A 72,089-nucleotide genomic window follows, 5' to 3' on the forward strand; every position below is an offset into this window, starting at 1 on the left:
GATGTGGTGGAGGCTGACTCCATACACAGTTTCAAAAGTAGATATGATAGAGCCCAGTAGGATCAGGATTCTGTACACCAGTGGATTTACAGTTGAGAGGCGGGATCAAAGAGCCAAAGCTCAACCCACGCAAGCACAAATAGGTGAGTATACACACACACAGAGGAACGGTGATATACGTAGGGTACCATGTGGAGGTGAGGAAACATAGAGAGCGAAACTGTTGGAGGAGGCAACTATAAACCTCAGCATGTCAGCATGTCAAGGGTCCCACGAGAATGAGAGACAACGATGAACCAGCAAGACTCGACGTAGTATTCATTCTGAACGATTCAGATATAAGGGAAATGGGTCACAAAGCCCCCGTGGTTATGAGTGATCACGATGTACTGTTATTTGAGTATCTGGTCGAAGAACTGTTTATGTTCTCGAGGAAGGGACCACAAAGCATGAGGCCAGCATTCCGGAAGGGAAACTATGACGAGATAAGAAAATTCCTAACTGATATAGCTTGGGAAACAGAGCTCAGAGGAAAGACGGCTCAAGACATGATGGACTACATCACAAAGACGTGTTAGGAGGCAGTAGACAAGTTCGTTACAATGCAGAAGTAAAAGGTAGTGGAGAAACTATAGAAACAACAGAGCACTAGAGAGCAGAGAAAGATACCAGAGTGCCAGGAATGAATACGTCAGGGTGAGAAGAGAGGTAGAGAAGCAATATATAAATGACATAGCAAGCAAGGCAAAGACTCAACCCAAACTGCTGCATAGCCACACCAGGAGGAAAACAACAGTGAAGGAACAAGTAATAAAATTGAGGATAGGGGTAGAAAGATTCACTGCAAACAACAAGGAAGTGTGCGAGGAACTCAATAAGAAATTCCAGGAGGTCTTCACCTCAGAGCAAGGATAAGTCAAAGAGATAAGAAAAGGAATATCAAATCAGACACCACTAGAGGAGTTTGTGATTACCAGTTGGGTGGTGGGAAAGCATCTGATAGAGTGGGATGTGACAAAGGCTATAGGCCCGGATGGAACCTTTCCATGAATTCTAAAGGAGGAGCAATAGCACTGTGCCTGCCACTCTCCATGGTGTATAACAAATCACTGGCAACAGGTGAACTGCCAAAAATTTGGGAGACGGCCAATGTAGCCCCAATATACAAGGAGGGTGATAGGCAAGATGCACTGAACACTACTATACCACAAGAACCATGTGCGTGTTGGAGATTATCCCTCCAACTTTTCCACTTGATACGTGTGAGTGGGAGAGTTAAACCCACCAAATTGTCCACATGATTCGTATGAGTGTGAGAGTTAAAACCTACAACTATACCACACTTCCACCAAAAAATACTACTACAAACAACCAATACCACAAACAACCACTACACTAACAAACAATATCACCAACAACCACCACCACTAACAACCAATACCACCAACAACCAATCTCACCATGAACCACTTCTACCAACGACAAACAATTTCACCATCAACCACCACCACTAACAACCAATACCACCAACAACCACTCTCACCATGAACCACTTCTACCAACGACAACCAACTACAACAACTACCACTAACAACTACTACCACTAACAACCACTAACTCTAACAACCATTATCCACTTCCACCAACACCCACAGCCTCCTACAAATACTACCGCCAACAACCACAACTACCAACAACCACTACCACAAACATCTACTACCATCAACAACTACAACCACAACGACTAACAACAACTACCACGAACAACAACAACCTCCAAAAACCACAACTACTAACAACCACTACCACTATGAACAAACAAGCAACCACTACCACCAACAACCAATTCTACCAACAACTACTACCACAAGCAACCATTACCACCAACAACCACAACCACCAACAGCCACAACCACCTACAACCACTACTACCAACAACCACAACCACCTACAACCACTACTACCAACAACAACCAACTACAAGAAATATCACCAACAACTACTACCACCAACAACCACTACCACTATGGGATGGTATAGTGAAGGTATAATGGTAGTGTGGTGGTGATGTGGTGGTGTGGTGTAGTAATACGGTGCGGTGGTGTGGTAGTGTGGTGGGGCTATGCAGTAATTACAGTGTGGTAGCTGTGATGTGGTAGTAGTGGGGTACTGGTTGTGGTGGTTATGGAAGTTTGTTGAGGTAGTATCGTGCGGTGGTGTGGTAGTGGTGACATTGTGTAATAATGTGGTGGAATTGTGTGATAGTGTGGTGGGGTTGTGAAGTAGTGTGGTGGGGTTGTATTGTAGTGTGGTAGGTATGTGTGATATTGTGGTTGGACAGTATGGTAGTGTGATGGGGTTGTCTGGTTAGTCTGGGTGGGTTCTGTGATAGAGTAGTGGTGTGGTAATTGTGGTGTGGTAGTGTGGTGGGGTGGTGTGTGTCGGAAAATCTGACACCATTTAATAATCATACAGATAATAATTGCTGCTGTATTACCAACAAGTTACCCATAGAAAACGTAACTTGTAGTGGAATTACCGTCTAAAGAAAACGGGATATCATCACCACATACAATTATATTCTCCACCTATTATGGTGGGAATTATTCTTAAATACATTAGTCTTTGGACTTTACCATCATAAAAACATCTTATATAAATTAACTTAATTATCAATATTAAAGTAGAGTAAATGTGACCCTTCTATCACTTTCTGAAATCTGGACAATGTAAGCCAGGCGTCAGTGAGGAAGGAGGGCAGCCATTGTTGTGTCACCTCCGAGACGTGTGGAGCAAATTCGGCTCCTATCATATCTGGACAATGTCGGCCAGTAGCGTTAATAGTATGGAGTGTTAGACATTGCCATTGTTGATACTAGACCAGAGGCTCACAGGGAGCAAATTCGGCTCCTGTTAATTTTACTTGGACGAAGTGTTATGGAAACCAAAGGTGTACCATTATCACACGCTGTCCACAAATTCAAGTTAAGTGTCTTTCCGAAACCCGTATATCTATCATTAGTGGCCATTAATGTCATTGGGTAGGGTGGACCGGTTAGATCACGAAATCGCCTCATACTAAAGGTAATTAAGCCAGGTCTTCAATGTTCCATGTACAGTATTTTCTCTGATATACTTGTCATATATAGGATTCTGGCTTTACAGCTAGCGCCCTTTTAACAGGTCAAGACGAGGAAGCAAGGCTTTGTGCATCAGTTACTGGGTGATGGAAGCTACCTCAAAGAGGATAATTTGGTGTCTACACCCTAGTTATACCTGGTGGACTAACCTGCCGTACTATAAGATAAGGAATCTCTTCAATGTATGTAGTCTATTACTGTAGTTTGATTGGCTGCATATATAAATTTAATAAACCCCCCTAATGTGTAGAGGATCGATTTGTGAGATTATGAGATTATTGCAGAAATACAGTCCACTTATCATTATACAAATTGCTATCGAAGTATATAAATTAACGTAAATATAAATTCATATAAATTAAATAAATATAAATCTCACAGGTCGGTTCCCACATTATTTGATCATCTTCGAACCGGATGACGGATTATTTGATCCTTTGAACCCACATTTGGTCATCTTAGTACCGGATGAACCAGTTAAACAGTGGATTCATTAAATATACTAGTGCAGTGTTATTTAAACAAAGCCAGCAGTCAATGATGGCGGCGTTGCCTCAAGTCAGTTCAGGAGCCCCGCTCAGTTCAGTTCAGCCTCATCAGCGGTTTCATGCACACGCACAGATTTGGTGGCGTGTTATTTCGTGAAATGACAGCGCTAATATTGAAGCCAGCCAAATTAGTGGATGTGTCCTCGCAAGATTGTCCACGGATTTTGTGGTGTTAAATTTCGCGAGAGATTATCCACGAATTTTGTGGACTTTATTTCGCGAGGTCACTAATAATATTTAATACTTCTAGATAATATTAGAAGTTTCATAGAGGCTAATTAAGAGGCTATTATCAATAATTGTGTATATTATTTCTCCAAAATAGAGAATTATTTAATATATATTGCACTAGTGATCACAGTATAATATTTACTAATTGCCAACCCACAACAGGGTAGGATATTAACATTGACTAGTTGAACTATTATTGCTCATCCTAGTCCCATTATTACCATAGTCAGTTGTACTATATTGAATAACCTAACACCATTAATGAATGGTGCAGACCCTATTTTGGGTGTAATTTTTATCAACTCGAATTGAGTTGTATATATAATAATTTACTTATGATCATTACACCTTTGAGTGATTAATTAGTGTCTCTTCCATCCTAGGGTGATATAGAAGAGCTAACCTAAAGGTACTTCCAGTGACACTGGTTTATCACTCAAATCATTAGTGTGTATGATTGTATATATATAATGTGTATTAATTTCAAGTGCTAACCTCTAGTAGAGGTAGGATTATTGCCTAGTGAGTGCAGAATTTGACCCTAGGCTACCATCAGTGCTTGTTCAGTATTATGAGCAGCCCAAGTACAAGCCCCACAAGGCTTCACCAACTAGCCAGTATGGATAATGCAGGGAGAATGAAAAGAACCCTTGTAGGTCTTAAAGGCCACTTAACAAGACAGATCAAGAAATGTGAAGATTTGTCACAACAATCTCAAGTTGATTATGCTGACCTGGAAAGCTATTATCAAGCAGCTGCAGGTAAATTTGAGCAAATCAAATGCCAAATGGCTGTCCTTGTGGGGACAGACTACTACCATCAATTCATCGGTAGCCCTACTAAATATCAGGGTATAACCATGTTAAACTCTGCAGGAGGTAAATTACTCTCAGGCAAAGTATCAAGCCTGAGGAGACCTATGCCTGCAGATAAACATTACCAGTAGAAATCTAAATTTGTCAGCTGATTATATTTCTCCAGTAGCATTATACTAAGGAGATTACAGCTGACTATAGTAACAGAGGTTGATGTTAGTATGATCATTTAAAGCTGAAGATGAGTTCATGAGGCCTCAGTGGCATATCAGTGAACAGTAGCCTAAACAGCTACAAGTCACTGCGACCAATGTCACTGAACCCACTGCAGTCTCAGAACCATTCTTTACTTTAATGATGAGCTATTCAATCTTCTGAATCAATTAACTAAATTAAACCCCAATAAATCTGATGACTGATTTGATACATTTATTATTTAATCAAGATGTATTCCATGGGCCTCAGTGTTTATATATCAGTGACCAGTTACCTGAACAAACTTCAAGTTATATCTAATGTCACTGATCTCACTGCAGTCCCTGAATCATACTTGACTGTAGTACTTGATCACATTCAGTCTTCTGGGTTAAATAATATGTAATAAGGCTTGAATATTAGCCTTTCAAGAGTTGACAGGGAAATGAAATCGCATTAGACTTCTAACCCCTGCAACTCTAGTACGGGACATCCGTCCTGTACGAACAGACACACAAATGTGTGATTACTAACTACTAACATCAAATTAATCTAATAATTCGAAGGAGGAGTATCGGTGTTCGTCTGTTCTAATTAGGACTTCGACCCGTGAGCAGCCCCTGGGGAATTATGTCGGAAAATCCGACACCATTTAATAATCATACAGATAATAATTGCTGCTGTATTACCAACAAGTTACCCATAGAAAACGTAACTTGTAGTGGAATTACCATCTAAAGAAAACGGGATATCATCACCACATACTATTATATTCTCCCCCTATTATGGTGGGAATTATTCTTAAATACATTAGTCTTTGGACTTTACCATCATAAAAACATCTTATATAAATTAACTTATTTATCAATATTAAAGTAGAGTAAATGTGACCCTTCTATCACTTTCTGAAATCTGGACAATGTAAGCCAGGCGTCAGTGAGGAAGGAGGGCAACCATTGTTGTGTCACCTCCGAGACGTGTGGAGCAAATTCGGCTCCTATCATATCTGGACAATGTCGGCCAGTAGCGTCAATAGTATGGAGTGTTAGACATTGCCATTGTTGATACTAGACCAGAGGCTCACAGGGAGCAAATTCGGCTCCTGTTAATTTTACTTGGACGAAGTGTTATGGAAACCAAAGGTGTACCATTATCACACGCTGTCAACAAATTCAAGTTAAGTGTCTTTCCGAAACCCGTATATCTATCATTAGTGGCCATTAATGTCATTGGGTAGGGTGGACCGGTTAGATCACGAAATCGCCTCATACTAAAGGTAATTAAGCCAGGTCTTCAATGTTCCATGTACAGTATTTTCTCTGATATACTTGTCATATATAGGATTCTGGCTTTACAGCTAGCGCCCTTTTAACAGGTCAAGACGAGGAAGCAAGGCTTTGTGCATCAGTTACTGGGTGATGGAAGCTACCTCAAAGAGGATAATTTGGTGTCTACACCCTAGTTATACCTGGTGGACTAACCTGCTGTACTATAAGATAAGGAATCTCTTCAATGTATGTAGTCTATTACTGTAGTTTGATTGGCTGCATATATAAATTTAATAAACCCCCCTAATGTGTAGAGGATCGATTTGTGAGATTATGAGATTATTGCAGAAATACAGTCCACTTATCATTATACAAATTGCTATCGAAGTATATAAATTAACGTAAATATAAATTCATATAAATTAAATAAATATAAATCTAACAGGTCGGTTCCCACAGTGTGGTAGTGTGGTGGAGTGATGTGGTAGTATTTCATGATAATTTTGTGGTAATAATGAGTGTTGGCATAGTATGGTGGTGTGGTAGGGTGGTGTAGTAGTGTGATGAGGTAGTGTGATGAGGCAGTGTGGTGTGGTGGCATGTTTCTGTGGTAATATGGTGTGGTGGCATGGTGTGGGGGTTTGGTGTGGTTGTGGAAGTATGGTGTAGTAGTGTGTGGGTGGTGAGGTAGTATGGTGGAGTGGTCTGGTTGTAAGGTAGGGTGGTGTGGTATAGTGTGGATTGTGTGGTGGTGTTGTGTGGTGGTGTATTGTGGTAGAGGTAGTGTGTGGTTGTGATGTGGTGTAGTATGTAGAGGTAGTGTGTGGTGGTGTTGTGGTGTAGTGGTAGAGGAAGTGTATGGTTGTGGTATGGCATAGTGTGGTAGTGGTAGTGTATGGTTTGGTGTGGTAGTGGTGGTGTGTAGTGGTAGTGGTGGTGTGTGGTGGTGGTCTTGGAGGTGGTGATGATAGTAAAGGTTGTTTTAGTGAAAGTAGTGGTAGTGAAGGTGGTGGTAGTAGTGGTAAGGGAGGACTTGGTGAGGGTAGTAGTGGAGGTGGTGATTGTGGTGTGGGTAGTGGAGGTGCTGGTGGTGGTGGTAGTGAAGGTGCTGGTGGTGGTGTTAGTATTGGAGGGGCTGGTGATGGTGGAAGTTTAGGTGGTATTGGTGGTAGTGGAGGTGGTTGTGAAGGTGATGATAGTGGAGGTCTGGTGATGGTAGTGGAGCTCATACCTCTCAGTTCCGGAACGAGTCTGGTGGCATACCGCTGAATCTTCTCTAACTTTGTCTTGTGTTTAACTAAGTATGGACTCCAAGCTGGAGCTGCATATTCCAGGATTGGTTTGACATAAGTGTTATACAGGGTCCTGAACGATTCCTTACATAAGTTTCTAAAGGCAGTTCTTATGTTGGCAAGTCTAGCATATGCTGCTGAGGATATCCTTTTGATTTTGAGGCTTCTGGGGACAGGTTCGGTGTGATATAAACCCCCAGATCTTTCTCTCTATTTGCCTCTTGTAAAATTTCACCTCCCAGACGGTACTTCGTGTTCAGCCTTCTGCTCCATTCGCCTAATTTGATTACTTTGCACTTACCTGAGTTGAATTTAGTAGCCATTTTCTAGACCATTCCCCCAGCCTGTCCAGATCGTCCTGTAGTCTCTGTCTATCATCATCTGTCTTGATTCTTCTCATAATTTTTGCATCATCAGCTAACATTGAGAGGAATGAGTCTATACCCTCTGGGAGATCGTTTATATATATTAGAAACAGGATGGGTCCAAGTACAGAGCCCTGTGGGACTCCGCTGGTGACTTCTCGCCACTCTGATGTCTCCCCCTCACAGTTACTCGCTGTTTCCTGTTGCTTAGATACTCCCTTATCCACTGGAGTAATTTACCTTTTACTCATGCCTGTTGCTCCAACCTTCTTAACAACCTTTTATGAGGTCTTCCTGACAGTCCAAGAAAATGCGGTCTGCCCACCCTTCTTTTTCTTGTCTAATTTTTGTTGTTTGGTCATAATTCTTGCTGCTTGGTCTCTATTAACCTTGTGAGGAACGATTTACAATCTCTGAACCCATGCTGGTGGTGTGTTACAAAGTTGTTTCCCTCCAGATTCTCTGAGCCTTTTTCTCACGATCTTCTCCATCGGCAGGCTATGAGTCACAATAACGTGGCTGAAGTATGTCGACCAGACCACACACTAGATGTTGAAGGGACGACGACGTTTCGGTCCGTCCTGGACCATTCTCAAGTCGATTGTGATGAGGAGGTAGAGACAGGCAATAAATAGGCAAGAGAGAGCTGAGGAGGAAAGTAAAGTGTAGGGGATAGTAGTAATTATGAGAACTGCAGAGGGCCTATTGGCCTATACGAGGAAGCTCCTATTATAACCACCGAATGAGAAGGAGATAGTAATAGGAATCAGAAGAGGATAGCAAGGGAGCGTAGGAGAAGACAATGAACAGAAAAAGGGGAGAAGAGAGAAAGAAAAGGAAAGAGAAAGAAAGATAAATGGAAGGGGAAAGCTTATATTAAGTCACGTTTGTTAGAAAGAATAGAGCATTTGAGTATATACTGTGAAAGGGAAGAGTCCACAGCAACAAAGCCAGGACTCAAGTTCATGTTGGGTACATTGTGTATCAGAGCCGATTCTACAAGACGGTGTTTGTGTAGAGTAGAGGCAGGAAAGATTATTTTGGAGGAAGACCAATCAATGGGATAATTAGAATCCCTCACATGGCAGAAGAGAGCATTGTTAGTGTCTGCAGACTTAACACTTCTCTTGTGTTCTTTAAGTCTGTCATTCAGTGTACGGCCAGTTTCGGCAAAGTATTGGAGAGGACAAGATGGACAGGAAATAGAGTAGACACCAGCAGCATTAGAAGCAGGAAGAGCAGTGTGAACTAGATTGCTACGAAGTGTGTTCGTTTGTACATCACCACTGTACAAACCTAGCTCTACTCCCCTAGAAGTACTTACCAAGCTGTACTCACCTAATTGTTCTAACCTATTTTCACTTCCCTAGTTTTACTCATGTAATTGTACTCGCCAACCTGTATTTACCAAGCAGTGCTCACCAAGTTGTACTCACCAACATGCACTCCCCCTAGTTGTCACGTGTGGTTGTACTCACCTACTGGTATTTACCAACTTTTATTCACCAAGCAGTGCTCACCAAGTTATTCTCACCTATATATTCTCCCCTAGTTGTACGCATGTAGTTGTACTCACTTACTTGTATTTATCTAGCATTGCTCACCAAGTTGTACTCAGCTACCTGTATTTATCTAGCATTGCTCACCAAGTTGTGCTCAGCTACCTGTACTCTCCTACTTGTTCTCATGTAGTTGTACTCACCTACTTGTATTCACCTAGCAGTGTTCACCAAGATTTACTAACCTTCATGTTGCACTTTACTCACCTCCTAGTTGCACTTACCTGGTTGTACTCACCTACTTGTGTTTCAGTGATATTTAATGTTAAATCTGCTATAATACAGATGCATGTGATAGAGGTATTTTGATACACTTGAATTTTTTCATTAAAAAAAGTTAGAATAAATGTTGCGTATGTCATTCATTGATCTATGAAACAACATTTTAGTTAATGTAATTTACACAAAGTGCATAAATATTATTTAAACAATGAAAACTGTATTATTTAATATAAATAATTTAGCAAATAGTGTTATAAAAGCAATTTTTATCAAAATTATATTAAAACAATTAATAAAAGATTAAATTAAGTGAATGTTTTGCACATCTCAAATACAACTAAGACACGATATTTACAGATAATATTATTGTACATTACAAAATGACATAAATTTAATATATAAACATGAACACAGTTTTAATATATAAAGGAACAAATAGTATTAGATAAGTCAATACATTAGTAATATCACCTAAAACTTCCATTCCAATCTTTGAGTACCTAAATTTTTCAAGAATTTTTCATACATCTATGAACAACATTTATTATTTATATATGTAATGTACATAAATTTAATGTTTACTCATGAACAAACAATTTTTTTTAATATATATAAAGAAGAAACTAGTGATAGAAAAGGCAGCGTTTACCATATTACATAAATAAATACTTTAACCATTCAAGGGTTAAAGGTTTCTCATGTGCCTGTGGAGCCGCACGTGCAACTTGTGTTTCCCCACAATCTTGTTGAAACGTTACTGGAGGTTGCTGCAACGTTTTGTGTTTGATGGGTCATCACCCACATATGGTTGCCGTGTCATCACCCACATATGGTTGCCGTGTCATCACCCACATATGGTTGCCGTGTCATCACCCACATATGGTTGCCATGTCATCACCCACATATGGTTGCCATGTCATCACCCACGTATGGTTGCCATGTCATCACCCACATATGGTTGCCATGTCATCACCCATATATGGTTGCCGTGTCATCACCCACATATTGTTGCCATGTCATCACCCACATATGGTTGCCATGTCATCACCCACATATGGTTGCCGTGTCATCACCCACATATGGTTGCCGTGTCATCACCCACATATGGTTGCCATGCCATCACCCACATATGGTTGCCATGTCATCACCCACGTATGGTTGCCATGTCATCACCCACATATGGTTGCCATGTCATCACCCACATATGGTTGCCGTGTCATCACCCACATATTGTTGCCATGTCATCACCCACATATGGTTGCCATGTCATCACCCACATATGGTTGCCGTGTCATCACCCACATATGGTTGCCGTGTCATCACCCACATATGGTTGCCGTGTCATCACCCACATATTGTTGCCATGTCATCACCCACATATGGTTGCCATGTCATCACCCACATATGGTTGCCGTGTCATCACCCACATATTGTTGCCATGTCATCACCCACATATGGTTGCCATGTCATCACCCACATATTGTTGCCGTGTCATCACCTACTAATGACTGTTGTGTCATCACCCACATATGGTTGCCGTGTCATCACCCACATATTGTTGCCGTGTCATCACCCACATATTGTTGCCATGTCATCACCCACATATTGTTGCCGTGTCATCACCCACATATTGTTGCCGTGTCATCACCCACATATTGTTGCCGTGTCATCACCCACATATTGTTGCCGTGTCATCACCCACATATTGTTGCCGTGTCATCACCCACATATGGTTGCCGTGTCATCACCCACATATTGTTGCCATATCATCACCCACATATTGTTGCCGTGTCATCACCCACATATTGTTGCCGTGTCATCACCCACATTTTGTTGCCGTGTCATCACCCACATATTGTTGCCATATCATCACCCACATATTGTTGCCGTGTCATCACCCACATATTGTTGCCGTGTCATCACCCACATTTTGTTGCCGTGTCATCACCCACATATGGTTGTCATGTCATAACCTACTAATGACTGTTGTGTCATAACCCACAAATGTTTGCCGTGTCATCACCCACTATAATGACCACAATGTCATCACTTACTAATGGTTGCCATTGATAAAGCGAATTTGAAGAAAAATGTCTGTCATCAGTTTTCACACTGTGGCGAGGCCGCTGTTCATCAGTTATGATTGAATAGTCATTGACATCGCTACAATCTCTAATTAATAATATTAATAAGAAGTAATTCACACAAAGAAACCACGTTGACTTGATGTGTCAATGAGAAAACTAGTGGGAGCCATGAGTAGGGCTCGAACCTGTTTGCTGGTGTCCCCTAAGGTACTCTCTTGACCAGTATGTTCAGCCCCTCCTGATGAAAAGAATTACAACCTGAGATTCACCTGAGTCCTGAAGTGTTCCTATGAATTACACTGTAGCCTAAACAGGGGTTTACACACAGGACCGATTATTGACTCTTTGCTTGTAGTCGAGGAATTCCAGGTTGCAATGCTTTTTGACCATGTTGTGGTGTAGTGGTATAGAGCGTCCCTGGACATACCCAGCACATAGGTTCGAACCCTCCTCAATAGAGCTTATTGATTTTCTTAAGGACCGAGTGCATGCAATTTTTTTTCAAAATATGAAAAATTCGATTTTTTTTAAACAAATCTTCCGTTATTTGACATCAGCGCCGTGAAATTTTTTCCCAATATAATAAGAAATGTTTTTTTTTACGAATTTAATTAAAAAAATGCGTGTGTGACTGGCAGTAACTGGTACTAATAATAACGATAACTCCTCCTATTTACTGGCAATCAGGAATAAAGAGATGCATGCACCTGTCCGATGCACAAAGAAGACCAGTAGTAGTAAGGAGGGCCTATAAAGTGTATACGCTGCTGGTGCCACCTGAAGGGCCAGATTTCACATATAATAATGCGTTAGTATGTTATTATCTGTTGTTCATTTAAATATCAAATAAATACATTGCCCAATGGCAATATTTTTTATGTCCCATTGTACAAAAAGCTGACAACCACTTGTTTTTAGAGTTTTTTTTCTCTCCTTTGTTCCTATGCGGATTTTGTTGCGACGTCTACATCTTGGAGAATGCAAATCCTAGCTAAGCATTTTAAGTTGGAACGAAATTGGTCAACATGTTAATCAGCCACAGATGGCAGAAGTTGTGACTTTTATTTTTTTGGCCGATTTATTTTCAAAGAATAGAGTTCAGACTCTATTATCTTTTGTTATTTAGCTTGTATTGATGAATGAAGACCAGATAAGGGCCTTATCACTTATATATGGGCAATAAAGTTACAGCAATATATGTTTCATTATAAGAACATGAGAATTAAGGTAACTGCAGAAGGCCTATTGGCCTATAGGAGACAGCTCCAATTTATATCCACCCAATCTCATTTATACATATGTCTAACCTACTGTTAGACAGTTCAGGGGCCCAGAGTCTGTTTTACAGTTATTCCTAACATATTCCTATATATTTTTTTTTTGGGGGGGGAGTAATTTTTTCTTGACTTCATTTCAACATATATTGACCTACTAATTACATATTTTCCTAATTACATATTTTCCACTACAAATGCCCAGCAATCTTAATTAAAACTTACAAGATAGATAAATTAGAAGTACTATATTCGTTGTCAAAAACTTTAAATGCATTTTTCTCTATTGAAAATATTTTCAACTCAGAGACCTAGAAAAAATTCAGTTTCTGACCGATTCTCACTATTTTTATATATAATGTACAAAGTTCTTAGTTCTAAGGTTTCCTCTGAATCGTTTACTCATAAAGCCATAACGTTTGGAGTTATAAATATTTTGAGTATAAATTTGGTTCATATATGGATTGCCACATTCAAAAAGTCTTTTACAGAAAACTATACTCCTAAACAATAATTTTCTCATGAACGTTATATGCCATTCTGAGACCATAATGAATAAGACAACAATTGATGACATTATAAAATATTTTTAGCTATTTGAAGTTGTGATTTTATGTTCTTTTTTTATTTTTGTCCATGGTATGATGATGATCCATTAGGAAAAGTTGGAGCATTTACCATGACGATTATGCACACAAAGAATTAAGTGTGTTTGAGGAAGATTCGGTACATATGCACCGGTCCCCTTAATACTAATCATATTAATTTTTTATAAAATACATTCAGGAACATGTTATAGTGGTTAATTTATAGTTACATAAATTGTATAATAATATATAAAAGAACTAAAGAGGCAGACTTGTTGTGTAGGTAATGATTGCCACAACATCTGTTGACGGGAGAAGTGCGAGGCTGTGGGAGAGGTACCAGGTGAGCCCCCACCTGCCACACCACACATTGCAGGTAGGGCGGTGGACACTAACTTCAACTACACCAATGTTCGGGCCACCGCAAGACAATGTGGTATCCACCGGGGCTCGGATGCTGCCCACAGGAAGGCAGTTAGTAAGGAACAGCCCTCGTAGTGATAATTGCGTCATTTATAAAATACCTTGTAAGGAATGTAATAAGTTCTATGTCGGGCAAACATCTAAAGATTTAAAATGTAGAATATCGCAACATAAATACTCTGTAAGACATGGCCAATTGTCTAATGCTTTGTTTGTGCATTTGTCAGAAAAAGCTCACCAAATTGATTGGGAGAGTGCTTCTTCTATAACAAATTGCAAAAGCACCTATAACAGAATCATAATTGAATCTGCTTTGATACAGATCACCAAAGAAAGTAATTTGAATATTAGCAGAGGTCTATATAACTTAGATCCATTTCTAATAGATCAGCTAAAGGGCGATTTAAGTAGGATCATTGAAAAACATTTGTCTCACTAATTTATTGTATATATTTACCTCTTTGTTATAATTACCTATGTATATATATAAGTTGTTGCGTAAAAGTTGTTTTAAATCCAGGTCTGGGTACTGAACGTCGCTGAGCTCAGATTAACGTCGCTGAGATTAAAGTCGTTGAGATTAACTGCCAATCGGTGATTCAAGGATGAGCCAGGTGGAAATTTCTCTGCCCTCCACTCTGATGGGATCATTTAAGCTCGTCGTGTCACGACAGGAAGAAAATAGGCTGAAAATTGAAGCGTTAGGATGAGTATTAGTCGTTTTAATACTAGAAAATTCCATATGGTTCATTGAGTTTGCCGGAGATGGATTTTCAGGTCCCTAAATACCCCAAAATTATAAATATTTGATATACCTATTGTACCTGATATATATATACCTGATATACCAATTTATAATATATTATTTAATCAACCACACTACCTGAATTTGCGGCCCAAACCTACTCTATATTTCCCCCAATTCCTCACCTCATATAACTAAAATATACTAACTGTTTTATTCTCAGGTGGAAGCCAAACAGACGTAATTAAGATGTGCTACGATAACAGGTTAAAATTTAATACAGTTTTATTTTCCAGTTTGTATATTGTTGCTATTTTTTTCCCCTTGCTGCTGGTTTATTATTTCATATATTTTTATTGACTTTTTTGTTTAAATAAACATTGACACACACAAACACACACATACAAGTATATACAAACAGATATAACAAAACATACATAAAAACAGACCCAATAACACTCACACACACACACACACACACACTATACACGCACACACACACACACACACACACACACACACACACACACACACACACACACACACACACACACATTATACACACAGGCACTACGACCATACAACCTGTCCAATTGGCAGCACAAACCTGGTGATTATCATTATTTAAGTATTTTTAAATTATTGTGAATAACATAGACAAACACGCCTGAATTTTTAAAAATATTTAAGGTGAATTTTTATATTGAAAATTCCATAAAACATCATGTTAATAAACAAATTATCGTTATATTCATCAATTTATTATATGGGAATTAAGATATTGATGAATGGGATGTTTCGAGGGAGGGAAGGAGGGAGATTTCAGGGGAAAGCGCAATATTCTAAACAAAGCACAGGAACGTAGTATACCATACAAATTGAATAGATCGTATACTAATGACCCAAAGTGGATAACAAAGAATTTGAAGAACCTTATAGGTAAAAAGAGAGCTTGGTACAAAAGGATTAAAAATGGGGAGGTCACTTTAGAACAGGAATTCGTACAACTGGTTAGAAATGTTAAAAAAGAGATAAGGAAAGCAAAAAGAAACTATGAAGTTCGCATAGCAGGGCAAGCAAAGACAAATCCTAAAGGGTTTTTTCAGTTATATCGTACTAAGACTAGGGAAAGGATAGGTCCATTAAAAACTGAGACAAGTCAAATAACAGATAGTGATGAAGAGATGAGTAGTATTTTTAATAAATATTTTGTATCTGTATTTACTAAAGAGGAACTTAACAATATGCCTTCAGCCGAACAGTACATTTGTCAGCGTTAGGCTGCATTTGCCAATCCTTTGACCATTTCGGGGCCTTGTGTGGATCGACTTGAGGTGATGGTGGGTCCTCCTCCGAATTGGTTTCCCTGCCGATTTTCGTGTGGTCGGCGGATTTGCAAGTGCTGCTGCTCGGACCTGAGTCTGAGTCATTTGTATGTGTTGTGAACGACAGGGGTCCCAGGGCAGAGCCCTGAGGTACTCCACTGGCAGCGTTGTCCCACTCTGACTTGGCCCCATTTATATTGGCTCTCTGTTTCCCGTGGAGTAGCCGTGCCCTGATCCAAGTATATGTAGCACCCCCAATACCATGAGCTTCTGTTTTTTTAGTTAGTCTTTCATGTGGCACTGTATCACTGGAAAGGCGAAGAGTTAGGGGTGACATGATAGAGGTTTACAAGTGGATGAATGGACATAACCGGGGGGATATTAATAGGGTATTAAAAGTATCAACACAGGACAGAACACGAAACAATGGGTATAAATTGGATAAGTTTAGATTTAGGAAAGACTTGGGTAAATACTGGTTCAGTAACAGGGTTGTTGATTTGTGGAACCAATTGCCGCGTAACATTGTGGAGGTGGGGTCCCTCGATTGTTTCAAGCACGGGTTGGACAAGTATATGAGTGGGATTGGGTGGTTATAGAATAGGAGCTGCCTCGTATGGGCCAATAGGCCTTCTGCAGTTACCTTTGTTCTTATGTTCTTATGTTCTTATGAACAAGTCTATGTGGGTGGGGACGAGGACAGGTTGACGAGTTTAGCAGTTACCAGGGAGGATGTTCTTAAACAAATAGTAAAACTCAAACCAAACAAATCCCCAGGGCCGGATGAAGTGTTTGCTAGGGTGCTTAAAGAATGCAAAGAGGAGCTTTGTGACCCACTGTCAACCATATTTAATAAATCAATAGAGTCAGGCAGAGTGCCAGAGTTTTGGAAAGTTGCTAATGTGATACCAGTTTTTAAGAAAGGAGATAGATCACTTGCGTCTAACTATCGACCAATTAGCCTAACGTCTATTGTGGGAAAGTTACTCGAATCTATAATAGCAAATAAAATTCGTCTTCATCTTGAAAAACATAAATTAATAATTGAGTCGCAACATGGTTTTATAAATGGCCGTTCATGTTTAACAAATTTGTTATCTTTTTATTCTAGCATTGTTGAGGCAGTTGATAGTGGTAAGGATTGCGATGTTGTATACCTTGACTTTAGCAAAGCTTTTGATACAGTGCCACATGAAAGACTGATTAAAAAAATAGAGTCTCATGGTATTGGGGGTGCTATATTAAGCTGGATTAGGGCATGGCTATACCAAAGGAAACAGAGAGTTAGTATAAATGGAATCAAGTCAGAGTGGGAAAATGTTGTAAGTGGAGTGCCTCAAGGCTCTGTCCTGGGACCTCTGTTGTTTATAATATATATAAATGATTTAGATTCAGGTTTGAGTAGCAACATTTGCAAATTTGCCGATGATACGAAAATCGGTAGGGAAATTAATTCGGAGGAGGACTCACTATCACTTCAAGTTGATCTAGATAGGGTTTTGAAATGGTCAAAGGATTGGCAGATGCAGTTTAATGCTGATAAATGTAAAGTTCTGAGGTTAGGTAATGATGATAGAGTTACAAGATACGAGCTAGATGGTGTTGTGATTGCGAAGTCGGATTGCGAAAGGGATCTGGGAGTTATGATTAGTAAGAATTTAAAACAAAAGGATCAATGCATAAATGTTCGTAATAAGGCAAATCGGACACTTGGATTTATTAATCGCAGCGTTAGTAACAAGACACCTGGTGTGGTTCTCAAGCTATATCTTGCTCTAGTTAGGCCCCATTTAGATTATGCAGTTCAGTTTTGGTCGCCATATTATAGAATGGATATAAATTCACTTGAACGTGTCCAGCGTAGGATGACTAAGTTAATTCCCCAAATTAGAAATCTTTCATATGAAGAAAGATTAACAAAGCTTAAGTTGCATTCACTGGAAAGGCGAAGAGTTAGGGGCGACATGATAGAGGTTTACAAGTGGGTGAATGGACATAACAAGGGGGATATTAATAGGGTATTAAAAGTATCAACACAGGACAGAACACGAAACAATGGGTATAAATTGGATAAGTTTAGATTTAGGAAAGACTTGGGTAAATACTGGTTCAGTAACAGGGTTGTAGATTTGTGGAACCAATTGCCGCGTAACGTGGTGGAGGTGGGGTCCCTCGATTGTTTCAAGCGCGGGTTGGACAAGTATATGAGTGGGATTGGGTGGTTATAGAATAGGAGCTGCCTCGTATGGGCCAATAGGCCTTCTGCAGTTACCTTTGTTCTTATGTTCTTATGTTCTTATGTATTATGCTTGTACGTCTGCTGTATCAGATGGGCCATTGGGCTACATCGGATGGGCCAATTGGGTGCATCTGATGGGCCAATGGGCCGTCTGCGTTGTCCAAGTATTGTACCTCACCTTACTTCACCACTCTCTCCTGCCTATTTATACCCATCACTCGATCTGTAAAATGACCTTCTGAAGATGTATTTAATATACGAAAGTACTTAAGGAAATTCCTGTTTCATTTTTCATCCGTGGTCTGACATTGTCATATATATATATATATATATATATATATATATATATATATATATATATATATATATATATATATAAATATAAATATATATATATATATATATATATATATATATATATATATATATATATAAATATATATATATATATATATATATATATATATATATATATATATATATATATATATATATATATATATATATATATATATATATTTATATATATATATATAAATATATATATATATATATATATATATATATATATATATATATATATATATATATATATATATATATATATATGTCGTACCTAGTAGCCAGAACGCACTTCTCAGCCTACTATGCAAGGCCTGATTTGCCTAATAAGCCAAGTTTTCATGAATTAATTGTTTTTCGACTACCTAACCCACCTAACCTAACCCAACTTTTTTGGCTACCTAACCCAACCTAACCTATAAAGATAGGTTAGGTTAGGTTAGGTAGGGTTGGTTAGGTTCGGTCATATATCTTCATTAATTTTAACTCCAATAAAAAAAATTGGCCTCATACATAATGAAATGGGTAGCTTTATCATTTCATAAGAAAAAAATTAGAGAAAATATATTAATTCATGAAAACTTGGCTTATTAGGCAAATCGGGACTTGCATAGTAGGCTGAGAAGTGAGTTCTGGCTAATAGGTACGACATATATATATATATATATATATATATATATGTCGTACCTAGTTGCCAGAACTCACTTCTCAGCCTACTATGCAAGGCCCAATTTGCCTAATAAGCCAAGTTTTCATAAATTAATGGTTTTTCGACTACCTAACCTACCTAACCTAACTTTTTCCGCCACCTAACCTAACCTAACCTATAAAGATAGGTTAGGTTAGGTAGGGTTGGTTAGGTTTGGTCATATATCTACGTTAATTTAAACTCCAATAAAAAAAAATTGACCTCATACATAATGAAATGGTTAGATTTATCATTTCATAAGAAAAAAATTAGAGAAAATATATTAATTCAGGAAAACTTGGCTTATTAGGCAAATCGGGCCTTGCATAGTAGGCCGATAAGTGCGTTCTGGCTATTAGGTACGACATATATATATATATATATATATATATATATATATATATATATATATATATATATATATATATATATATATATATATATATATATATATATATATATATATATATATATATATGTATATAATTTAGTATAATCGAAAATGTATATATATGTATATATGTATGTATAACCCATGTATATCTTGTAACCATCAAATGCATAATAAAGCACAAAAATATTTAAGGAAGGGGGTGGTAGGAGAAAAGCACACAGAAACTGCATTGGAGGGGATCTAAACATTCCCTCTAATGCGTTATGCGTGGTTTCCTCCGAGGCTATGGGTCCCCCTTCTTCCAGCTAGAGGTGGTACTCCCTTCCAATGATTATAAAAAAAAAAAAAATATATATATATATATATATATATATATATATATATATATATATATATATATATATATATATATATATATATATATATATATATATATATATATATATATATATATATATATGTCGTACCTAATAGCCAGAACGCACTTCTCAGCCAACTATGCATGGCCCAATTTGCCTAATAAGCCAAGTTTTCATGAATTAATGTTTTTTCGACTACCTAACCTACCTAACCTAACCTAACTTTTTCTGCTACCTAACCTAACCTAACCGATAGAGATAGGTTAGGTAGGGTTGGTTAGGTTCGGTCATATATCTACGTTAATTTTAACTCCAATAAAAAAAAATTGACCTCATACATAATGAAATGGGTAGCTTTATCATTTCATAAGAAAAAAATTAGAAAAAATATATTAATTCAGGAAAACTTGGCTTATTAGGCAAATCGGGCCTTGAATAGTAGGCTGAGAAGTGCGTTCTGGCTATTAGGTACGACATATATATATATATATATATATATATATGTCGTACCTAGTAGCCAGAATGCACTTCTCGGACTACTATGCAAGGCCCGATTTGCCTAATAAGCCAAGTTTTCGTGAATAATTATATTTTCTCTAGTTTTCTTCTTATGAAATGATAAAGCTACCCATTTCATTACGTATGAGGTCAATTTTTTTTTATTTGAGTTAAAATTAACGTAGATATATGACCGAACCAAACCAACCCTACCTAACCTATTTTTATAGGTTAGGTTAGATTAGGTAGCCGAAAAAGTTAGGTTAGGTTAGGTTAGGTAGGTTAGGTAGTCGAAAGACAATTAATTCATGAAAACTTGGCTTATTAGGCAAATTGGGCCTTGCATAGTAGGCTGAGAAGTGCGTTCTGGCTACTAGGTACGACATATATATATATATATATATATATATATATATATATATATATATATATATATATATATATATATATATATATATATATATATATATATATGTCGTACCTAGTAGCCAGAATGCACTTCTCAGCCTACTATGCAAGGCCCAATTTGCCTAATAAGCCAAGTTTTCATGAATTAATTGTTTTTCGACAACCTAACCTACCTAACCTAACCTAACTTTTTCGGCTACCTAACCTAACCTATAAAGATAGGTTAGGTTAGGTTAGGTAGGGTTGGTTAGGTTCGGTCATATATCTACGTTAATTTTAACTCCAATAAAAAAAAAGTGACCACATACATCATGAAATGCGTAGCTTTATCATTTCATAAGAAAAAAATTACAGAAAATATATTAATTCAGGAAAACTTGGCTTATTAGGCAATTCGGGCCTTGCATAGTAGGCCGAGAAGTGCATTCTGGCTACTAGGTACGACATATATATATATATATATATATATATATATATATATATATATATATATATATATATATGTCGTACCTAATAGCCAGAACGCACTTCTCAGCCTACTATGCAAGGCCCGATTTGCCTAATAAGCCAAGTTTTCATGAATTAATAGCTTTTCGACTACCTAACCTACCTAACCTAACCTAACCTAACTTTTTCGGCTACCTAACCTAACCTAACCTATAAAGATAGGTTAGGTTAGGTTATATATATATATATATATATATATATATATATATATATATATATATATATATATATATATATATATATATATATATATATATATATATATATATATATATATGTCGTACCTAATAGCCAGAACGCACTTCTCAGCCTACTATTCAAGGCCCGATTTGCCTAATAAGCCAAGTTTTCATGAATTAATGTTTTTTCGTCTACCTAACCTACCTAACCTAACCTAACCTAGCTTTTTTCGCTACCTAACCTAACCTTACCTATAAATATAGGTTAGGTTAGGTTAGGTAGGGTTGGTTAGGTTCGGTCATATATCTACGTTAATTTTAACTCCAAAAAAAAAAAATTGACCTCATACATAGAGAAAAGGGTTGCTTTATCATTTCATAAGAAAAAAATTATAGTAAATATATTAATTCAGGAAAACTTGGCTTATTAGGCAAATCGGGCCTTGAATAGTAGGCTGAGAAGTGAGTTCTGGCTACTAGGTACGACATATATATATATATATATATATATATATATATATATATATATATATATATATATATATATATATATATATATATATGTCGTACCTAGTAGCCAGAACGCACTTCTCTGCCTAATATGCAAGGTCCGATTTGCCTAATAAGCTAAGTTTTCATGAATTAATTGTTTTTCGACTACCTAACCTACCTAACCTAACCTATCCTAACTTTTTCGGCCACCTAACCTAACCTAACCTATAAAGATAGGTTAGCTTAGGTTAGGTAGGGTTGGTTAGGTTCGGTCATATATCTACGTTAATTTTAATTCCAATAAAAAAAATTAACCTCATACATAATGAAATGGATAGCTTTAACAATTCATAAGAAAAAAATTAGAGAAAATATATTAATTCATGAAAACTTGGCTTATTAGGCCAATCGGGCCTTGCATAGTAGGCTGAGAAGTGCGTTCTGGCTACTAGGTACGACATATATATATATATATATATATATATATATATATATATATATATATATATATATATATATATATATATATATATATATATATATATATATATATATATATATATGTCGTACCTAGTAGCCAGAACGCACTTCTCAGCCTACTATGCAACGCCCGATTTGCCTAATAACCCAAGTTTTCCTGAACTAATGTTTTTTCGACTACCTAACCTACCTAACCTAACCTAACCTAACTTTTTCGGCTACCTAACCTAACCTAACCTATAAAGATAGGTTAGGTTAGGTTAGGTAGGGTTGGTTAGGTTCGGTCATATATCTTCGTTAATTTTAACTGCAATAAAAAAAATTTACCTCATACATAATGAAATGGGTAGCTTTATCATTTCATAAGAAAAAAAATAGAGAAAATATATTAATTCAGGAAAACTTGGCTTATTAGGCAAATCGGGCCTTGCATAGTAGGGTGAGAAGTGCGTTCTGGCTACTAGGTACGACATATATATATATATATATATATATATATATATATATATATATATATATATATATATATATATATATATATATATATATATATATATATATATATATATATATATATATGTCGTACCTAGTAGCCAGAACGCACTTCTCACCCTACTATGCAAGGCCCGATTTGCCTAATAAGCCAAGTTTTCCTGAATTAATATATTTTCTCTATTTTTTTTCTTATGAAATGATAAAGCTACCCATTTCATTATGTATGAGGTAAATTTTTTTTATTGCAGTTAAAATTAACGAAGATAATTTATATATATATATATATATATATATATATATATATATATATATATATATATATATATATATATATAATATTAAATATGACCGAAAAAGTAAGATTAATAATTCTAACACGAATTTTCTCAATCTTTCGTACATTTCGTTTCACTGGCTTTCTACAAACACTTTTATTCAATATCCATTGTTTCGTGTTCTGTCTTGTTTTGATGAAATTAATACCCTATTAATACTCTGGTTCTGTCTTGTGTTGATGAAATTAATACCCTATTAATACCACATCTTGTTCTGTCTTGTGTTAATGCCACATCACCCCTTCCACCTCACTCAAATGTAGATATAAAATCGGAGATGCGTAAGTTCTATTCAGTTGTGTATTTGTGAACTAAAGTCTTTGAAAATGTAATAAGTTTTACGAAACGCGCTCGCGTCGCGTCAGACTAGAAATAAAAATGAATTTTGGAGAATTGATTTTTGATTTACCTCCAACAGTGAAACGAAATGTACGAAAGATTGAGAAAATTCGTGTTAGAATTATTAATCTTACTTTTTCGGTCATATTTAATAATATATGTTTACAGGAAAGACTGCTACCAAAATATACTAATATATATATATATATATATATATATATATATATATATATATATATATATATATATATATATATATATATATATATATATATATTATTAAATATGACCGAAAAAGTAAGATTAATAATTCTAACACGAATTTTCTCAATCTTTCGTACATTTCTTTTCACTGTTGGAGGTAAATAAAAAATCAATTCTCCAAAATTCATTTTTATTTCTAGTCTGACGCGACACGAGCGCGTTTCGTAAAACTTATTACATTTTCAAAGACTTTAGTTTACAAATACACAACTGAATAGAACTTACGCATCTCCGATTTTATATCTACTTTTGAGTGAGGTGGATGGGGCGAGGTGGCATTAATAGGGTATTAATTTCATCAACACAAGACAGAACAAGAGGTGGCATTAATAGGGTATTAATTTCATCAACACAAGACAGAACACGAAACAATGGGTATTGAATAGAAGTGTTTATAGAAAGCCTATTGGTCCATATTTCTTGATGCTTCTATATTGGAGCGGAGTCTTGAGGTGGGTAGAATATAGTTGTGCATTAATTGACTGTTGATTGCTGGTGTTGACTTCTTGATGTGTAGTGCCTCGCAAACGTCAAGCCACCTGCTATCGCTGTATCTATCGATGATTTCTGTGTTGTTTACTAGGATTTCTCTGGCGATGGTTTGGTTGTGGGAAGAGATTATATGTTCCTTAATGGAGCCCTGTTGCTTATGCATCGTTAAACGCCTAGAAAGAGATGTTGTTGTCTTGCCTATATACTGGGTTTTTTGGAGCTTACAGTCCCCAAGAGGGCATTTGAAGGCATAGACGACGTTAGTCTCTTTTAAAGCGTTCTGTTTTGTGTCTGGAGAGTTTCTGCATGAGAATTGCTGGAGAATTTGCTGTTTTTTTTGTTGTTTGCTGAATTGCTGTTTCATGCTGGAGAATTCAAAAAATGAATTTTGGAGAATTGATTTTTGATTTACCTCCAACAGTGAAAAGAAATGTACGAAAGATTGAGAAAATTCGTGTTAGAATTATTAATCTTACTTTTTCGGTCATATTTAATAATATATGTCTACAGGAAAGACTGCTACCAAAATATACTAACATATATATATATATATATATATATATATATATATATATATATATATATATATATATATATATATATATATATATATATATATATATATGTATATATATATATATGTCGTACCTAGTAGCCAGAACGCACTTCTCAGCCTACTATGCAAGGCCCGATTTGCCTAATAAGCCAAGTTTTCACGAATTAATTGTTTTCCGACTATGTAACCTACTTAACCTAACCTAACTTTTTCGGCTACCTAACCTAACCTAACCTATAAATATAGGTTAGGTTATCTATATATATATATATATATATATATATATATATATATATATATATATATATATATATATACATAACTTTAGACAACAACCCCCACCAGGAGACTCAAATCCTAGCCAGCACAGATGCTTCACAACACTTGGCATAGCTGGTACACCTTTAACCCACTATACCTCTCAAACCCTTAAAGAGATGGGAATTTTGGGGTATTTAACCCCCAAATATCCCCACCTCCCAAGGGCACTAGAGCAAGTGAGAGGTCACTCACGTTTTCCATCAACTCCTGTTAATATGGGAGAACACCATGTCTATGCCTTATGCACTAATTTGCTTAAAATCACAAGTTTGACGTTAAGCAACTTTAGACAATAACCCCTATCAGGAGACTAGAACCCTAGGCAGCACCGATGGGTCACACCACCTAGCATAGCTGGTACGCCGAGGGCCTTCTTCCTCTCCCGCTTTCCACTGACGTTTTCCTCAAACTCATTAGACTCTGTAATGAATCTTAATTCTTTCAACGGTAAATATTACACTCAAACTTTCGGTGTTGCTATGGGTTCTCCGCTCTTCCCTATTCTTGCAAATGTTTACATGGAATACTTCGAAACTGTTCTTCTTCCTTCTATTGATACTCTGGCTTTGCTATGTTGATGACAATTTTGGTGTATGGTCTCATGACCTTAGTCTTTTCCAGCCTTTCCTCTCCTCTCTTAACAATCTGGCTCTTTTCATCCATTTCAAAGTTGAATGGAAATCTAATTCCCTCTTTCCTTTTCTTGACGTTCACGTTCACAGCTCTGTGTCCGGGTTCTCTTTCTCTGTCTACCGCAAACCCATGCATAGTGGTATGGACATTCACTTCTTTTCCTACCATCCTCCTCCTGTTAAGAAAAGTGTCTTCGTCTCTCTTCCTCTGCGTTCTACGCATCAGGGACCCTCAGTTTCTTGATTCTGAAATTACCTTTATCTACAAATTATTCTCTCACCTTGGTTACCCTCGAGGCGCCTGCCAGCTAGAAGGACAACGCTTCGGATTCGTAGGCCTGAGTTTATGGGTTCGATCCCCGGTGGAGGTAGAGACAAAGGGGCAAAATGTTTCTTTCACCCTGATGCTCCTGTTACCTAGCAGTAAATATCTACCTGGGAGATAGACAGCTGCTACGGGCTGCATCCTGAGGGTGTGTAACAAAAAGGAGGCCTGGTTGAGGACCGGGCCGCGAGGACGCTAAGCCCCACAATCATTTCAAGATAACCTCAAGATAACCCTTTGCATTTAATGAACTGTGCCTATTTTCAAGCTAAGCGAAATTTCTTTCAACCTAAACCTGCTTCCAGCACTAGTAACACTGTGTTATGCCTTCCCTTCATATCTGAACTCAAAACTTTTACTAATACCTTTCGTCCTTTTGACATAAAGCTCGACTTTCGACAAACTAACATACTTCGTAGCAATCTAGTTCACACTGCACCTCCTGCTTCTAATGCTGTTGGTGTCTACTCTATATCCTGTTCGTCTTGTCTTCTCCAATACTTTGGTGAAACTGACTGTACACTTAATGACAGATTTAAAGAACACAAAAGAAGTGTTAAGTCTGCAGACACAAACAACGCTCTCTTCTGTCATGTTAGGAATTCTAATCATCCTTAAAGAATTAGTCTAATCATCCTTAAAATAAAAAAGGATTGGTCGTCCTCCAAAATAATCTTTCCTGCCTGTTTTCTACACAAACGCCGTCATGTTGAATCGGCTCTGATACACAACATACCTAACATTAACTTGAGTTCTGGCTTTTTTGCTGTTGACTCTTCCCTTTCACAATACATACTCAAATGCTCTAAACTTTCTAACAAATGTGACATAACATAAGCTTACCCTTCCATTTCTCTTTCTCTTTCTCTTTCCTTCTTTCTTTTTTTCCCTTGTTTTCTCTTACGATTCCTTTCTTATTCCTATTACTATCCTCTTTATTACACTTTACCTTTCATATCTTTTGCCTTGCTTTTTCGTCTTATCACCTTTCTCTTGCCTATTTATTTGCCTTCGCCTCCTTCCCTCACCGTTATGGGCTCACCTACATGGACACTTCGTTCTGAGTAGCTAAATCTAAAACAACAACAGCAACCTTCCCTCATCACAATCGACTTGAGAATGGTCCAGGACGGATCGAAACGTCGTCGTCCCTTCACTTTTTAGTGTGTGGTTTGGTAAACATATTTCAGCCACGTTATTGTGACTCCTCGTCTGCATACGAGGGATATCTAGCACAATTTTCACTTTGTCTCATATCTATGAAATTTTGACCGGGAGATAATATCTTTATTATCTACATACTGGAAAAAAAGTCATTTAAAACAATTTAATTATTCAGTTATTGCTATTATGCATGCTTTTCTGTTGTCTAAATACATCATAAAGAACGTCCTTAGTGAACCGAGTTGTATTGACTCGCCGTCAATACAACTCTGCCAGAAATGATAATTTTCTGTAAAGGTTCACATCAACATCAACGGTGCACATGTATACACCTTCAATGGACAGGCCTAAGATAGTCATAACAGCAGCATAATACATAGGCATAATTGTTATATACTTTGTAAACTAGATTTAAAATCTTTATTGTTTGTGATTTATATAAATGTTTAGAGTTTTGGTTTCAGTGAATAGGTGTAGTAGGCATCCTTCAGTCTCAGGAGACTATGGAGTTGCACCCTGGATGTCAATTCTGGTGCAGCATCTGGTGTGACTGATGGGGCCAAACCGAGAATGGCAGTCCATCCCACACTGAGCACAAACGAAGTCCCATTCTGGTCTGTCTTCCTGGCTACTGTCTCTCCTTCTCTGTCTCTTTGCCTCCGATTTCTTGGCAAGTGACTCCTCGAACTTGGAGAGACCTCTTTGAACAGACTCTCCCCAGGCTGAACGGTCTGCGGCCAGTGTTTCCTCAAGATCGACGTCCATGGCTTTCAGGTCCCTCTTGCATACATCTTTGTACCGTAGTTGGGGCTTGCCTGTTGGACGCTTTCCCTGCATCAGCTCTCCATACAGGAGATCCTTGGGGATCCTGCTGTCGCCCTTTCACACAACGTGCCCAAGCTAGTGCATTCGTCTCTGTTTCAGCATTGCGTACAAGCTGGTGATTCTTGCTCTCCCCAGGACGTTGTTGATTGTCACCTTGTTCTGCCATGTGATGTCCAAGATGTGTCGCAGGCAGCGCATGTGGTAGGCATTCAGCTGTCTTTCCTGACGGGTGCGGAGTGTCCAAGACTCACTGCCATAAAGAAGAGTGCTTTGGACACAGGCTGGAGTGTCGTCTCCATGGCACAAAGCCTGTGTAGGTAGATATGGAGAAGCTGTTACCCATGCAGCAGGTCCGCCCTCTCCACGTTGCTGAAATTATCCAATGGAAAGTCAAATGCCAATACACATGGTTCCAGCACCGTCGCTGGAGCTGCCAGAACGAGGTCGAAGTCAACAAGCCTTTTCCAAAAAAGGGGTATGGCCGCAAGGCAGTGGAGGTTTAAAATCAGCGTTTTCCTTCCCCTAGAGGGGCTGCCTTCCCAGCCTATCGAGTCCCATCTACCCGGAGCAGCTGGTTTTAAGACGCCAAAGGCACGCCCTCGCCCCTTCTCCTGTTGGTAAAAGCAGTTCCGCCAGACATAAAGAGTAAGCCACCCGTGCAGGCCAGGAGTTGGACTTGGTTGTCAGAGGCTATTTAAGACGCATGCCGTATTGGCGCTTTTTATAGGTCATGGGAGCTCTTCCCCCATTACCACCCCGTGGCTATGACAACCCCTTGGAACCTGAATAGGTGTATAACTAATATAAATAAATTTTATTATTAAGTTACATAAATTTACACTCTCTGGTCTAAAAGTTTTCTGTATCCAATCCTTCGGCCATCCAGCCTACACCCGGCCATTTAGTTATAGAACTCTCAAGCATCCCGTTGCTGATGTTTGTTTTGCTTCAGTTTGAGCCAATGACGCTGCTCACACGCCAGAGGGATGGAAGTTCCTTGGTGACTGGCCTCCTGGCCGACGTCTTTACTCACCTTCAGGAACTCACCAACTTCACGTAAGTCACCATACCACCTTGTCTCATTATTCTTGTCACCTCACCAGGGAGTAAGGTGGAGTGTGGACGATATGTGAGTAGGAATAGGAAAAAGAGATAGAAGATAGAAGAATCTGGAAGAGAGGGAGGAGTGGGGAAGTGAGCAAAGAGATCCAGGCACAGTAGGATAATTCTCCCTAGCAGTATTGTAAATGGGGACATAAATGTGCTGTGTTTCTTTTCCTGACAACTTCCTTCTGGCCCACTATTTTTTCCATGAACGTCTGTGATGGCTCTCTTCTGGCCCACTATTTTTTGTGTGAACTCTTGAAAGATCTACCATCTGTTCCACTATTTTTTTTTAACCAGAGGCGACAGTATATTCCAGTCATTACTAATTTAACGTGATTGTCAGCGACTGACTGTTCCACTCATCCCTAATTTTATTTTTCAGTGAATTTCGATGATGGACGGTTCCAGACATGATTAATTTTATTTTTCAGTGAATCTCGGTGATAGAGGGCTCCAGAGATTATTAGTATTATTTTTCAATGAATTTCGGTGATGGACAGTTCCAGAAATGATTATATTTTTCAGTGAATCTCGGTGATAGACGGTTCCGCTCATGACTAATTTATTTCTTTAATGAATCTCGGTGACTGACGGTTCCAGTCATATCTAATTTTTCTATAAAACTCTTTGATTGACGGTCGTAGTCGCATTTTTTTAAATTCATTTTCAAAGATTGTTTAACAGTATTAAACAATCTGTATTTTTTTAATAGTATTAAACAATTTTGGGTCTGTAGACTGAAAACTAAACATTTATCAATATCTGACCAAAGACTGCATACCAAATATGCATCAGAGTTTAGTCTAATATTTGTTTATGGAACATTATAATTAAGAAATCTGCAGAAGGACTGTTGGCCCATACATACATAGTATATTTTATTTATATCCATGCTAAGCTCATGTATATATATATATATATATATATATATATATATATATATATATATATATGTCGTACCTAATAGCCAGAACGCACTTCTCAGCCTACTATTCAAGGCCCGATTTGCCTAATAAGCCAAGTTTTCATGAATTAATGTTTTTTCGTCAACCTAACCTACCTAACCTAACCTAACCTAGCTTTTTTTGGCTACCTAACCTAACCTTACCTATAAATATAGGTTAGGTTAGGTTAGGTAGAGTTGGTTAGGTTCGGTCATATATCTACGTTAATTTTAACTCCAATAAAAAAAAATTGACCTCATACATAGAGAAAAGGGTTGCTTTATCATTTCATAAGAAAAAAATTATAGTAAATATATTAATTCAGGAAAACTTGGCTTATTAGGCAAATCGGGCCTTGAATAGTAGGCTGAGAAGTGAGTTCTGGCTACTAGGTACGACATATATATATATATATATATGTCGTACCTAGTAGCCAGAACGCACTTCTCAGCCTACTATGCAAGGCTCAATTTGCCTAATAAGCCAAGTTTTCATGAATTATTTGTTTTTCGACTACCTAACCTACCTAACCTAACCTAACCTAACTTTTTCGGCTACCTAACCTAACCTAACCTATAAAGATAGGTTAGGTTAGGTTAGGCATGGTTGGTTAGGTTCGGTCATATATCTACATTAATTTTAACTCCAATAAAAAAAAATTGACCTCATACATAATGAAATGGGTAGCTTTATCATTTCATCAGAAAAGAATTTGAGAAAATATATTAATTCAGGAAAACTTGGCGTATTAGGCAAATCGGGCCTTGCATAGTTGGCTGAGAAGTGCGTTCTGGCTATTAGGTACGACATATATATATATATATATATATATATATATATATATATATATATATATATATATAGACATATGTCGTACCTAGTAGCCAGAACGCACTTCTCAGCCTACTATTCAAGGCCCGATTTGCCTAATAAGCCAAGTTTTCCTGAATTAATATATTTTCTCTAATATTTTTCTTATCAAATGATAAAGCTACCCATTTCATTACGTATGAGGTCAATTTTTTTTTATTTGAGTTAAAATTAACGTAGATATATGACCGAACCTAACCAACCCTACCTAACCTAACCTAACCTATCTTTATAGGTTAGGTTAGGTTAGGTAGCCGAAAAAGTTAGGTTAGGTTAGGTTAGGTAGGTTAGGTAGTCGAAAAACAACTAATTCATGAAAACTTGGCTTATTAGGCAAATTGGGCCTTGCATAGTAGGCATAGAAGTGCGTTCTGGCTACTAGGTACGACATATATATATATATATATATATATATATATATTTATATATATATATATATATATATATATATATATATATATATATATTTTTTTTTTATTTGAGTTAAAATTAACGTAGATATATGACCGAACCTAACCAACCCTACCTAACCTAACCTAACCTATCTTTATAGGTTAGGTTAGGTTAGGTAGCCGAAAAAGTTAGGTTAGGTTAGGTTAGGTAGGTTAGGTAGTCGAAAAACAACTAATTCATGAAAACTTGGCTTATTAGGCAAATTGGGCCTTGCATAGTAGGCATAGAAGTGCGTTCTGGCTACTAGGTACGACATATATATATATATATATATATATATATATATATATATATATATATATATATATATATATATATATATATAAATATTTTGGTAGCAGTCTTTCCTGTAGACATATATTATTAAATATGACCGAAAAAGTAAGATTAATAATTCTAACACAAATTTTCTCAATCTTTCGTACATTTATTTTCACTGTTGGAGGTAAATCAAAAATCAATTCTCCAAAATTCATTTTTATTTCTAGTCTGACGCGACACGAGCGCGTTTCGTAAAACTTATTACATTTTCAAAGACTTTAGTTTACAAATACACAACTGAATAGAACTTACGCATCTCCGATTTTATATCTACATTTGAGAGAGGTGGATGGGGTGAGGTGGCATTAATAGGGTATTAATTTCATCAACACAAGACAGAACAAGAGGTGGTATTAATAGAGTATTAATTTCATCAACACAAGACAGAACACGAAACAATGGGTATTGAATAGAAGTGATTGTAGAAAGCCTATTGGTCCATATTTCTTGATGCTTCTATATTGGAGCGGAGTCTTGAGGTGGGTAGAATATAGTTGTGCATTAATTGGCTGTTGATTGCTGGTGTTGACTTCTTGATGTGTAGTGCCTCGCAAACGTCAAGCCGCCTGCTATCGCTGTATCTATCGATGATTTCTGTGTTGTTTACTAGGATTTCTCTGGCGATGGTTTGGTTGTGGGAAGAGGTTATATGTTCCTTAATGGAGCCCTGTTGCTTATGCATCGTTAAACGCCTAGAAAGAGATGTTGTTGTCTTGCCTATATACTGGGTTTTTTGGAGCTTACAGTCCCCAAGAGGGCATTTGAAGGCATAGACGACGTTAGTCTCTTTTAAAGCGTTCTGTTTTGTGTCTGGAGAGTTTCTCATGAGTAGGCTGGCCGTTTTTCTGGTTTTATAGTAAATCGTCAGTTGTATCCTCTGATTTTTGTCTGTAGGGATAACGTTTTTATTAACAATATCTTTCAGGACCCTTTCCTCCGTTTTATGAGCTGTGGAAAAGAAGTTCCTGTAAAATAGTCTAATAGAGGGTATAGGTGTTGTGTTAGTTGTCTCTTCAGAGGTTGCATGGCGTTTCACTTTCCTTCTTATGATGTCTTCGACGAAACCATTGGAGAAGCCGTTGTTGACTAGGACCTGCCTTACCCTACAGAGTTCTTCGTCGACTTGCTTCCATACTGAGCAGTGGCTGAGAGCACGGTCGACATATGCGTTAACAACACTCCTCTTGTACCTGTCTGGGCAGTCGCTGTTGGCATTTAGGCACATTCCTATGTTTGTTTCCTTAGTGTAGACTGCAGTGTGGAAACCTCCGTTCTTTTCCATGACTGTTACATCTAGAAAGGGCAGCTTCCCATCCTTTTCCATCTCGTAAGTGAAACGCAGCACGGAACTCTGCTCAAATGCCTCCTTCAGCTCCTGCAGATGTCTGACATCAGGTACCTGTGTAAAAATGTCGTCAACATACCTGCAGTATATGGCCGGTTTCAAGTTCATGTCGACTAAGACTTTTTGCTCGACGGTACACCATGTAGAAGTTTGCAAACAGGACACCTAGGGGAGAACCCATGGCGACCCCATCTACTTGCTTACACATGTGCCCATCCGGGCTCAAGAAGGGTGCCTCTTTAGTACAAGCTTGGAGTAGTTTCCTCAGAATATTTTCTGGTATGTCAAGAGGAGTACAGGCTGGATCACGATACATTCTGTCGGCTATCATCCAGATTGTCTCGTCCACAGATACGTTGGTAAACAGCGATTCTACGTCCAACGAGGCTCTTATCCCTTTGGCCCGTGTGCCCCGCAGTAAGTCAACAAATTCCTTTGGAGACTTCAGGCTGAAGGCGCAAGGAACAAAAGGAGTCAGCAGGCCGTTGAGTCGCTTCGCCAGTCTGTACGTGGGTGTGGGTATCTGGCTAATGATTGGCCGAAGTGGGTTTCCAGGCTTGTGTGTCTTGACATTTCCATACGCATATCCAGGTTTATATTCCCCAATGATCTTTGGCAGGTGGAGTCCGGATTTCTTGGCGTTCACAGTTTCGATCAGTTTGTTGACCTTTGCTTTTAATTCGGCTGTAGTGTCCTTCGTTACCCTTTGGAACTTAGTTTGGTCAGAGAGTATGATGTTCATTTTCGCCTGATATTCGTCTTTTTTAAGAATGACATATATTGGCGACTTGTCACCTCTCCTGACAACTATCTCCTTGTTCTCACGAAGGCTTTTAGCTGCCGCTTTGAGCTCGGGGGACAGTATGGTGCTTCTGTAATTGCCTCGATTCTTTCCTCCTTCTGCAATAAGTTCTGCTTGTAAGGTATCTTTGGTAATGACCTTCTTTTGTGTCTCGAGGTCGAATATGTCGTCCAACAGAATTTCCAACTCTACTTTCCGGGCCATCTCACTCGGTCTGGACATAACATTACAGTTTATGCCCAGATTTAGGAGAGTGACTTGGTCCTCAGTGAGGTTAATTCCTGCAAGGTTCAGGAAGCCATCTCTTGGTCGTGGAATTGCCATAGGTCCTCCATATAATGTTGTTAGTTTCTTGATAATCCTAGTTTCAGTGCTGAGGTGATGTCGGTCTGTGAGGATGTCGAGGTGTTGTTCAATGCGGGTACGGATACTTTCGTCGATGTTGCTATTTCTCCACTCGTTTGTAGCATGAAGTAGTTTCGTTTTGTTGTCTTTGATTTCATTCTCTGCCTTGTATATCTGATCACGAATCAGATCCTGGCGATATTTTATCGTGAAGGCTTGATTCCTTGCTGCTGGGTCGTGCGCTTTAATATTAGTATATTTTGGTAGCAGTCTTTCCTGTAGACATATATTATTAAATATGACCGAAAAAGTAAGATTAATAATTCTAACACGAATTTTCTCAATCTTTCGTACATTTCTTTTCACTGTTGGAGGTAAATCAAAAATCAATTCTCCAAAATTCATTTTTATTTCTAGTCTGACGCGACACGAGCGCGTTTCGTAAAACTTATTACATTTTCAAAGACTTTAGTTTACAAATACACAACTGAATAGAACTTACACATCTCCGATTTTATGAAACAGTGAAAAGAAATGTACGAAAGATTGAGAAAATTCGTGTTAGAATTACTAATCTTACTTTTTCGGTCATATTTAATAATATATATATATATATATATATATATATATATATATATATATATATATATATATATATATATATATATCCTTCAATCAATCAAAGCATCAACAGATAACCCAGAGCATGAGCCAGCCTCTACATCACTCAGTACGTCACATTAATATCTCCAAGATAGCATAATATATTTGTTACTTAGAGTATGCAGTTCTCAATATATTCTTTAAGGAGAGAGAAAGAGGGGTCTAAGATGCTGAAATACAATAATAGACAGAAAGAAATAATATAATGGATAGAGAAAAGAACTTCTGCACATATTCATAACTTACAACACTTCCAGGACTAAAATATTATTTTTTTGTCCCTTTATTGCTAGGACGCACCGCTTTATGCTCCATTGAAATCTCCAGGTAAAAATGTTTCCAACAATATTGCTATTCTCATTTATCATGTCACATCAAATCATTTCTGATTGTAAGAGGGGCTACTTGTAGACCACATTGTCATTAAAAGTCGATTAGCACCCAGGTGCGAAATTTTAGAGCAGTGTAGTATTCAGATAGTTGAGGTAAAGTTCATTATAAAATGAAGTCTTGTTCTATTATTGAAACTTACAAACATTAATAATTGTGACACTGATCATGCATTTACAAGCACAACTGTGAGCATGAATGAGACAGATTAACACAGCTAACCTAACCTAACCTCATCAGGATTATATTAAATTCAAACAATTATATAGTAATAAGCATAAGAATAAGCATTTTAATTTTATAATTGTATTATTATTCTTAATAGTGTACTTTCTAGTTTCAGCAAAAACGAAGAGAGAACACACTCACACTAGGAGCACTAATAGTACGGAATAATTACAAAGGGAGATCACAGCAATGTCTGTACTTTATAGTTGCAGGGTGATCACAGCAATGTCAGTACTGGATAGTTGCAGGGTGATCACAGCAATGTTAGTACTGGATAGTTGCAGGGTGATCACAGCAATGTTAGTACTGGATAGTTGCAGGGTGATCACAGCAATGTTAGTACTGGATAGTTGTAGGGTGATCACAGCAATGTCAGTACTGGATAGTTGCAGGGTGATCACAGCAATGTCAATACTGGATAGTTGCAGGGTGATCACAGCAATGTCAGCACTGGATAGTTGCAGGGTGATCACAGCAATGTCAATACTGGATAGATGCAGGGTGATCACAGCAATGTCAGTACTGGATAGTTGCAGGGTGACCACATCAATGTCAATACTGGATAGTTGCAGGGTGATCACAGCAATGTCAATACTGGATAGTTGCAGGGTGATCACATCAATGTCAATACTGGATAGTTGCAGGGTGATCACAGCAATGTCAATACTGGATAGTTGCAGGGTGATCACAGCAATGTCAGTACTGGATAGTTGCAGGGTGACCACATCAATGTCAGTACTGGATAGTTGCAGGGTGATCACAGCAATGTCAGTACTGGATAGTTGCAGGGTGATCACAGCAATGTCAATACTGGATAGTTGCAGGGTGATCACAGCAATGTCAATACTGGATAGTTGCAGGGTGATCACAGCAATGTCAGTACTGGATAGTTGCAGGGTGATCACAGAAATGTCAATACTGGATAGTTGCAGGGAGATCACAGCAATATCAGTACTGGATAGTTGCAGGGTGACCACATCAATGTCAGTACTGGATAGTTGCAGGGTGACCACATCAATGTCAGTACTGGATAGTTGCAGGGTGATCACAGCAATGTCAGTACTGGATAGTTGCAGGGTGACCACATCAATGTCAATACTGGATAGTTGCAGGGTGATCACAGCAATGTCAATACTGGATAGTTGCAGGGTGATCACATCAATGTCAATACTGGATAGTTGCAGCGTGATCACAGCAATGTCAATACTGGATAGTTGCAGGGTGATCACAGCAATGTCAGTACTGGATAGTTGTAGGGTGACCACATCAATGTCAGTACTGGATAGTTGCAGGGTGATCACAGCAATGTCAGTACTGGATAGTTGCAGGGTGATCACAGCAATGTCAATACTGGATAGTTGCAGGGTGACCACATCAATGTCAATACTGGATAGTTGTAGGGTGATCACAGCAATGTCAGCACTGGATAGTTGCAGGGTGACCACATCAATGTCAATACTGGATAGTTGTAGGGTGATCACAGCAATGTCAGTACTGGATAGTTCCAGGGTGACCACATCAATGTCAATACTGGATAGTTGCAGGGTGATCACAGCAATGTCAGTACTGGATAGTTGCAGGGTGATCACAGCTATGTCAATACTGGATAGTTGTAGGGTGATCACAGCAATGTCAGTACTGGATAGTTGTAGGGTGATCACAGCAATGTCAGTACTGGATAGTTGCAGGGTGATCACAGCAATGTCAATACTGGATAGATGCAGGGTGATCACAGCAATGTCAGCACTGGATAGTTGCAGGGTGATCACAGCAATGTCAATACTGGATAGTTGTAGGGTGATCACAGCAATGGCAGTACTGGATAGTTGCAGGGTGATCACAGCAATGTCAATACTGGATAGATGCAGGGTGATCACAGCAATGTCAGCACTGGATAGTTGCAGGGTGATCACAGCAATGTCAATACTGGATAGATGCAGGGTGATCACAGCAATGTCAGTACTGGATAGTCGTAGGGAGATCACTGCAATGTCAGTACTGGATAGTTCCAGGGTGATCACAGCAATATCAGTACTGCATAGTTGTAGGGTGATCACATCAATGTCAGTACTGGATAGTTGCAGGGTGACCACATCAATGTCAGTACTGGATAGTTGCAGGGTGATCACAGCAATGTCAGTACTGGATAGTTGCAGGGTGACCACATCAATGTCAATACTGGATAGTTGCAGGGTGATCACAGCAATGTCAATACTGGATAGTTGCAGGGTGATCACATTAATGTCAATACTGGACAGTTGCAGCGTGATCACAGCAATGTCAATACTGGATAGTTGCAGGGTGATCACAGCAATGTCAGTACTGGATAGTTGCAGGGTGACCACATCAATGTCAGTACTGGATAGTTGCAGGGTGATCACAGCAATGTCAGTACTGGATAGTTGCAGGGTGATCACAGCAATGTCAATACTGGATAGTTGCAGGGTGACCACATCAATGTCAATACTGGATAGTTGTAGGGTGATCACAGCAATGTCAGTACTGGATAGTTGCAGGGTGACCACATCAATGTCAATACTGGATAGTTGTAGGGTGATCACAGCAATGTCAGTACTGGATAGTTGCAGGGTGACCACATCAATGTCAATACTGGTTAGTTGCAGGGTGATCACAGCAATGTCAGTACTGGATAGTTGCAGGGTGATCACAGCTATGTCAATACTGGATAGTTGTAGGGTGATCACAGCAATGTCAGTACTGGATAGTTGCAGGGTGACCACATCAATGTCAATACTGGATAGTTGTAGGGTGATCACAGCAATGTCAGTACTGGATAGTTGCAGGGTGATCACAGCAATGTCAATACTGGATAGATGCAGGGTGATCACAGCAATGTCAGCACTGGATAGTTGCAGGGTGATCACAGCAATGTCAATACTGGATAGATGCAGGGTGATCACAGCAATGTCAGTACTGGATAGTCGTAGGGAGATCACTGCAATGTCAGTACTGGATAGTTCCAGGGTGATCACAGCAATATCAGTACTGCATAGTTGTAGGGTGATCACAGCAATGTCAGTACTGGATAGTTGCAGAGTGATCACAGCAATGTCAGTACTGGATAGTTGTAGGGTGATCACAGCAATGTCAGTACTGGATAGTTGCAGGGTGATCATAGCAATGTCAGTACTGGATAGTTGTAGGGTGATCACAGCAATGTCAGTACTGGATAGTTGCAGGGTGATCATAGCAATGTCAGTACTGGATAGTTGAAGGGTGATCATAGCAATGTCAGTACTGGATAGTTGTAGGGTGATCACAGCAATGTCAGTACTGGATAGTTGCAGGGTGATCATAGCAATGTCAGTACTGGATAGTTGCAGAGTGATCACAGCAATGTCAGTACTGGATAGTTGCAGGGTGATCATAGCAATGTCAGTACTGGATAGTTGCAGAGTGATCACAGCAATGTCAGTACTGGATAGTTGCAGGGTGATCATAGCAATGTCAGTACTGGAGAGTTGCAGGGTGACCACATCAATGTCAGTACTGGATAGTTGCAGGGTGATCACAGCAATGTCAGTACTGGATAGTTGCAGGGTGATCACAGCAATGTCAGTACTGGATAGTTGCAGGGTGATCATAGCAATGTCAGTACTGGATAGTTGCAGGGTGATCACAGCAATGTCAGTACTGGATAGTTGCAGGGTGATCATAGCAATGTCAGTACTGGATAGTTGCAGGGTGACCACATCAATGTCAGTACTGGATAGTTGCAGGGTGATCACAGCAATGTCAGTACTGGATAGTTGCAGTGTGATCACAGCAATGTCAGTACTGGATAGTTGCAGAGTGATCACAGCAATGTCAGTACTGGATAGTTGCATGGTGATCACAGCAATGTCAGTACTGGATAGTTGCAGGGTGATCACAGCAATGTCAGTACTGGATAGTTGCAGGGTGATCACAACAATGTCAGTACTGGATAGTTGCAGAGTGATCACAGCAATGTCAGTACTGGATAGTTGCAGGGTGATCACAGCAATGTTAGTACTGGATAGTTGCAGGGTGATCACAGCAATGTCAGTACTGGATAGTTGCAGGGTGATCACAGCAATGTCAGTACTGGATAGTTGCAGAGTGATCACAGCAATGTCAGTACTGGATAGTTGCAGGGTGATCACAGCAATGTCAGTACTGGATAGTTGCAGGGTGATCACAGCAATGTCAGTACTGGATAGTTGCAGGGTGATCACAGCAATGTCAGTACTGGATAGTTGCAGGGTGATCACAGCAATGTCAGTACTGGATAGTTGCAGGGTGATCACAGCAATGTCAGTACTGGATAGTTGCAGGGTGATCACAGCAATGTCAGTACTGGATAGTTGCAGGGTGATCACAGCAATGTCAGTACTGGATAGTTGCAGGGTGATCACAGCAATGTCAGTACTGGATAGTTGCAGGGTGATCACAGCAATGTCAGTACTGGATAGTTGCAGGGTGATCACAGCAATGTCAGTACTGGATAGTTGCAGGATGATCACAGCAATGTCAGTACTGGATAGTTGCAGGGTGATCACAGCAATGTCAGTACTGGATAGTTGCAGGGTGATCACAGCAATGTCAGTACTGGATAGTTGCAGGGTGATCACAGCAATGTCAGTACTGGATAGTTGCAGGGTGATCACAGCAATGTCGGTACTGGACAGTTGCAGGGTGATCACAGCAATGTCGGTACTGGATAGTTGCAGACTGATCACAGCAATGTCAGTACTGGATAGTTGCAGGGTGATCATAGCAATGTCAGTACTGGATAGTTGCAGAGTGATCACAGCAATGTCAGTACTGGATAGTTGCAGGGTGATCATAGCAATGTCAGTACTGGATAGTTGCAGAGTGATCACAGCAATGTCAGTACTGGATAGTTGCAGGGTGATCATAGCAATGTCAGTACTGGATAGTTGCAGAGTGATCACAGCAATGTCAGTACTGGATAGTTGCAGGGTGATCACAGCAATGATAGAAACACAAAATTGTATTGAGATCGCCAGTCTTATTCCAACAGTTGAACAGGATAATTGTAAATCCGACACCAGCATCTATTCCAGGTTTCCTCTTCAGATCTTGAATATATAAATATGAGCAACACATAATAATAATAATAATAATAATAATAATAATAATAATAATAATAATAATAATAATAATAATATTAATAATAATAATAATAATAAATAATAATAATAATAATAATAATAATAATAATAATAATAATAATAATAATAATAATGGTAATAATGATAATAATAATAATAATAATAATAATAATAATAATAATAATAATAATAATAATAATAATAATAATAATAATGATAATAATAATAATAATAATAATAATAATAATGATAATAATAATAATAATAATAATAATAATAATAATAATAATAATAATAATAATAATAATGAGAAAATCAAGTGAATACATGAGGGAATTTGAACTTTCAACCTGGGCAACTCCCAATCAAATGCCATAAACCAATAAACCACAATTCGCATACAGTACTTCCAACAGATTTTTCTCGTTGATTCGTAACCTGAATGTGATTTCTCTGTGCAGCAATCATATTAATAATAATAATAGTAATTATAATAATTATAACAATAATAAAAATAATAATAATAATAATAATAATAATAATAATAATAATAATAATAATAATAATAATAATAATAATAATGAGGAAAAACCATTGGGATGTGAGACGGCGTGAACCTGCGACCAAGATATTGCCAGCCGCACACTCTGCCACTCACAAGTAACGCGACACTTAAAAGGTTAGAGCTGTCACTCACTGACAGATTACACTTTTACAACCTCATTGGATCCTAAGACAGCAAACTCGTTGCGAGGTAATACTCTGATGATTCCGAGATTCGGTGATTAACTAATCACCGAAAGTACTATATGCACAATTTATGTATGCCGGGATTAGTACTTACATTCAATTTCACACCTGTCATGCCCTTTCGCAGCTGACACTGATGACGTCTCCAGGTGGCAGGTAGACTGTAGAATTTAGCGAGGGAAAGCCAATGCTGAATGAACAATATTGGATAAGGTTTCAACCTCCAGCTATCCACTTGATAGATTGCAATTCCTGGTGTTCGGTGTTGTAATACACGAGCTGGTTAATCACCCCAAACACGATCCTCAATAACTCTAGTGTAATTTGCAACATTCACTCACAGTCTTTATTACTGTACAATAAACCCCACACTTCTTAACACACAGATAGTGTATTTCCCCACACCCACACTTTGCCGTTTTCTGTTTGGCGCGACGAGAGACACTGGCTCTTCTCCTCCACACTTCCTGTTTTCTGTTCGACACAGGGAGTACACACCTTGCCGTGTATAACCCGTCCTCTTAAAAATAACGTCACTTTTCGCTCATATGCGCACTATGGCCAAATTTGGACGTAATATGAAATGAAATCGACTCACAAAAGTGACGTACTGTTCCGTTTTCTGTTTGAGTCGTCCGGCTTACTCGGTAAGGTTAAAAGAGGAAACTTTCAATTAACGTTTTCCATAACGTTTTGAAACTTTATGAGAATTTCCTGCTCACCTATCAGAGAACCCTTAACTTACTGTTGTTGAAAAAAAATCCCAAATTTATCTTAATTTTCTTTCATTTTCAAATTAGGTCCATTTTCGGCCATACGGGCAAACGGCCAAAAGCGACGTTATTTTTAAGAAGACAGGTTGTAAATACCTTCCTCATGTCCCGTTATAGCGAACACCCAAATTCTACTCACATTTCTGGAATATTTCACACAGTATATTTGTGTAAAATATTCCTACAGATAATCTACAAGTATAGAAATGTTCTTACAGACAATCACTGCTAGATGGACAATCACTCCTCTCTCAGATTCACAAATGATACCGAGTCCTTCTCCTGAACTAGTTACACTTGATTTCACCTTTCTCTCTCTCTCTCTTCCTGTGAAATCACTCTTTCAGGTATTTAACACTGCTGTTAAATTCACATATCAACACACACGTGGTTCTTGGTCTGTTCCTGACCGCCGTTTATGTCGTAATTTCTTATTCCAGTCCAATATAATATCCTCTTGACACCTGCAATTACCTAGTGATATGGTTCTGGAATATTTACGGGTGTTTGGGTTATACCAATACTTCAGGACCTGGGTACAAAGCGACTTATCTTGGAGATCTTGAGACAGTTATCTTCTGCTGTAACTCTTGAGAATGCTGTGATGTCATCACTTGTTGGCCAATCAGAGTCGTGGGCCTCTCCGGCACTTTACATACTCTGCTTCCATTGGATCCGGCACCTGTTGATCCTTGTGATGCCGTGTTTGGTTCCCCCCCCCCCTCCCCCACCAACACAGTGTCCCACAGTCTTCGAAGAGGATGGAGTAATCTTGTTGTTACCTTCCAACCGTTTTGAGGAGAGGAGAGCCTATCCTGCCTCCCCACTACCACCTTGTAGCAATAATGCCCCCACCCTCTCAGTAGAGGGTATCATATCCCTGGTGATTTGAGTGTGCATTCTGCATTGCACGACTTCCAGATGACTCAGATCACATCCATTGACCTGCTTGAACTTCTCTCAATGAGATGAATTCAGAGACATACAAGTAGACACACTTTGGACATCAACTAACGAAGTTAGTTCTTGCACGCACACATCAAAGCAATAAGTTACTACGCTGAGAGATCTTCCTTTTAATTAACCCCCAATTTCAAATGCATATTGCTTGCAATCATGCATTACCACGGTGTTCACAGAAACTTCATGATTAACACAAACTTATGGTTACATATAGATGATTGCAACAAGAAATGTTCAAGCATACTTTCAATATGACAGCTTGAGTGATTCATGTGGACCACTCCATCCTCTGCATCAGCTGCCGACACTTGATCTTCATCATAAAATGTCAATCTTCTTTTCTGCTTCTTCGCAGGTGTTGAAATGTCCTGCAGCTGCGTAGTAGAGCACTGGGGCATGCACAAGTTCAACAAACGGCTCAACACCTCAACATTTGTCACCAGACACATGACTCACACAACCAATTAGACCACACAAGACAAACTCATCAATACCTGTGGTGCACCTGACTCCTAGCTGTAATGACAGCTGGCTGTCAAGCACATTGACACTTTTGCTTCTTCTTGGAGCCCCATAATGAATCCATTCAGACATTTGACACGTCGTGTCTCCAAGCGAATGGTATAATTCTCCGTCATCTTTTCTCATCTCTCTTGACAGAACAGCAAGCAAACCCAAGCACTGTAAAACACAATCAGCGCATCCCTCAATGTTGACACAGTTCACCTCTGCACCGTCGACAAATATCACTTGGTCCGGTGTTGTATGACACCTGACACCTTGGGTAGAAAGCCACGTTCCACCCTGAATTGCATCTTAGACTTCGGTCATTGCTGAAATTATGGCATCTTCAATGCTTTTAATTTCCTCATAAGATGTCATCTGACTCATGGCACATTGGATGACAAATCGAGTGACATCTCGTCCCACCGAATTGATCGTTCCGGTAGAGACCAGTCTGACACCACAGTCAACTGTCTCCATCTTCTCTAGTGTCGGTTGACACCTGACAATAAAGGCATACCATCTTCCATGAGTGTCGACACACATAGCTATCTTAAGTCTGACACCACTGCAAGCTACTTCTTTCTTTAGGGTCCCGTCACACTTGACACTCATAATGATTCCACGAATGAAATCTTTTTCCTTTTATTTAAATTCTTCGTCGCAACAGACAAGACTACACTGTTAGCTACCGTCGTCTTCTTTGTCGCATGACACATGACACCTTTTTTGACACCGTTAGTAGTCCCTCTTCTTTTAACAGCTTCACCTGCTGGGACGACAGATCTGACACACCCATGAACTGTCGTCCCTTGAGTCCCCCTGACACTTGACACTACTGTTGACACTTCCTCCTTCCTGCACACTAGTGAAATTCCTTATAATCCCACGTGACTTCTCAAAAGGCAAGAATGTGCCATGCGTTATCAGGTACACGACGTTAGCATCACCTTTGAGTTCTTGAGTTCTGCTCCGTGTTCCACAGAAATGTGCAGGCATGGTGATATCTTGACACATCCCCCGATGTCTCCCTCTGATATCACACAGTTGTCAGACATGACAGTCGTTAGGACAAGCTGATGAGGTAGCGTAGCAGGTTACGATCCTACTAACTACTTAACGTCCCTTATTCTGTACACACTAGTGACATGGTCATATCCAAGGTCAATTGAGGTCATACCATAGTCAGCAACTGACTCGCCACCACATGCAGTGGTGGCGAGTCAGTCACGGTAAAGTGACTTCACCTTATCGCAGATGTCACTTCCGTACCTACCTTATTGTCGCAGATATCGTTGATCAAACGATCACCTTGGGTGACATTAGTTCATCCATCGACAACTTCCACTGGCTGTCTACAGACTCCCTTTGAATCTCTATCTTCTTGAGTTGATGTTTCACTTCCGGTCAACGCCTCATCACCTAACACGAACGCTATCCTGCGTTGGAACTCAAGATTTGCTTGTTCGTTCCATCTCTTCATAGCAAACTGAACACACTCTTGTTGACTCATGTTCCTCAACTTGGTTATTATTATAGTGCGGGTTGGTGGTGTTGTCGTCGTTGTTCCTTCTTTACGGACAACCCAACCCACAACTCAGTAGACTGCTTATACTTAACCAGGAGATCACACTAGGCGCTTCTGGCTCTTGGAGTGGGGCTCAACGTCACACGTTTAGAGGATGCGGCTCCAATACTTAGCCTCGTTGACACGTGCACACACCCACTCGAGCCGCTGTGACTCCCCACTCTCTCCTTATGTGATATGATCTTAATCCCCCTTTGACTTATTAGTTTTCCATCCTACCCTGTCCACAGCGGTGGTTCTTGTTTTTTTTTTCTCTCTCTCTCTTTCTTTACTATTTCGTGGGAAGCCTCACTAGGACAAGGGCAAGCACCAGCAAATTGGAATACATTTACTGGACAAAGCACATACACAATACATACACACATATAATAATAATGAATCCTATACTCTATACTATTACAATCAGGTTGCACTCCAACACCATCAGAACTCTATCATCAGCTTATCAAGTGGTATCCTATCTCCTGATTCACCACCTAATATTACCAACCTCCTCAAGTAGGACAAGTCTTATATTACAATGTTGCACTATCAGCAAGAGAATATATATATATCTATGAACATGTACAAGGAAAATCAGCATTGAATGCAATAACATATATATATCAGTATAAATGTTCCTTGATACACAACAATGATCAGTCGATCACTCTATCAGTTCTAGAACACATACATCTGTTAGTAATCCAGCCTGCGACTGTAACTCTATACTTCAGTATAAACTTTTTGGTACAAAAATGGCAAACTATCACTCGCCTTTCACTGCGTCTTACACGCTAAAGACAAACACTCTATCAACTCCCTACAAGTGATCATTTAGAACTTCCCTTCCACATCTGGAAGTTCACTACCCTGATATCTTCAGGTTCTTCCGGACTTAACTACCAGGATCCTCTGCAGCTCCTCCAGGCTGCTACACCATGAAGTTTTCCTTGGGAAAACTATGGTGCTTCACTACCTCTACTAGGGTCCTCCACAGCTCTCTTGGCTGCTACACCATGAAGTTCCCTCGAGCAACTATGGTGCTTCACCACCTCTACAGAAGCACGTGACACTCCTCTTCACTGCTTCTCCTCACAGCTCGAGGTCCTCTCCTCCACTACCTTGGAGTCTCATCAATTACTCCCTCTGTGCTGGCTTCGAAGTTCTCAGCAACTTCTTCCCCAAAGACAAACCACAGATTGTCTAGTCGAGGGCGCTATCCCTCTGACGGCGTCTGGTCAGGGCGCTCCACACAGCCCACGAAAATGTCTCTGGGCAGTTCAATAAACTCTCCTCGCCGTCCAGGACTTGAGACCACAACGTTCTGAGCTCAATTCCACAGCTGGCACGTCTACACACTTCTCTTCTCTTGGAGATTTATCACTAGGAGTTCCTTTCTGACGGGAGCTCAAACGGAGCGCGGCTTTCCCCCTGCGATGTCTGGCCTCAAGTGAGGGGTCAAAGCCCTCCAGAAGCGAGCCTCACGCCTCCAGCAAATTATCCACGTCTCCTAACCAGTCATTCATCTGTTGTTCTTATTCACTGCTCATAATCTTAAACTCCGTGTAAAATTTACCCAATTATCTTTACATATGAATCTTCATGTCTGTATTTCCGACCTCCTAGTCAGGTCAGGCTTCATAGAATAATTCTCAAAGGGGAGACTCGTTTTTCGGCTACCTGGGATCATAACACTATGTTATAAAATTCTAATACTGTACGGGAATTGGAACTTTAAGTACCCATCTCGACAACTTAATCCTTGGTGTGTAACTGTATTCTCACTGAACTTCCCCGATGAATGAGATCTTTCAGGCCAAGACCATATGCCTCATGGCCTTGAACTTCGACTTCCATCTCAGGCAACATTCTTCCTTCATACTATACAGTGCTAACCACCTCCACATGTGGCTGGCATTTGTCCCCTTTAGTAGTAATGATGCCTGACCCACCTCCACACAGGTCACCCGTACTTAGGGAACATGTCCTCGACTTATCCCGTCGTCCACGACGACTCTTAGTGGCACACATGGTACTTACATACCCAGTCATACTTGATATGTTCCTACCTAACAATTTCACCCCTTCCTAAGTACTGCTTACCACCATGAAATGCAAACAACACAGAATACCAAACATTACTTTACTCAACTTTGCAACTTTTAACTTGAGTTATAGCTCTTGGGCTCTGCTTTAGCCCTACACGTTGGGCGTCAGATTTGAGAGCATACTCCGGGTCACCGTAAACACAATGGTCCCATGTTGGGCGTCAGATGTGTGAGAGAGGCCCCTTTGCATCCACACTCAATGGATGTGAGAATATGGTTTTCCTGTTTTCTTTATTCACATCTTAGCCCCACCTTGGGCGTCAGATGTGATAAATGATAATTTATCAGATGATAAATATTACCACACAAGACAAGAACATACCGGGCACCAGAATGTGCGATATTACTGGTTAATGAGATGTGGATTCGAATTTTTGCTTTAGACAAAGGAATACACTCTGGAGGCGTGATCAAAACGCCAAAGATATGAGCACTTCAAGTGGAAATGAAAGCCAGGGGGTCTTCAAATTCCACAAGCAATACCAACCCTTCCTTACTTAAGTTGTTCGGTTTGCAATTTGCTTGCAAGTAAATCTAGCAGGTAGAGGATGGATTCTAACACCAAATTTGTGTTTATTGATTGGGATTAGAGGGTTAGATCCCGAGACAACTTAAATCAATGACATTGTCAAGAACGCAAGTGAAATATGGGGGGGGGGCAGTACTGCAGAATGAGGAATAACATCAAAGTCACGTGTTTTAGCAAAAGTAGGTTTATTCGACAACTTACTGACTAATACACAGTGACCCTCGTTCTTTACGTTAATCAAGAGTGTCACTTCAACAACTGTCAAAACCACCATTTCGTAGCAGGTTTCCTGACCCACTGCTCTACAGGTGCAAAGAGACTAACAGTCTCGACCCACTGGACAGGTCATGGACACAAGTAAACTAACCTGAACACTAAGTAAACGTTCTTGGCAATTATTGCTCTAGCTACTGGCAGTATCAAAACACTTCAACACAATAAATTTACATATACGTAAATAAATACTCAAGGCAAAGTCACCAAGATATTCAGCCACAATATCAACACCAGTTAATTACTTTTCTCTGAAAAGTTCACCAAGACATAATATTACAACAGCTTGAGCCAGTAACCGGGTTCTTTCTGCCTAATGTGCCTTAGAGCCTCTTCTATAATCCCACCCCATATCAATGGAACGTTCTCAAAATTGCCGGTGGCAAGTAATAGTGCAAGGAATAAAGGGAGGTAAACAAGATGCAATTACATCTTCATCAATATATTATCTATTGAGGTATAACTACACTTATGTACACAGTGTCGCTTTAACCCAGGACACTCAATATCCCTGCAGTGTTCTTCATATCTCGGTGAGTCTACTATCATAAAGTCTACGTCGTTCAAGCTCAATGGTAATCACCGGCGAGTTCACCTTCCTCAACATGGGCTCGTCCACACATTGTATTGTCACGATGTCCCAATACCCCACATCTGCTCTCCAGAAACTCACTGACAGAGGACTTCAGCAACATGCTGACAGAGGTCACAAATTATTTCCATTGTGTGTCTCTAGCAACACACTAGCAGCACTTCTCAACAGACTGCCACTACTGTCGTCTTGTAACTCGTCTTGGCTAAATCCCGGGTACGTCGGTCCACACGACAGTGCTTAAGTACAACAGCTAACACACTGTCTACTACCGACGGCGGCCACGTGTCCTCTCACAGGAAAAAGTCAGGGACCAGATTCAAGAAGCAGTTATGCACGCACTTACGAACCTGTACATCTTTTCTCAATCTTTGGCGGCTTTGTTTATAATTATTAAACAGTTAATGAGCCCCAAAGCACCAGGAGGCTGTTTATAACAAAAACAACAGTTGATTGGCAAGATGTTTAAAACTTGTAAACTGTTTAATAAATGTAACCAAAGCCATCAAAGATTGAGGAAAGTTGTACACATTCGTAAGTACTTGCGTAAGTGATTCGTGAATCTGGCTGCAGGAGTTTGGGACTGCCCGAGGTGAACTCTTTTCCACAGGGCAATAAACTTTCCACGTCACCTCTGTGGACATAAAAGTCGTTAGCCAGACAGAAAGTATACAAGCGGAACATAGGATGTCAACCTTTTACCAGGGAACTGTGAAATGTAATCAGATGCACACTCTAGATGGCGATGATGTTGTTACTTCACTCACCAGAGGGCATCATCATCGCCCACACCTCATAACATAAGAGGAAAGGTATGAAACAGGAACCTTTTACAGACGCCACACCTCCTCCAACAGTTGGCATTGTCCTCGTCTCACTTAATGCCATGGAGTTGGAGTGCAGGTCCACAGATGGCATCGATATCACCACACCTCACCCCATAATAAGCGTTGTTATTGTAACACTTCCCACACCAAAAAGAATTTGGTTTGGTTTCCAAAAAGAAAATAAACCAAATTATTATTTTTAATAAAACAAATTAGACTTATGCAGATTGACTACCAATGTCTGGAGAATGTCCGGGTCCTAGAGCTTTTCCAATAGGGATACCTTGAACAGAGCTAACACCACGACCACGGGCAATGATCTGACAGACGTGACCGTCAGGAGCGGGGCCACCTTCCATGCCTTGGTTATTTTAAGCACTGAGACTTTGAGGAAGATTGAAAAACTGAGGCGCACTGCTAACACCTTCCTGAGTCAGCGGTACCGCTGGTGGCTGGATGCAGAAGGCACAATCGACTTGAGAATGGTCCGGGACGGACCCAAACGTCGTCGTCCCTTCACCTTCTAGTGTGTGGTCTGGTCAACATACTTTATCCACGTTATTGTGACTCATCGCCTGCTTGCAGAAGGCGTTTCCTGTGCGGATCTGGATGTCCCCAGGGAGATTCTGGAATACAGGAAGTGGACAACTTTGGTTACCAGGTACAGCTTGGGGATAAGTTTCAGTGTTTTGGCCGTTGACTGGGTTCACGCATGTTCCCACGACGACAGTCTGTTCATTCAAGGAAGTCAGGGGTCAGAGCCACGTGGTTGAAGGCCTGGTCAATGACTGTAACGCAACGATCGAGGATGATACCTTGGGTGACAGTGGGGGTGAAGACTGCGTTCACTCTTCTAACTTCAGGGCTGCCAAAATTCCTTATAATGTTGGTACCTGGCTCACTAGTTACATTAGTAACATCAACCTTTCTAGACCTGTCACTCATTACAACATTTATTTGACTACCAAGATCCTCAAACACTTCTAGGTCCCTTCCGTTGTGATAACCATCGTCACTGAGCGAACGTCCTGTCCGTGGTATTGCTTCATCATGCTGACGTGTATCAGCCTCTTCATCTGGTCCATCCACTGTTCCTTGGTCACCTCTAATAATCATCTCACTGAGTGACCATATGCCATCTCGAATGGAGAGGACTCCAGAGACTTACTCGGCACTGATTCTATGGCAAAGATAAGAAAATCACAGAAGATACTGAAGAAATATCTGTCTAGATGATTAATAATTTTCGCAAACCTGTAATATCCATAATGGGCCGTTTTCATCACTCTTGTTCCAAACATTGAGGGCACAATACCCTGTGCACATACCTCTAAAGTCGGGGAGTTCTTGGTCGATTCCATTGGCACCACACCTTATATGTCCGAAGGTATGAGTCACCTGCCGTCACAGTTACTCTAGGGTAACTGTAGGTGCTTGCAATTGGGAGTTCCTTCTCTTGCTTTGTTATCCAGGTCGCTCTAGTCCTGTGCTTTGGTTCGGGGTTAGAGTCGAGAGTGTTCGCTGGAGTGCTGTCAGCAACCGGTGGGGTAGATATAGGGTTAAACAAGTCATTGTCATTTCATCTCAACTGCGTCTGCACCTGTAATCTGGTTTGTAGTGCTACTTCAGGTCTTGCCAACTTTTCAACAGGACCGTCCAGAACTATGAGATGGCTACTGTCTAAACTCAAAGCTTAGTCATTGGCCAGTATGACCTCTATCCCCTCTACTGCCAAAGTACACTTGACATTGAAATATGGCAATAGAGGGAAACTCTATTGCCATATTACTAACTACTAAACTAAACTCGTACCACATAGAGGGAAACTCACCTAAAATAACCCTTTGTTTCCTATCAGTAAGCACTTCCTCGGGTAACGAGTTCCTCAGAATCAGAAAATGGGCTGCTCCACTATCTCAGAGAATCACTACAGACCGGCCAGTCTGGTCACTCGATGCATACCCTTCCGAAGTGTAGGGGCAAACAATCCTGGTTTCTCTCTATATGTGCATAGAGACTGGGTTTCTACTGCTGATGTTACACATCTCACCAGCATAACCTGCCTATGCGGGTCGTTACCTGTTCTAGTTCTACACTTACCAGATATGCGCCCATTCTGTTCACAGGTCCAACACACTATGTCTCTCCTAGGTCTTGGTCTGCCTAGGGGTGTTTTTTCGGAACCACGTGGAACGGTCTTCTTTTCCGGCTAATAGCTAAAAAATGGTTTGGAGTAGCTCTTTGTAACATACCCGATACAGGGCCTATGGGTTAGAATATATTTTTCAGCCATGGTGGCTGCAACACCCAAGGTCTCTACTTGCTGCTCCTCCAAGTAAGTCTTCAGATCACCGGACAAACACTCTTTGAAATCTTGTAATAAGACGAGTTGTTCCAGTTGTTCTTTGGTCTCCACCTTCCGAGAGGCGCACCATTCGTAAAACAGTCACTCCTTAATACATGAGAACTCTGTAAAGGTGTGCCCTGATTTCTTCTTAAGGTTGAAACGTCTGTCTATATGCCTCAGGCACCAACTGGTAAGCCATCAGCACCACCTTCTTGATAGCGTCGTAATCACTAATGTCACATACCAACAGTGTGGAGTATGCGGTTTGGGCGTTCCTAGTCAGCACCAATTGGATCATAATTGCCCAATTGTCTCTTGGCCAGTCTAATGATGCTGCTACTTTCTCGAAAGCAGCAAAGAACTTTGACACCTCCTTCTCATGGAATTTAGGCATCATTTTAATGTTACGCACAGGGTCGAATCTATTGGTCTCTTTTCTACTACTTAATGTTAACACTTCTAATTCATATGTCCGTTATCTCTCCTTTTCTTCTCTTTCTCGCTCCTCTCTTTCTCTCCTTTCTCCATTTTCCAAACGCTTAATTTGCATTCCCAATCCAACCGTGTCATTTCCATTTCCTTCTCCAACCGTTTCACTTCGATTTCACGTTTTATTTCCATTTTCTTCTCTACTCTTCTCTTCTTTTCTCTTTCTCTTCTTTCTTGGGTTTCTTTCCCTTTTTCTTCTCTCTCTAGTTCTAGCTTTTTTCACTCTATTTCACGTTGGATTTCTAATTTTCGCATTTTTTACTATTAATAGGCTCACATTAAGTTCTTCTCTGTCATTATCGCCATCATTTCCCTCGTCTTCCTTTTCGGTGGACACCATAACACTTTCTCCTTCACTATGGACTTCACTTTCCTGCTGGCTGTTAGGTTTTAAATGCCTATATACCTTTGAGAGGATCTCGACACGAGAATCTCTATCGCTTACCTTAATCTCAAGGTAGGCAATTATTAACACTAATTCAGGTTTTCCCAGATGTTTCAATTTGGGCAGGCAGTTCTCCTGGTTTAGGAACTCCTGAACATCGCCCGGAGTATCAATAGTCTGTTTCTGAGCAATTGTTCACTTTCGTAACACTGCGCTCCATGTAACACTGCACTTAACACTGACACAAAAAGGGGAAATCTATACAAGGGGATTGCAATAATTACTTGAAGAATTCTATCAAACTTTTGCCAATTATGTTACAGCCTGCTTGAGACAGTAACCAGGTTCTTTCTCCGAATGTGCCTTAGGGCCTCTTTTACTATTCTCCCACCCAAAGTCAATGGTAAGTTCTCAACAATTGGCTATAGCAAGAAATAATGCAAGGAATAAGGGGATAAACAAGACGCAATTACACCTTCACCAATATATTATCTATCGAAGTATAACTATACTTATGTACACAATGTCGCTTTCACCCAGGACAATCAATATATCAGCAGTGTTCTACAAATCCCAGTAAAGTGTTCTACAAATCCCGGTAAGTCCACTATCTTCAAGTGTTCGTTGTCCACGCTCAATGGTAATCACACTGATTACCATTGAGAGATCACCTCTCAATCACTTGATTACCAGCTGCGAGTTCACCTTCCTCAACATGGGCAAGTCCACACGCCATATCGTCACGATGTCCCAATACCCTACATCTGCTCTCCAGAAACATAATGACAAAGAGCTTCAGCAACATGCTGACAGGGGTCACAAATAATCACTTCCATGGGTTTCTAACACCCTTGCAGAAGTCTCTAGCAACACACAAGCAGCACTTTTCAGCAGAAGGTCACTACTGTCGTCTTGTAACTCCTCTTGGCTAAATCACGGGTGTGTCGGTCCACACAACAGTGCATAAGTACAACAGCTAACACACTGCTTACTACCGCTGGCGGCCACTTGTCCTCTCACTGGACCAAGTCAGGAGTTTCGGACTACCCGAGGTGAACTTCTTTCTGCAGCGAAATAGACTTTCCAAGTCACCTCTGTAGACATAAAAGTCATTAGCCAGACAGAAAGTATACAAAGAGAACATAGTTTGCCAATCTTTCACCGGGAAACTGTGAAATGTTTAGATGCACACTCTAGATCGCGTTGGTGTCGTTACTTTACTCACCAGAGGTCATCATCACCGCCCTCGCCTCCTAACTGAGGTACAAAACAGGAGCTTTTCAAAGATGCCACACCTCCGCCAACAGATGGCCTTGTCTTCGTCTCAATTAATGCCTTGTAGTTGGAGTGCAGATCTATAGATGCGTCGATATCACCACACCTCACTCCATAGAAGGCATTTATATCGTTACATTTAACAACAAGTAATTACTTTAACAATGTCCACCAAGACATACAATCACAATTAAATAATTAATTACTCAATTAATTTACATTAATCCTTCTGTTATTCGGACAGACAACACTCAATCAAATAATTTAGGTTAATGACATTCTGTCAGTCAAACAGTCAACAGTTCAAAGATAATTAATTAACAACAATTACGTTAACCACTGCACTGCGATGCCCGACATTACTCATGGCAGGAGTTGCACAGGCCACTAAAACCTGATTTTATGATATTGTATCATTTAAGACGCACGCTAGGTTGTTGTTGTTGTTGTTGAGTTAGGGGTGACGACGATCGTGGGATCGGATGCGCCCCGGCGTACCCGTGAAGGGCGAATCGCAAAGCCAGGAAAGGCGAAATGCCAAGCCAAAACGCTAAACGAGAGACGCCAAGCACTAGAAACTAATATGCCACACGGCAAAGCAACGAACAAAAGGAGAGGCAGAAGCACATAATAGAACAGGGCAAACAAACAGCCAGAGGGGCACACAGCATGTCATAGAGCAAATACACAGGAAATCAGAGCACATACTTGCCCGGGAACTTGGCCCGTGGGAACCGCACATTAAACGCCTCCCAGAACACCCATTGCCAAGGGTCCCGTCCATCCACCGGGGACGCCATAACATCCGGAACCGGGGCAACAAACACCTGCAAACTGGGGACCCAGATGGTAGTACTCAGGAGGCGAGAAGTCGCTACCCGCCCCCACAGAAGGGGAACTTGCCCACCATGAAAGCACTCCGGTCCGTCAGACAGCAGTAACGCAGCAATCTTCGATCAGTGACCCGGCGGCATCACAGACGCCGGCAACACGTCCCCCAGGGCCCCAACGCGCACCCGCATCACAGGGGTACCCGAGGCCCCGGGCACACCACCAGATGACAGCAGGGAACCCGGACGGCGCGCATCCTTCCGTAACGTCACCACCAGGCCACTCCCAGCCCCAGAGTTCACACCATCCCTGGCAGCGGAAGCCACCACCCCCCACTGTGGAGAGTCCCCCGGCGGAGAAAGAACCGAAGGCACGCCCGAGACACAGGCACCAGCACCGGCAGGCACATGGACCTCCACCACCACGAACCGCGGAGACATCGACGCATCCGTATCCACACTGTCAATACCCGAAGCCCCGCAGTCACTGAAGTCACCAATTCGGCCCAGGAAGAGGACGAACGCCGGGAACGTTTGGGCACCGGCCGGATATCGTCAGAGCCGGTAAGGGACCCAGAAACACGGGTACCACGAGCCGAAGGAACCGACGCCAGAACGGCAGCAGCCTCTACCACAGGGAAAACTGGGCCACACACAGCAGGAGTCTCCGCAGCCACCCCAGCACCAAGCACATCCGGGACCCGAGTCACTGACACAGGGCCAGGCGCAGCATCAGAAGACGAGGGAGAAGACAGCGACGTCACACAGGGGGCTCCAGGAAGGCCCACGGAAGCAGCTGGAACAGCGACAGGATCAGGCAGACCAACCGACGGTACCTCAAGAACCGGAGGAGGGACGGCAACAACCGGAGGAACGGCAGGCGCCGCCGGGGAAGCTGCAGCAGCAAACGGGACTCGCACCACCTAATCAACATCACCGGAGACAGCCTCCAGAGGGAGCGGCGGGAAATCCTCGTCGCGGAACAAGTTGACAGGAGCAGCAGGGGCCTCAGAGCACCCGGCAGCCTGATGCCCCAACAGGTCACACCGGAAACAGGTACGAGGCTGCCGGGCATAATACACCCAGACATTGTATCCCATAAGCCGGACAGAAGAAGGTATATCCGACCGCAGGCGCATCCCCAACGTGCGAATGTTTGTATGCCTCCCAGCATACCGCCCCGAGGAGAGCGTGTTCACCCGCACGCTGACAACAGTACCAAACCCCCCGAAGTAACGCCGGAGGAGGTCATCAGGGAATTCCAGGGGCGCACCATGGATACTGACATAAGTCAGGGCACCATTGCAGTCCGAAATCGCCACAGAGCCGGCATCGTCTGGCAACGGCAACGTATGCTCCCCATACCGACGGAGGAAGTCCCGGTACTCGTCCTCCCCCACGAACTTAATAACAACCCGATGGGCCGTAACTAGCTCCACACCGTAAACAGCTTCCACTGGACACGAAGCATGTCACACATCACCATCTCGATGGTCGGATAACCAGCCTTACAAGTGAACTCCAGGCCCACGGAGTTCACACGCTGAACAGGAGGAAGATGGCCCCCCATGGTGCCATCATTGAACTGCCACGTCAACGCAGCCAGGCAGGCAACAAAACTCGCGCGGTAGGTTGGGTACGCAATTGACACCTGAGGCCTCCAGTGAACGGCAGTTTTTTCGAAAAATATTCCCTGAATGCCCTAGGGCTGCGGGCTGGATCAGTTCTGTGTGAGCATCCACGGGTTACCCACACATCTCTGGCTCTCAATCCCCTGTCGGACGCAGTGTTGAAAGATCGCCCTCTGATGGTGAAATTCAGACCTTATTGTTTGAGAAGATAAGTATATATTGATAATGATGAAGTAAGGCACAATAAAGACCTAACAGAAGAGTCAGATTCAAGTGATGCAGCACGGATGAGGACAATACAGCGAGCGTATGCATAGAAGCTAAGCACTCGCTAGGCTTTCCGCGACCTCCCAAGTCAATATTATCACCACCCATGTCATCTCCAATTTTTGAATAAAGTGATACTCTAGATGAATTGTTTTCTGGGTTTAGTGCTGATGCTTCTGATACAAGTAGCATAGATAAACAGAGTGTTAGCGGCTTCCATGGTGGTGTTACTATGCCAGTGGTGGTGGTGCCAGTACAAGGAGCCCAGGTGAATTCGTTAGGGAGGACTGTGAGAGTTTTGTACCGCACAAACCACAATTTGATGATTATGATGTTGGTGTTGCACCCACTTTCTCATATACAGGTGCCGATATGAAATGTGTGATACCAGAACAGAATTTTGCCATTGATCTTTTCCTAGATCTTTTGACGACTATCTTACACATTGATCTTTTCCTAGATATTTCCAATCCTACCTTACACATGGATTTTGTCCAAGATCTTTTCAATCCCACCATGCACTTCACAAGCTTGGCTACATACCACCTACAGGAACTAAAGCCAAGGATGTACGTAAGTGCATTATTTGCAAGCACAAAAAACGAAAAACCAGGAAGCGAGAATCTGTGCATCGAATACAAAGTTGCGCTCTGTCTCATGGACTGCTTCTTTGAATATCACTCACTTCCGAAGTACTGTTTAATACAGTGTGTGAGACTGTGTAAATAGTGTGTGAAAGTGTACATATTGTAAATAGTATGTGAAAGTGTACATATTGTAAATAGTGTGTGAAAGTGTCATTATTGTAAATAGTGTGTGAAGTGTACATACTGTAAAGAGTGTGAGAAATTGTACATATTGTTAATAAATTGAATATTGAACAAGTAATATTATGACAATAAAAAAATGTTGTGGACACATTACTGACACATCATCACAGTTTCCTGGAACATTAGGAAAGTTATTCTGTATAAATATTGTAAAGGATACAAATGTGCATCAGATACGATTAAAAAAAGCTAATTAGAAAGCATTTAAAATGCATTGAAAAAATAGATTAAAATATATTTTCATACATATCTATATCAGATATTGTATATCTCTATAAAATCTATTATCGCTCTTTCAAATAAGCGTTTCTCTTTGATATTTGAGCAGTTATACAATTATTATCTTTTTAAAATCCTTTCTGTGATTAAAATCCCAACAATAGTTAATGATGACATTATTCTTATATCATTTTGTTTCTGCTTTTTGTGTTCAAGAACTCTTTTCAATAAACCACGACCAGTTTCTCCAACATATGATAAAGTGCAATCACTACAATTTATTACACAAACGGTTGTGCATGCTGGGTTTGCGTGCCTCTGATGCGTGTGTGCACTGTGGTCTCCCCGAGACACAGTTGCATGTCTTTTATTTTTGCGGGCGGTTGCGGGGTTTGCTTGATTGGTTTCGGGACGTGTTGGTTGGGGTTTGTGGACCTGAGTGTTGGGGTGACCTTTTGAGGTTTTTGTTTTTGTCCTTTCCGCGGAGGTCGCGCCGTGTTCGAAATACGCTTTGTCTTCTTTGATGCTGACTTTGTGTACTGTGTGTGGGTGGGTCGGAGGGAAGGTTATGGGGTTGCTAGGCTTTTAGGGTTTTTGAGGGGTCGTTTGCGGTTCACGTGGTGGTGGGTGCAGCGTGCGTTTCCGAGCGAGTTTCGTGGTTGGTTCACGGGTGGGTATGTGCGTGGGGTTGCTTTTGGGTGAGTGGTCTTCTGTTTTCATCCTAGATCCCCGGCCCTCCGGTTGGCCTCCTCGAGGGGGGGTTGTGCTGGGTGTGTGTGGTTGCTCCTGTGGTTGTGCGTTCGGTTTGGTGTGTGGTGTTGTGTGTGAGTGTGGGTTTGCTTCTGTGTTGGCTCCTGCGTGGGCCGTTGCTTGTGCCATGTGTGGGTTGCATGCGGCTGTTTTGTTACTCATTTTGTTGGTTTGATTGCTGTTTTTCCTGGAAGTGTGTTTGTTTAGGGTGCGTGTATCTCTGTGTTTCATTGTTCGCCCCGGATTCTTTCTTGGGGTTGTCATATAGTAGTGCCTGGGCCTTGGCCATGGTTTGTTTTTATGTTACTTATATGATTTGTGTGCGATGTGCTTATGCTTTGTGTTATTTATGTACTTGTGTGCATTGTGTATATATGTGTGTGTCTGGTTTATTCTGTGTATGTTTGTTGTGTCTTTCCATGTCCGTATGCGTCCGTTTGTTGTATGTACATTATTATGTTTAATTTTGTATTCGGACTTATGTCCCTGGAGTTTCTGGGGTCTTGTTATGCAATGTTCTCTTTTATGCCTGTTTCTGCTTATGTTTTTGTTGTTATATTCTTGTTCTTAGGTTCATGTCATGTATATTGTGCTATACTTTGTATATTTCTTTTATAAAAAAAAAATAAATTTACATAAACACCATTACCTACATCGTTTTTATTATTATTATTACCATTATCAATACTACCGATATGTAATGACAATGTCTTCTCACAGACATAATAACATAGGATAAGTCACAGGTTGTTCAGTTTGGAGTGTAAGCACGAGACGAATATACTCCTCCACAATTTGAGGCCAGTCTGGGTAGTTCCTCAGTGAGTGGCCTGACAGTGTGATGTCAGAGGAAGTTGCAATACGACAGGGTGTTTGGCTGCCTACTTGTTGTTTTATTTATTTATTTTACCCACATGATGGCGACGTGGAGAGGTGCATGGTTTCCATTAATGGATCCTGTATTCCTACGTGTTGATTATTAATGATTATATATTCAGCTATTCAGTGAGTTTTTCTTTTAATGAGTTTCAAGCATAAAGTAAGTTATTTGGAGAAATTCGTAATTTGCAGTAAATACTTGTTGCTTGACTAAAAAGTACATGTTCTGTTTCACTGAGAAAGAGGGTGGTCCTTTATTTACTCTACTGATGCCTATTTATTCATCGTTCCTCTAGACATGAACCATATCTTAGTTAGTATCACAATAATAATGTATATCTTGATTCAACCTAGTAAGCAATTGAAAGGCAAACAGTACTCTTTAGCCTATTATATATAATGCTTCACAGACGATGTTTACCCTATCAGAGAAGTCACAGGCAGCCAAAGCACTTACTCATGTCAGTAAACCTGATTAAGTTTTCCAGAGAAGGCAGTATTGAAGAGTGCTGCAACCTCTGCTTAGTTTGTGCACTATTTATATTAGGCAAACTTGGAATATTGGACTAGGAGTCATAGTAAATGTGCTTGGCTAATTTAATGACTGCAATATTTAAGGTTTCAGTGTGAGCGTGTGAGGGATGGCGGGTGGGGGTCGCAAGTGCAGGGTGAATGGGGCGGCATGGTGGGGGAGCTGGTGCGTGGCGAGGCAGACATCGCCGTCGCCGCCCTCGACATCACTCACAAGCGCAGCACCGCTGTCGACTTCCTTCTTGGTTTTCTCTACTCTAAGTACGCTTGCGGTTACATTTATTTGCTATTAAGCATTATAAATTTGATCCGAGCTTGTATTGAACTTGTTGTTGGTTAAATATTTCAGGCCTATTTTCCCAGAAAGAAGTGGCAAATCACCCATTCCATAATGATCACTACTTATATTAAGTTTGAAGTAATTCTAATTCACAGCAATATGTTTGCAACAGTTAGACATTGGCTTACAATTAACAAACCAATGAGCAATTATATGTGTGAATGATGTTGTTACGGCCACTATGGACCAGTAACCGGGTCTCTGATGGATGAACCTCGTTTATAGTCCCCGACCCCAAGTTGGTAGTACACTTTCAAGAAATGGTTGTATAGTGCAATAGAATAAGGGGAAATTGAAAATACACACAGTTCCCTTCACCAATATATTTATACTTGCACCGTTAAATATCTTAAATAAAACTGACAATTACCACAATTATTTACAATAGTGTCACTTTCACACAGGACACCAAAAGTGCACACATGCAGTGTTCACCAACCCCAGAGTTTTCACCATTCAGTACCTTGTCCACTCGTATTGGAAAACACTGGCGCGTTCACCTTTTATGTGGGCCAGCCCACCGACACAGTATCACAAGGTGCCTATACCCAACTATCACCAGCCACTCCCTGGCAGAGGATTTCTGTCACACGCTGATCGGGGTCAAAACAACCAGATACAGGGTAGCTAACCCCTGGCAGAAGCCTCTAGCGACCGGCTAGCAGCACTTCAAAACAGGCACCTCACTGTTGGTTGTTACTCTCCTAAGCCAATCCCGGGGTACGCCGATCTCTTCCAACACTGCGTAAATCAGCAGCTAACACACTGCTCAGATCAGCGGCGGCTTACTTAGTCTTCTTCCAGAACCAAACTGAGAGTACGTGGACTGCCCAAGGTAACCTGCCTTTCTCAGTACGACTGCTTCCACACGTCACCTCTGTGGACATAAAACGTCATCAGTTACATGGATGGTACCATGAGGTAACACTCATTTACCTGGGAGTTGACATTATGCTCCGTAGCACAATCTAGGTGGCGCTGATCTTGATACGTCCACCACCAAAGGTCATCCACAACGACCTCTTTGTCTGACCAAGGCAGGAAATAGGAGCCATTGTCACTGCTACGCCACCACCAATTGATGGCATTGTCCACGTAGTGTCCAATATCAGGGGGTTGGAGTGCGGCCCATAGGTGGCGCTGGAATTGCCGCTCTACAATCCGACGAAGGAGACGAGACCCCCTAACAGATGTGAACCCTTTACCCTTACGAAGTGTGGATTCACTAGAAAAGACTAGTGTTGCTAGTCGATGCTACAGCTCTCAAGAGCTCTGAAAGTTACCTCGGCGACAAAGACATGTGCTTGTGTGCAAGAAAAGTTCATATAAGCATAAGTCGCTGCACAATTTGGTAGGCAATTTAGAACACTGCTTTTCAAGGTGTTAATTATAATAAATTTACGTTAACATGCTAACCATTAGGATCGAACAATTGTTTCAGCCATTTGTGTAACCAATTCATAATTTTAAAACACATCGAAAAATAATAGTTTTGTGAGTCTCTTTCTTCAAAGGAAGAGCTAAAAATATGAAAAAAAGATTTAAAGCAAATTTGATGTTATCTTGGCTATATACAATAAATTAATAATAAAAACCAGATATTTATATAGCAGATACTGAAATTTAGAGAGAAACATTTCCGAAAATTTATTATCTTTTTTATTGGGCTCTTGAGAGTGTAGATAAATGGTTCAATTACAAAAAAATGTTTGAAAAATGTCTGAAACAATTTTATAACTTATATATTATTGTAAATTATAATACCAATAATGTTATAATTCTTCAAATTAGTTCATTTTTATGCAGACCATGAGCTACAATAACGTGGCTGAACATATGATAACGAAACTACATCAGAAAGTGAAGAAACTGCAACGTTTCGATCCGTCCTGGACCTCGAATTGATAATGGTCCAGGATGAACCAAAACTTTGTTGTTTCTTCCCTTTCTAACGTTTGCTTCATCAGTTACTTTTTATGTATGCAGACGAGGAGTCACAATAACGTTGCTGAAATATTTTGACTAAACCACACACTAGAAAGTGAAACGTCGTCGTCCCTTCATTTTCTAGTGTGTGGTTTGGTCAACACATTTTATGTATAATACCGAATGTAATCATCTTATTAGGTAATAATATCAAAGCTCGGTAATAAATGGAGATTTATAAACTGAACCTAATTTCCATGTATCTCCATTGTAAAACCTCAACTGACAAAAGCCATATGCTCCTGTGTAGGTAAAACCTCATAAATCATTAAACGAAAGCTGCCCTTCATTTGGATTATAATATCTTTTTGTAGAAAGTTTCCTTCTTTATCTCATAAAGACCATTATGTGTAAATAAATAAAAACAATATTATCACTAAAGTTATATAATAGACGGCAATAAAATTCTAAAGTTTTTCACATGCAGTGTTTTATTAGTGTTTTGCTGTTAGATACCAACTGGTGATGCGTCGCCCGTCAAGCAGTGACTATGTGTGGACAGCGTACACCAAACAGATGGAGAACAGGGCATGGGCAGCGATGGGGGCGGTGGTGGTGCTCTCGCTGCTGGTCACGACCCTGGTGGTAATCTGCTCTGGCCGACGGGGACACCACATCTCCCTCTCTGATACACTCATCACAGTCTTAGGATTCCTGATGGGTCAAGGTACTGTTACGATTATCGTCACGTTCATACATTTCCCAAGAGTTATTACTGACTCGTTCATCAAGAGTTATTTTGCTTATCTTATGTACTGTACATACTTGATGGCCCAGATTTTATTTCAATTCAAACAGGAAGTGTGAGAGTTGCACGGTTTTGGAGAAATTTAGATTTTAAGGAATTCTTAGGGGGGCTACATGTTAAAAAAAAAAGCTGTTGCGGTGCTGAGGATTTCAGTCTATTCAAATCGGTCTCGAAGAGCATCCTTTGATGTCTTTGAGATTATCTTTTATGTCTTTGAGATTATCTTTGATGTCTCTGAATGTATTTTTGATGTCTTTGAGTGTATTCTTGATGTCTCAAAGAGTATCTTTGAAGCCTAACAATGTCTTAGAATGTTTCCTTTGAAATTTGACGAATATATAAGTGAGGAAACTTTGTAAAGAAGTTACCTGCTTGATGGGGTTCTGGGAGTTCTGCTCCCTATGCCCGGCCCTGGGCCAGGCTTGACTTAGGTTACATAGTTACCCACAATAATTTAATACCTTTACGAATGAGTACTGTTAGTTGAGAAATAATGCAAAAATGATTCCTTAAACTATTTTTCATGTGTATTCTTAATTAACATATGACATGAAAATAAAGTCTTAGTAAATTTTATACTGCATAAAGAGTAATGCTAGTTATGAAAAGATGTAAAGACGTTATTATAAATTATTTACAGTATCACGAATTGTAATGCTGGTTAAGAAACGTTAAGAAAAGATTGTGTTATTAAATTTGTTACTGCATAAAGCATAGTTGGTTTAAGAACAGTGTTAGTAAGAAATATTAAGTTGATGGAGATAAATACATTGACAGATTTACAAATAAATTTCGGTAAATGACTAAATAAATACTGTGTAATATTTTTTTAAATAACAATATATATAATTTGTAAATAAATAAATTAATCATTTGTAACTAGAATAAATAAATAACTTGTAACTAGAATAAATAATTTGTAATAATTAATTTGTTGAGAAATAGTATTGGTGTTGATAATATGTAACAAGGAACTAGTTACTGTATAAAGATGTAATTGTACATTTTGTTTAAAGGAATACGAAGAACATTTAAGAGAATGCAAACAAAACAGATAACATGAATTGAACTTGTAAAGAATATGCTGTAAACAAGGGCGCCTGACTGATGAGTGGACAGCACTTCAGATTCGTAGTCCTGAGGTTCCGGGTTTGATCCCCGGTGGAGGTGGTGACAAATGGGCAAAATGTTTGTTTTGCCCTAATGCTCCTGTTACCTAGCATTAAATAGGTACCTGGGAGTTAGACAGCTGCTACGGGCTGGTTCCTGGGGGTGTGTAACAAAAAAGAGGCCTGGTCGAGGACCGAGCCGCGGGGACGCTAAGCCCCGAAATTATCTCAAGATAATCCTGAAGATAACATGAATAACGTGTAACAAGTTGTGCAAAGAACATGTAAGAACATTCTGAAAACATGGAGAATTTGAAAAAAACACAAAGAATATGCGAAGAACATGGATTGAACTTGCAGAGAATATGCTGAGAACATGAATGACGTTAAACAAGTTGTGCAGAAAACATGTAAGGCCATGTATGAACATTCTGAGAACATGGAAGGAACATATAATGTGTGCAAAGATCATGCGGTGAAAATTTGCAGAACATAGTGAGAACATACAGATGAACACGCAAAGAGTGCAGAGATGTTACGTATTTACACTCGAGTATTGACAAAATACAGTAAGATGCATGGTAATATCTGTTTTACAAGAAATATTGTTTCATGAGACAAAGTCTCACAGATAATAACCGAACATTATAGAGTCATAGACGTAGAACGGATAAAATGAGAGATGTAAAAAGAAATTCAAATTCAAATTCTTGTAGGGTAAAGTTGAGATGGGATTTGGGGAGGGAGGAGGTTAAGGAGTAGTTGGGGAAGGGGTTGAGATTTGGGGGAAGTAGGTGGTGAGGGATGGGGAAGATAAGAGAGCGGGGAGGTGTGGAGTGAGGGAGGAGATAAGCGAGCAGACTGGCGTGGGTGTGATGATGATTATAAGGAGGAGGCAGGCGTGTTGGGGGGTTAGGTTTTCTTTTCTTGTTACATCTGAAATAAGACTCCTAATAAATATATTCTCTGAAAATGAGCTTCATTTGACCTTAATTTTACTCCTGAATGGGTAAAGCTTAGCGTGTATATTTTATTAATAATTGTTTAACAAACTCCTAATGAACATATTCTCTGAAAATGATCATGATGCGATTTTACTAAAAACACCTTCGGAACTCCTTTTTAAGGTTCTTACAATTTTAAGGGGGGTAGCTTAGCGGTAAATTTGGCCCAAAACCAATATTTACAACTTAGCTGCTATTACCACTAATTGTGTTGTAGTAGCTTAGACAAAGTCTGGAGCTGAGCAAAGAGCTGAGTGAGGCCGGGGGGTAGAGAGCTCGGATGTGGGTGGAGTGCATAGAGCAGAGCTCTGAATGCGGCATGGGTCGAAGAGCTCAAATGCGGCCTAGGTCGAAGAGCTCGAATACGGGAAGAGAGCGTGGAAACTTGATGCAGCTGGAATCTGGCTGTCTGCTCAGTAGTGAGGCCGAAGCGTCTTGTGATGGTAAAACTGGACTCATGGGGTGTTACACTCTTGCTGGTAAATTTTTATAGGTGTTGATTATCTGCGGTATTTCTCAAGTAACTGCACTGGACCACTTTTGGAATTTAGACTGATGATGTTTCTCTGAAGAGGACTTATATTACAAGCTTCTCTTCACCTTGGACAAACTGACCGACATTTAGTAGGTTACGTATCGGTTAGCCTGATTGATCCTGTACCCTTGGGGAGAGATTTTAATTGTAATAAACTGTACACTTGGGAATTGTTAGGTGACCACGAATTAGTGGAGAACTTCACGGAAAGTGAAACACTTAGAGAGGTTTTGTAGAATTAACAGACCCATCGCATTATCTGTACATAAACTAAGGAAAATATGGAGTATGTATAGTACTACTTAATATAGCTGCTTCACCCGAAATACGGACAATAATAATAATAATAATAATAATAATAATAATAATAATAATAATAATAATAAAAATAATAATAAATGAACAAATTCACAAATGCATTGACAAGGATTTGAACCTATGTGTTGGATGTTCCCAACTGTACCACGACACAGAAAAATTTCAACCTTCAGTGCTACTGCCCCCCCCCCATTCCTCACGAAGATTCCGAGGCTTCCACTGAAGTCTAGCCGGGGTTTCACACAATTCCCCGATATGCCCGGGCTCAAGTCAACCAAATAGTTCTACCTCTGATGCCCCTATTTCAATACACAGACAAATCACAATATCGTGATATACAAATGAACAAATTCACAAGGGCCTTGATGAGTATTCAAACCTAATCAAGGTTAGAATCCTAGAATTCGATCCTAGGTTCGAATCCTCATCAAGGCCTTTGTGAATTTGTTCATTGATTTATCACGTTATTGTGATTTCTCTGTGTAATAATAAAAATAATAATAATAATAATAATAATAATAATAATATTAATAATAATAATTAAAAATACTAATAGAGTATTAAAACCAAGTTTTGAGATTTAACCTACATCTTTTGTCACGGTACATTATACAATGTTCTGAACATGATTCTAGGAGCATGCGTTTATGTCTGGCTGACACACTTGGTGTTTATCAATAGACGTCGTAGTGATTATGCTCCCCAGGTCCCGCAGCTGGACACCCCATATGAATACTGTCAAGCAGTATCCTTCCCAGTGATAGCAGCCACATAGTGAGGACCCACGATTTAAATGCAATCTCAGGACACAATATATTCTTTCACGAGCAAAGATCACGTTCACTCCAAAACATATATTACTTACGGGCTATTCATGCCCGTGCCACTTCTTGGGTGGCTTAATTTTCATCACTCAATCATCAATGCTCCCCAGGAACTCGCCAAGGAATGTCAACGTTTCAGAAAAATAACCAATTATCCAGTTTTCTGGGAACGGTGGGCAGGGGTTCGTGGACTTATTGTTTCCACTCTGAACACCACAATCTGTGCATATAAGAAGTAATAAGATTAGTGAACTTTGCTTCCTCAAGAATAATTTTACGGTTAATCGGATATATTTTACTAAATGATTTCTTGCCCCTATATTGTCTCTATAGAATCTATAATTTCTTCTCTTATTAGACGGTTCTCTTCTATATTTGAACAGTTATGCATTTTTTCTATTATTAAAATCTTTTCTACGATTAAAATCCCAGCAATAGTTAGTAATGACATTATTCTTATATAATTTTGTAATTTTTTTGTGGGTGTGTTCTTCAGCTCTTTGCAATAAAACACGACCAGTTTCTTCAACAAATGATGAATGGAATCATTACAATTTATTATATAACTTACCTTGAGGTTACCTTACCTGGAGATGGTTTCGGGGCTTAGCGTCCCCGCGGCCCGGTCCTCAATCAGGCTTCCTCGTTGCTAAACTGGACAACCAGGCTGTTAGACGCAGCTGCTCGCAGCCTGACGTATGAGTCACAGCCTGGTTGATCAGGTATCCTTTGGAGGTGTTTATCCAGTTCTCTCCTGAACACTGTAAAAGGTCGGCCAGTTATGTCCCTTATGTGTAGTGGAAGCGTGTTGAACAGTCTCGGGTCTCTGATGTTGATAGAGTTCTCTCTCTCAGAGTACCTATTACACCTCTGCTCTTTAACAAGGGTATTCTGCACATTCTGCCATACCTTCTGATCTCATGTGGTGTTATTTCTGTGTTCAGTTTGGGACCAACCCCCCTCTACTATTTTCCACGTGTAAAATATTATGTATCTCTCGCACCTACACTCAAGACAGTCATTACCTACACCGTTCTTATTATTATCATTACTACCATTATTAATGCTACCATAAAGTAATGCTAGTGTCTTCTCACAGTCATAATAAAATAGAATAAAAACTACACACACACATGCAAACACACACACACACACACACACACACACACACACACACACACACACACACAGGTGGAAACTTAGTACCCAAATGAGTCGCAGAGACGTTAGAAAGACTTTTTTCAGTGTCAGAGTAGTTAATAAATGGAATGCACTAGGCAGTGATGTGGTGGAGGCTGGCTCCATACACAGTTTCAATTGTAGATATGATAGAGCCCAGTAGGCTCAGGAATCTGTACACCAGTTGATTGACAGTTGAGAGGCGGGACCAAAGAGCCAAAGCTCAACCCCCGCAAGCACAATTAGGTGAGTACACACACACACACACACACACACACACACACACACACACACACACACACACACACACACACACACACACACACAACTTGTCTTGTGACCATCGTGTTGGGTGGACGTGGGTTGGGAGCTCCTGGTTCACTAGTGGAGTGGGAGGGGTAATCAGGCAACTTCGAAGTGAAAAAGACTATAAGTGAATGTACAAGTGAATGAAAAAACCTTGGGTTTTGACCAGAGCCATAAGGTAGTGAAGAAAAACAGTTTAAGTAGCGTAATTCAAAATAGTTGAGGAAATACTGTGCAGTGTGGAAGCAGACATCACCGACCTCTGACCGCGTGACCTCACCTCGCAGCAACCCTCCTACCACCACGTGGGACGACGATTGGAGATTCACTCACCTATTGTGTTGGCAGATTGTGCAAGGTATTGAGGAGCGCCTTTTTTGGCTAGATTGTTACTGCAATGACTAGGAGGGGTTCAAGGTCAATCACCAGCAGGGATGAGGAGGAGGACAGATTTATAGACAAATTAATAGGGAAATTTGTAGAGAGAAGGAGTGATTGGTTGGAGGATCTAATCCAGGGGATTAAAAGTGAGGTATTTCAGCAAATACAGGATGCGGTAGAGAGGCAGAAACAAGAACTTATGCTCTATGTTCAGGAAGAGATTAGGAAGGGAAGAGAGGACTGGGAGAGGGAATGTGCTCGTATCACAAACGAATTAGGAAGGATTAGCAGCATGGCTAAGGATAGAGGAGTAGTGGGGGATGGGTTAGTGACTGCGGTTGGGATGGGGAATCCCCAGGGGACAGGCTACCAGCATGACAATGAATTACTGAGGAGACGGTCTATTATAATACATGGATTATTCGAATCTAGGGCACCAACAAGACAAGAGAGAATAGAAACAGAAAAATACGAATTGCACGAGATATTGAGGTGTATTGGAGCAGGGATGGCAGAACGCGAGGTGGATATCAATCGACGGGTTGGACCTTACAATTGTACCAAGAATAGACCTGTTCTGGTGCAATTCTCCAATGAGGAGGCAGTGGAGTACATAATGAGGAGCAAGCATTTACTCAGAGGAAGTGAAACCCATTACAATGTGTTTATAGAGAGGTTTATGACGAAAGATGAGCAAACAGCCCACAAAAATAGATGGCAACAACGACACCGAAATAGTCTCTCAGGTAGTCTCACCTCCCAGGTCACATCCCAGGTCACCTCCCAGGGCACCTCCCAGGTCACCTCCCAGGTCGCATCCTCCCCAACTCAGCCCTCCTATACATCCCCCCTGCCTCAGCCTCCCACAACCCCCCTGTCCCTTCCACATTTGCACCTCCACAACGATTCCCCTGCCCCTGCTACATCACACTTGTCAGCGACCCCAGTGGGTCAAGCCATGCCCTCCCCAAACCCACCTTCCCATCCCCCCTCCCCAAATACCCCTTCCCACTCACCTGCCCCTTCTACCCCATTGACTTCAATTCCATCTACTCCATCCCAGCTTCCACTGCACCCCTCTTCCACTCACCCCCAAACCCCACCCAACCCTCACCCCTCCTATGCACCTCCAGCCCACATTTAACCCCCTCACCTTGTGACCCCCTAACACCTTCCCCCATCTCCCTCTTCCCCTCTTCTACCCCAAAACCCCCACCTACCCCCGATTCCCCCCTAACTAATATACCCTCTCTTCCACTCCCAGCACCCGTGCTCCATTCTCATCTCAGCTCTCCGCCCTCAGTATCCCTCTTCCCCCCAACCTCTCAACCTCTATCTGACTCTCAGTCTCACTCTATTTCTCAACCCCCCTATGCTATTCAGACCCCTAACTTTCAGACCCATTATGCCCTTCCTACCCCCCTAGATGCCCAGACCCCATTCGCCTACCAGGCACTCCCAGGCACCCCCCTAGCACCCCCCCACTCACCCCCACAGCCCCCACTTGCCCCCCAGACACCCCCCAGTTCCCCCCAGACCCCTGGTGAAAGGGGGAACTCTGACACCCGAGTTTCCAAGAAGAGTCTCAAGGTTTGGTACACCAATGCTGATGGGGTAGCCAATAAAGCAGAAGAGATAAAAGAAAGAGTTAGTGAGGCAGACCCAGACATAGTGGCAATAGTGGAAACTAAAATAAATGGCATGATCTCGGATGCAATCTTTCCAGAGGGGTACCAGGTGATAAGAAAAGAAAGGACACAGAGACAGGGAGGAGGAGTGGCACTACTAATAAAGCGGAAATGGAAGTTTGATGAGCTGGAAAATCCGGGTACCAATGAAAGCACAAGCTTCATACATGGAACTCTGACAGTGGATGGGAAGAAGATTGTAATCTTGATACTCTACAATCCCCCACCAAACAGTAGAAGGCCCAGGCAGGAGTACGAGGACAGCAACAAGACATGTATGGATGAACTGCAGAGGGCAGCAACTTTAGCGCATAGAATGAGAGCGAAGCTGCTGGTCATGGGGGACCTAAATCACGGAGAGATAGATTGGGAAACGAGGAATCCCCATGGCGGGGAGGAGACCTGGGGAGCGAAGCTGGTAGACGTTATTGACAGGAATTTCCTAACACAGCATGTGAAAGAAGATACTAGGGAAAGAGGAGGGGATACGCCCAGCCTATTAGATCTCATTATCACTCAGAATGTAGAAGACATCGAGCAGTTGGAACATGAAATACCACTAAGAGCTAGTGACCATTGTGTCCTAGTCTTTGACTACATGATGGAGCTTAAAATTGTGACCAAAGGACAAGAGGTCCGGGAAAGGAGACTTGATTACAGAAAAGGGGACTACAGAAGGATAAGGGACTACCTGGGAGAAGTGCAGTGAGAGGAAGAACTTAGAGGAAAAACAGTGCAAGGTATGATGAACCAAGTCATATTGAAATGCAAGGAGGCTGAAGATAGATTTATTCCAACAATAAAGGAAAAAAGCAGGAGGGAATATAATAACCCATGGTTTAATAGACAGTGTCAGGAAGCAAAGGTGAGAAGCAGGAGGGAGTGGAGGAAGTACAGAAGACAAAGGACAGAGGACAACAGGATTAGATGTAACAGAGCTAGGAATGATTACATTAACATAAGACGAGTGTCGGAAAGAAATTATGAGAACGATATTGCAGTCAAAGCGAAAAAGCAACCAAAATTACTACATAGCCATATAAGAAGGAAGATGTCGGTAAATGACCAAGTGACATGACTGAGGAAAACAGAAGGGGCATATACAGAAAGCGACAAGGAAATCTGCGAGGTACTGAATGCAAAATTCCATGGAGTGTTCACAACCGAGCCTGAGCAGCTCCCATTGTTAGAAGAGATTACCCAAGATGAAAGACTATCGGATATAGAGGTGACAGCAGAGGATGTAATGAAACAGTTGACAACACTGGATGCAAATAAAGCTGTTGGACCAGACAAAGTATCACCGTGGATACTCAAAGAGGCAGCGCAGGCTCTCAGCGTGCCTCTGGCAATG

The 72,089-nt window shown here is 40.4% G+C and overlaps 1 protein-coding gene across 1 annotated transcript; it reads right to left on the reverse strand.

Annotated features, from left to right (window-relative positions):
• Positions 1–36,078: 36,078 nt before the first annotated feature.
• LOC138357426 (uncharacterized) lies at positions 36,079–43,930 on the reverse strand. Its single transcript, XM_069314276.1, has 4 exons — positions 43,680–43,930; positions 38,321–38,920; positions 36,737–38,236; positions 36,079–36,580 (listed from the first exon to the last, which is right to left on the reverse strand). Exons 1-4 carry the CDS (start codon positions 43,928–43,930, stop codon positions 36,079–36,081), a joined length of 2,853 nt encoding a protein of 950 aa, XP_069170377.1.
• Between the last annotated feature and the right edge of the window lie 28,159 nt (positions 43,931–72,089).

The sequence above is a fragment of the Procambarus clarkii genome, chromosome 78 (genome assembly GCF_040958095.1).
Source record: "Procambarus clarkii isolate CNS0578487 chromosome 78, FALCON_Pclarkii_2.0, whole genome shotgun sequence".
Lineage (NCBI taxonomy): Eukaryota > Metazoa > Arthropoda > Malacostraca > Decapoda > Cambaridae > Procambarus > Procambarus clarkii.

What these genes read in the sequence shown, in the direction of transcription:
- LOC138357426 (XM_069314276.1), bottom strand. Translation starts at nt 43,930, where the DNA reads ATGTGTCTGGTGACAAATGTTGAGGTGTTGAGCCGTTTGTTGAACTTG. An exon ending in TCATCTATATGTAACCATAA is followed by an intron (nt 38,921 to 43,679) that starts GTTTGTGTTAAT and finishes GCAACTATCCAG; the next exon opens with TACTGACATTGCTGTGATCA. An exon ending in GACATTGATGTGGTCACCCT is followed by an intron (nt 38,237 to 38,320) that starts GCAACTATCCAG and finishes GCAACTATCCAG; the next exon opens with TACTGACATTGATGTGGTCA.